This window comes from Strigops habroptila, chromosome 10, assembly GCF_004027225.2.
Source record: "Strigops habroptila isolate Jane chromosome 10, bStrHab1.2.pri, whole genome shotgun sequence".
Taxonomy (NCBI): Eukaryota; Metazoa; Chordata; class Aves; order Psittaciformes; family Psittacidae; genus Strigops; species Strigops habroptila.
The window spans coordinates 3916235-3977182 of record NC_046359.1 but is presented as its reverse complement, the minus strand read 5'-3'; the positions used below and the strand labels follow the sequence as shown (position 1 = coordinate 3977182).

Genomic DNA, 60948 nt, shown 5'->3' with positions numbered 1-60948 from the left:
ATTTTACTAAGAGCAAACACTTTTTGAATTGGTAAATCAAACCTAAGAATTAAATATTAATATTTCTAATTGGCCTGTAGAAAGGCCAAGCAATATTGAAAGAATAAGTTAGTGTGCCTATGAAATGTCTTTCTTTGCTTTCCAATATTATATGTCACCCATCTTTTGGCTATAACTGTCTCTGTCTCCTGTTTCACAGTGATGTGCTTTATCCTGAAGGTGGCTGCATTTCATGTGAGTCGTTCATTCCTACAGTGTCTTCAGTGTTTTTTCACTGGATGTCTCCCATGTTCAACTGTAACTAGGAGTGAATTAGCCAATTTCAAGACTACACCTCTTGTGCACTGAAACATTTATTTCAGGAAAATACTATGCTACAATAAAATAATACAGAATGAGCTTGAAATTCATCCAAACAGTTATTCAGTAAATGTGCTCCTCCACTAGGACCAAAAGTTACCAGGGGAACTCTTTCTTGCTACGTCATTGCTTTGGGTGAATATTTTTTCCTGTCTAGAGCAAATCATTGCTAAATGATGTGCTTGGGAGGACAAGCAAACTTTTGGAATAGTGCTTCTCTTGACAAAAATCTCTCCTAACTGTGTCTTTCTGACCTCCAAAAAATAAGATTTATAACTGAAAGAGAAGCACAGACAGGTGAACAGTGGTGATCTATATACTTGAAGTGTCTTCCTTTAAAAATAGTACCTTTTCTAAAACTGGTGCTCCATATTATGGGGAGCACTATACACTTTGATTTTGGTAGTACAATTTGCAGATGCCTGTCAGAGTTAAATTTATGGGATTAAAGCCCAGATGCTTCTAGCTCCTCAGCGCTTATCTCTGGAGATTTCTTAAATCTTGAATTTTCCAGAGACACGGTTTTTTTTGTTGTTTACAACTGAAAGTTGTAAATTTCAGAGCAGGTATAAAATACTTCCAGAATGGAATGGCCTGATTTTGTGTTGCATTGATGGGGATGACTATGCCAGCCATCACTTTGACTAGCACCTCTAAGCCTGAATTGCAGCACCCCGGAAATAAAAGGGCAACCTGCTACAGATTTACCTGGATCACCAATACTCTGCTGCGCAGACTTGCTACAGGCTCATGTCCTCTGGACACAGAAAAGAATTAGCAATATGGTTGCTAGTGTCTTACACAGGTGGGAGAATAAGAGTTATGTAGGGCTGATTATATCTCCCTTTTTCACTGAATTCTTTCTAGTCGTTTAGTTCCTGCCCAGGCTTTGACAACTCCAGGCCACTCTGATTTTCCATTTTTCAGTATTTCAATATTGTAAGCCTCAAGGTTTCAGATATTACAATGAAAACCAAATGACAGTGAGACATTTTTATTTGATGTTTTGGGTCTATATTTTAATTCACGAGCTCGCCCTGACTAATACCAAAGCATTTTTGTTTTGCCAGTTTCTGGCAGAATATAGGTTAAAGTATAAGGCTATGAAACTATGCTTCACTTTTAACTTCAAACCAGATAATTTGTCCAGTGGTCCAACAATCCTGAACCCTCTCTGAACCCACAAATACCTCTGTTGATCCAGCTTAACCTGATTCTTTGGTCCTCCATCTGTGCCTTAACTTGCAGCTTTAGAGATGAGCTATCTGATAATTTTCAGAGTAGACTAGGGAGGACCTAGTATTGATCCTCTCTGAATCCTTGGGGTTTTTGTTTTCTGCTGTCTTCTGATGAAAACCATATTAAATGCTTCACATCCCTCTTCTCTCATCTCGAAATTCTCAGCCCAACTCCAGTCAGCTCAACCCATCCCAAGAAAAATCCAAACAGATTTCTTTCTGAGGAGTAGGAATGTAAAGTCTGCCTGCTTAGTTTGTTGACTATTCTTCAAAAGAAGGCAGCAGTAAGTGATTAATCAGACAGTCAGAGGGTATTTTCTCTGACATTATCTGAAGATCAGATGTAGGTTGTCATCACCAAACAAGAATCTTTCATAATATACTCCTGAGAGCTAGCAACACTCATTGTTTCAAAAGACATGTGATTATCTCTGTCTCTATGATCTTTGTCTTCAAAAATGGAAAGTGAAGGCATTCTTGCTGACATTAATTTCCCTATTACTGCTTCCCCTTACCATTTCTGACAGCTGTCTACTTAATGAAATCTCCACAGATTTGCCTATTTTTTTAATTTCAATCCATGCCATGTCAGGACAGTCTTATTTATGCCTTAGGACTGTTCCCTGATCAGTCCAGAGCTCTTTGGTTATGGTCAGGTGAACTTAACTGAAAGGGTCAGCAGTCATTTCTGGTGTATGCCCTTCAATACCACATTTTAGTCTTACTGAATGCTTGCTTTCTTAAGTTTGACTGGCCCATGTCAAGGTGTCATATTTTTGACTGCTTTACTTTTGTAAGCTATATGTTTCACTTTTGTAAGCTGTTTGTTCCCTTACATTTTCATCATCTCTCACAATTTTATTTCCTGATCTTTTTAATTGCTCAGATCATCACTGCAAATCAAGTAATTTGATTTACTGATTTGGGTTTCTGTATGCTAAAAATCTGCTTCAGAAGTCTTACATCTTAAAAGTTCTCATCCCCAAAGTCTTTTCCAGAATGAATCAAGAGATATTCTACTGGATTTCACCAGTGTAAAATTAAAGCATGCATGAAAGTGTACATGAAACCAGTATCAAGCTCCTTGTGCTTACTGGTAAATGATCTTCTACATCTGGACTTTCTGTGGTCACTCTGTGCTTGGACGTCTATGTCCACAACTTCTGGCCCTTGCAGCTCAAGATTTATTAAGCTTACTCCTCATAACAGCAAGCCATCTGAGAGCTGTAAAAATTAATGACCTGCAATAGAAAATGGTTAAATTAATTATTCATCAGTTTCGAAAGGACCATAATTGCATTTCTGTTCTCTGTGGAGCTCTCTGACTAGCTTGCTGAGGGACTGGGGTGCTCAGCAGCATGGAGGTTACAAGTACAGATGTTTTTGTGTGTGCTTGGGAGAGAAGGACTAACAGGGATTGTCACGGTTAGCTATGTGAGGGTGAGCGCAAAGGTCTGGGTGGTTTTTGGCTCTGAAGAGTCCTGGGATGTTTAGATTTGCTGCAATAAGGAGGGATATATGGAAGGAATGACTACAGTGGTCTTTCATCAGAGCAAAATTTCTGTAGTTAGTTTGGGAGAGAAATTCTCTGGGGCTCATGGGTATGCTGAGGGAAATACAGCTTTGCTGACAGAGCACTTTTATCTTGTTCCCACTAAAAACTCATCAAGTACCTGCTTTTGGCTATTTCTCGGCTTATGCTGAGGTGAGACTGACAAACAGCTTGCTGCCAGCATCTTGTCTTCACAGCAGTGGTAATTTGCCTGCTCTAATGAACTGCAGCTTGACATGCAAGGCGAGGATGACAGACCTGCCAAATATGCACCCTGTGAAATGTCTTTAAACCTCAAATACTGCTCTCAGGGGAAGGGCAAAGAAAATCATCAAAAGAAAAAATATTGATGACTGGATGCTTGGACTTCTGCTTTTCAATATGATATTTTCCTGCAGAGTACAGGAAACAATCATTTGCACAACAAACAAGAAATGCAAATTGACTAGTCTCACTGTAATTTGTTTGTACAGTGCTTAAGTACAACAGAGTTGTGACTGCCATATGTGATACCTTGGGGAAACTATAATAAGAATAATAAATAATAACAAACCCAGGAATACAGGAGATCGCCCATGGGCTGTATAGTCCTCAAAACCTTTACTTAAAGTGTTATGAGGTATTATGGCACTCTTCATACTTTTCCACAGATTAATCTTAGCTTTATACACTTTAGAACATTCTGACACCATGTACATTTTAATTTTCCGTAGGCAAATTGAAAGTAGTGTAACAGAGAAATACAAGTCCAGCTAATTTCCTCATGAGTTGCATTCCATATAAATCCAAGCTTGTTGGATTTATAGGAATAAATGGATACTCTGTGACTATGGCGTGGCCCTGTCTATCAGAGGAAGAGGAGATTAAACATTCATGTCTACTGAAAGGCAATTTCCTTCAATTGTTCATCATGCCTCCATTCTTAACCTTCCCCATAGGATTTCCTTTTGCTCTAAAGTTCTGAAAAGGTTTTGTTTGTCTAGAATATTTTTTATGGTACTAGTAAACTGATGAAGGGGGCTATAATGATCAAATATTTGTTGCTTTTCTTCATATTACTTATTTACCTATGGTGCGACTCAGAGAACAGATTTTTACTGTCATAAGCAATTTACCTAGAAAAATGAAAGAAGAATTTACAATCTGTTCATCTATCAAAAAAACCCAAAAAACCTGCAGTCATGAAAATTAATCAGGATACCCATAGTAAACCTAGCTAAATCAAACCAAAATGGTATCTGTGGTGGTATATGATTTCACAAAGACTATTTTTCTGTGACTAGCCTGGTAGATTAGATATAGTTCTGGAAAAAATTATGAAGTAATCCAGGAGTAATGCATTAGACTGGGAGAAAAATCCTGTTATAAAGTCTATAAAGTGGCTCTGATACTTTTTTTTTTTAAGCATTGGAATCTATTGAAGAATTAGCTTTGGAAACTGCCTTACTAAAAACATATGGACAGTAAAGATTTTGTTCTTACCATCCTTCTAATTTCATTTTTGGAAGATTTTTCAGATATACAGGAGATACAAATACCCTCTAAATGCTTATCGGCCCTATTATGATATCCCAGGATGTGTAGGGATATTTTTATTAGCAACGATGTGTTTGGATTAGGCTCTTATCTAACACACATAATTAAATGACAGCAGGAGAATTGTTTCTGCTAAAAATAATATAAAAATGGGTCCTGGAAACATACTTTGAATCCAGTATGCTATATTTCTTGATATGCCTAACTGTGTGAGGAAACGAAGACCACGTTAATGGTAAGTCCTAGTTTATGCCTCAGCAAAAGGATTACAGTTAACAGTCCCTGCCCATCTAGGAATAGTAAAACTGCAGAGGTACTGAGCATCCACATAGATCCACAAGTCCACATTCAAATGGAAGCACACAGGAGTATCTTTTCCTGTTTTGAATATATGCCTCATGATGAGTCAAGTCCATTAAATTCTGTGTGACAACTTGGGACAAGTACAATTCTGCTCCTAAACAGTTCATGTACTGTAAAAGTAAATGAGATACATGCTGCTCACACCAGCAAACTGATGTCTCTGAAAGAGAAGTGTCTCTCAGTGTGAATAAACATAGATATGTCTGTGAATATTATTATCAATGAAATTAAAATTTTCAGACCACCCTAGAGAGTGCGAAAAGTAGATTCCCTTTCATTCCACCTTTTTAACACCAGGAAGGGCAAGATACAACAGCAAGAGATCATTTTTTTATCTAATGCTGGTATCTGGATGCAAAATTTATAGCTCAATTGTAGAGCTCTATCAGTTACTACAAAAGTGTTAAAATATGATTCTGTTGTCATGCTGAATTGCATTTGGTTGTTGTTTCTTTCCCTCCCCTTACTTGATTCCTTTCTTCATGGGCAGTAGAAAGAGTATAATGGTAATTCAAATTAACTTAATGAGTCTACTAAATGTTGTGCTTCAGCACTGCAGGTCTCGAGAGGTTCAGGGAACAGAACTGAACAGAAAGACTCTGAGGTCTATTGCCCAGTCCTTTTACCTCTAGAATCATAGGTGAAGACTAGGAAATGCTGTACTCTGAGGACATAATGGCAGATCTCTTTCCTAGATTGTAAATTTGTGTGAAACTGGCAAATTTGGCCATTGGATAAATATTTTCCAAACTTTGGAAAGCATATTGGTGGATTTCGTTTTCATCTGCTGAACAAGAAGTGGTTCAGAGGGTGGATTTGTAGGAGAACAGAGAACCAAGAGGGATTTTTTGGCTTGCTGAGTCCAGTCCTCTGCCTCTACAAGCAATCACGTCATATGTTCTCTGTAATAATTTATCAAGCTTCAAAATGGATGTTGAAGCTAGGTGAGTTTATTCCTCCATTTTACTCTTAATTATTTATGAAGAAAGAAATCTTAGATAATAAACTTGTTTTCTTCTCTTCTGGGATGGTTACTCACAATTTAGTCTCCTGATAAAAGTTTGAATTTGAGGTCCAAACTGCTAGCTTCATGTGGGCCATCACAAAATATCATGCAAGCTGTTAGACATGAAACAGTAAGATGAAGTTCCTGACTTTCTTTTAGCCCCAAAAGGTCATCTTTGTCCCTCCTTCTTTCACCTCCTTGTGTCCTCAGAGGTGACCCCTGTTACCCTGGTGCACAGCTGGACCTGCACAAGCCCTGTAATGCCAACTCTTAGCACCATACTCCCTAGCTATTCGTTGGCTGGTGGGATACAGTGCAGAAATGCTAAAACTGGCTTGGATTTTGCCCACATGATTTACTACTATTGCTTCCAGCAGGACTCACTACCCCTTTTAACATTAAGTATTTGAAACACATAAACCTGGCTCAAAAAATTTCTCTCTCACCTTAATTTTAACAAGTGCTGAAATGCATTAACATAAAATAGATATTGCTCTGTACCCTTTTCAATTCCCTCCCCCTCACTTTCCCACACACCTATAAATACACAAAACCAGTCTTCAATATCACAAATACCAGGAAAAAGATTGGTAATCTAAAAGTGTCTGGCTGGCAGAAGGGGAGGGCTCTTGTCTGCCTCTTTTTATGTCGCTCAGTCACCTTTCACTAAATTACATAAAACTTCCATGTTAGGGAAAAATATGGTTTAAGAATTTTGAGATGAATATTAGTTCTAAAAATTTTGTACATATGCTGATAAATACAAAGTGTATTCATATTCTGCACCGTGGCATTATCTTCCCAATCATGTAATGGTACATAATTAGCAGTGAGGGACCTTCTGTTTATGTTACGTCCTTCGGATTTCACACCTCCCCGAAATACTGAATGCCTGAAATTCTCATGCATTTCCTATCCACAATTCTTTCCCTGAAAAATCTGGAGAAAAATTAGCAACATCTAATACATTCCTGGAAACAGAGGTCTTTTCTGAGATGATGATGTTACTGCAGCCATGTTTATTTTAATTCATAGTAGGCTTATCATTGTGAAAGGTGCATTCTGATAGAGCCAGCATGTGGAAATAGGCTATTTAACCTGTAGCAGGTAAACTAAAGAAATCTGCTGTTTGATCTTGAACAGGATTGAGATGAGTCATTAAAGACAGTAAATTCAAACTGTGGTTTCTCTGTCACATTATGATCAGCATTTAAAATGGATAGTTCAATAGGAGACAGGAATATTTTTCATCACTGGTCAAAGAACAAAAATTCCTGAGATTTTCTTCATGCATCCGGAGAGCTGCAAAACTAACCAAGGACAACTACGAGGCTGCTGAAATATGAAACAATTAAAGGAAATCCCAGCCTAAATTATAATCTCCAGATGGAAAGTATAAAAAAAAGAAAAGGTTTCACTAGATGCTCATTCTACTCTCTTTCATTCTTCTTCATCTTTTTTTGAAATAAAAACATTTTGTGGGTTCATGCAGGGGAATTCAGCATATATACTTATGTTTCTTCAAGAAGTGCCAGTAACAGTAAACAACTCACAAACTGAAAAGTAGTTTTCAACAAGTTGCTTTAAAATTCTGACACAATGGTCCTTTTTCACTTCTAGTGACAGTGGTATGACCCTTCTGTCTGGCAGTGATTGACAGTAGCTAAGATCTGTTTTCAATTTGTAGGGGTTACTGATCATACTCAAACATCATTACCATTAGGCCTGGCTAGCTGAAAAAAAAGTGGTTTTAACTAAATTCATGTCTATGTACCCAGTAAAATATCTCTCCACTGCGTATTTTTAAACAGAAAGGATCTAGCCAATCAGTGGTCTACTGGAGGGCAAAGAAAAAGAGAAGAATCATAATATATTAACAGGGAAAGAGTAAATGCCCTAGAGAAAGCAACTGCTGCCCTCAGAGTGGGCTGGCAACGGTGCTAAGTCCTCCCCTGGAGGTTGCACACAGCCAAGGAAGCAGGTGACTCTTCACCTGCTGGTACTACCTTGTATATGTACAGTTTGGTTGCCCACAATTTTTCTAATACATGATGTTACTCATCACATTTTTTACCCTGAAAGTTCTTTTCTTCCTTCAGGGTTAGGGCTCGTGCTGTTTTAAATTCAAAGCACCTCCCCTCACTTAATCAATGCAATCAAAACATTTAAGGACAGAATTGAGTTCTTCTTTTCAAGGAGTAAAAGACTGCTCATTTCATTGGAATTGAACTCACATCAGCAATGTATTAGACAGCTTGTCCTCTACATACCTCTGTCTCCCATGTCAGAAGTGACAGTGTGTTACATTTGCCAATATAATGAATGGTGATGAGCATTTTTTACCCATGAGGGTACCTCCAGTTATGATGATTTTATTTTCAGTAAAAGATACTTTTCAATAGAGAAAAATGAAAGACCTTATGGGGTTACCAAGAAAATACTTGGTATCATACTTGCAATACTCAGAAATAAAATTAACAGGAAAATAATTAGTCTAATATTTGAAATAATAAACTAAGGCAAGTTTTATGATATATCAACCTGCTTTAGCTTTTTGGTGAGGAAGATTCCTCAGGTTACCTAGAGAAGTTGTGGATGACCCATCCCTGGCCGGTTTTCAAGGCCCCGTTGAATGGGGTTTTGAGTTACCTGGTCTAGTGAAAGGTGTTCCTGCCTGTGGCAGGGGAGTTGGAACCAGACAACCTTTAAGGCCCCTTCCAACCCAAACCATTCTATGATTCTATGATTCCATCTCAGGATTTGATACACTGCATCTGTTTTAGGTAAGTTCTGTTGCACAAACTTGCAATTCTTTCTTTTGGTTTTTTTTTTTTTTTTGAGAGAGTAAGTAGTGGAGAAGAGTTTGAAACTGATCTGCGAGCCCCTCCTGTTTGGCAAGTCATTGTAAGCCTACATCACATTGAATCATTTAAAATTTGATTTGCTGCAACTTGCTGATAAGCGTTATGGATGTACGGCCCAGGTAACACTTCTGGTGGTCCAGCTTCTCTGATCCTTTGCTGCTGACAGTTGTCTATACAAGCTGTTTGTTTCTGAGAAAAGAAAGAGAATTCCCATCGTGGAATACCACATCCAGAGAGAAACTGTCATGGTGCTTCTCATTGCTGTTGGCTTTCTCACAAAGCATTAAGGTTCATATTTGATACACTTGCTAATAGGGAAGATCTAATTGTCAGTACAAGCATCCATGTCTGAACTCTGCCATTTTTCAACTGCATTAAAGTCAGTGTTTAATTCTTTTCTACAATGATCTATCTCAATAGATGCATCCAGTAAACTAAAATAATCACATTTCCTCATTTTGTAGTTTACAATAATTCAGTTTTGTTGTATGTCCATCTACTTCCAGAGCACAAAACTAACTGTAGTCATAGAATTCTTTAAGTTGTATATTTTTATCATCTGCTTTGGTATCTGTGTCCTGACCAAATTAAACAATCCCAGCATTTGTTATCAAGTTGTATCTTGTTCACAGACATTTAAAAATTGTATGTATTTTATTCAGGTGCTTAACTCAGTGTTTTCAAAGCACCAGCTTTGGTGCTTTGTGATGAAAGAGATGCTTTAATGAAAGACCATCAATCTTTCATTAACCACCAGAGTTTTTCAACATTGTCAAAAATCTGTTTCATGCAAAAAAGTCTCAAATATAACAAAAAAACAAACAAACAAACAAAAAAAAAAAGATTCAACATTAAAATGATACCAGATAAAAATCTTAAGGCTGGAATATTCCTAAATTTTGGGGGATTCCTGATACTCATTGTGAAAAATAGATGTAGCTGATTCCAGATATTCACAGCAGAATGTTTATGGACATCCATTATCTACAATATATTTAAGAGAAAAACAATTAAAATCGGGTCCTACGACATTTATCACATAAATCAAAATCTTATATTTTATTGATCCTCATACATTCTCAATTAATTGTGGGTCTGTGTCATTAAGTATCTTTGCTAGTTTCTTTTGTAGGGGTGTTATTATTGCTATTTGTCATATTTAGCAGCAGTACTTAAAATTTCCAACAGGGAATTAACACTGCATTGTATTAAAACTGTCTGTTCAGGGAACTCATAGTTTAGAATGGGGTGTGGAAAGGAAGAGAATTTGCAAAGAAAATTTGAAGTACGCTCATTAAAATACTAAAGCTACAGTTACCTTGTCAGGCCTAGCTGGTTCCTTAAACTAGAAGAGAAACAATGGCGAATACTTTAAAACCCTCATTTCTACATTAATATACTAGTGAAATGATGTTTATTAAAAGCCTCTTGACACATTTCTTCCTTATTGAAAATTCCCACCAAATACAAGTGCTTTTAAATGTTTAAGGAAGGTCTTCAACATAGAAAATCATTAAAGGAAAGACAAAGGAGTTTTCATCTCTCTATCTCTGGACATTTTGGGGTTTGAAAAGTTTCAGAGAAGGAGGAGATTTGGTATTGTTCTGAATCAATTTGCTCTGGCTAAGGAAATGACGAGAAGGAAACTATTCCCCCGTCTGGGGAACCATGTGGTGTTCCAAGATAAGACAAACACTTGCTAATTCGAGTCCACAAGCAGGAAATGTGATACATACATTTCCTTTCAGGCAAACAACACAGTTCCCTGGCAGCACGAAAGTCTTGCTTCAACTGCTAAATCTCAAACATTCAGAAACCCATTGCTCCTCTGTGGACATACCATTCTATATTTGTTATTTGGATGTTATGGATAGAAACAGTACTTACTCTCCAATCACATGGCCACCAAAGTTTTGGGGTAAGGATTTTGTTTCTTTTTCTAGAATATTGTTAAAGTAGATGCTGACATTAGCTGGTCATTGCCTTAAAAAATTCATCTCCATACTTTCAAGCCTCATGTTGAAAGCACCAAGTAATGAATAGACTTTGTATTTCTTGCAGTGCAGAAGATTGTTTTCCAAATGTTTCTTTGACAAAGTTTTATCATGTTTTTAAACTAATCAAGACAGCAGGAACTCTCAGGGCAGAATTGATTGTTTGACAAAGTTAATTACTGAAATCAATTGAAAAGGTGTCTATTGACTTCAGTATGTTTCAGATCAGGTAGATATCCCCAACCATTTAATGGATGTACCTACACAGCAGACATGATCTGTTTCATCTTCTGATAGCAGAAACTAAACTTGCTGCAATCTTTGGAAGAAACTCTTATTTCTCCAGAATGAAAAATTATTTTTAATTTGTTGTGCTGCCTCATGATCAGATTTTCCTTAATCTTGCCCAATGTATATTTTGATTATTATTCATTAAGACTGTTTTATTTCGCCCAAATCTGGGAATGGTTCATTAACTGAAATATATAGAGTGTAAGGTTGAAGTGTATGTTATGCTGAATTTCATTCAAGGTAATTAGATTTAGTGACTTCATCCTAAAGGATTCTGTGCAACAGCTGTGGAGAACCTTCCCCCCCAAAAAAGGTTTTTTTTATTCCTATATTTAACATTAACATGTATCAGCCTTTAGCATTAATGAATAAGATGACCTCTTTTTGTCTATTATATTATTGCTATTGAGCAGTGACCCCTCCAAGAATCTGTGCACTATCTAAAACTAAAAAATAATATGCATTAACAAAATAGGACTTTTGTTGCATAAAAGTACCATGGGAAAAGCGCGGAAAATAACTATACAAGAAGACTGAAAGAAGTTCCTTAATTTCCTCAGCATGAGAAACAAGAATCTGTCGAATGCCATCCATGTTTCTTGCAGTGACACATATTTTCCTGCTGGGATACCATGAACAACTTGCTTCATTTTTGTGTCTAAAGACTAGGATAATGATACTGGACATCTTTGAGAAATACTTGAAGATCAGCTGAGGAAAAAATACTGTCATTACTGTCTCAGAGTCTCTTGTTGTCTGGAGGTTGTCTGCTGGACTCTGAATAATAACTGTAATTTTTGTAGAGCGGAACTACATGTAACTCTAAAATGGCTCTTTCAGAACAAAAAAGAAAGTGCTTTCATCAGCATGTAATTTAAGAATCCTTGGGTAAAATGTACGTCTCCTTGTTACTGCAGATTTTTCAGGGTACGGCTTACAGACTGTTTCACTGTTTTTGTAAGCCACCCACTATGTAGTGCTGTGAGTGTGAATACATTACCAAGATGCAGGTCCTTTTCCATACCCGTGTGACTTCTCAGCAGCTCCTATGGACTCAGCCTAAGTGTAAACTTTAACACGTGCGCAGAGGTTTGCTGAAAAGGACTAACTTTGTGAGAAAAAAGTAAATGCTGTAAAAATTGTTAAAGCAGCTATTCAAAATGATATTTAATCTCTGACAGTTTTATAAACCATCTATTGTCTAACTGCTGGTTCCCTACTCTGGAAAATATATGGGCATCCTGTTTTCTAAAGCTGTCCTGTTTCCAGTGGTAACTTCACACAATAGCATCTTAAATGTGATGTTAAGAATTTTAAAACAATGAACAAACTAAACTGTCCACTGCTTATTTATGTGTAAGAACGTATAAATCTTTCTACAGCTGCTCCAGGCTGGTGGAAGTGTGTATGAATAAAGCTGTGTAGATAAAAACAAGATATACACACCTTAATATAAGTCATGCTGTGTGAACTGCCTAAGTAGTCTAAATCTTCTCTATATATTCATGCAAAAACCTTAGCAAATAATAGTATAAAAAAAAAAAATAGCACACTTTTTTGCAAGGTCAGTGTACAGTAAGTGACAGCCTGGAGAGTCGATAACACGCTTAGCTGCAGATCTTGCAGGAATACTTCTTTTGAATTCAGTCTTCACCATCATCATTCTGCAGTATTTTTTAAATGTTAAATTATGCAGCACAGTAAAACAGAAGAAGCAAACAAGTAGTGTTGCTGGCCTAAAGTGAGTTCTGCTGGAAAAAAAAAATAAAACCCAAATATTAACCTCCTCGTCTTGTTTAAATTCATGAGTTTCATGATACAGCTCCTGGCTTTGTCAGCAAATATCCTTGTGCAATGTGTCACAAGCATAAAATTTGGATTCTGATTCTCACTTTGCTAGAGCCGTTCGCTGCTACAGGTGCTGCGCAGTCTTTGTAGACATGCATGACTGTTTCAAACAAGTTGTCTGTGCTACTGCAAGCATGCAGGAGCTCACATCTTTCAGGCACCAGCTTCTATGAAGCTATGTAACCTCCGGCCACCCTCCTTTACAGCGGGAATCCACAGTATGTTACTTCAGCAGAGGTAGGAAGAGAAGCACTTAAAGCCAGCCTCTGCTGAACTTCAGCACTGTTGATATCACATAGAACTGCAGACAGAGATTCTTTATTTTATTTTATTTTAATTGGTAGTTTCAAAAGGAGGTTTGGCAATAGCTGAGTGAGAAATTCAGAACCCATCTATCAACTACTAATCTTATTTTTTACTGTTTTAATATAGTCTTTATTGAGTTCATTTTGATTTGTAAGTTAACAGTGGAAGCAAAGATGTTTCCATTTTAACCATGAGTGCATTTCTTGAAATTCCTAAAAGCATTTTCAGTTGCACACAATTGAATATAATACATGGCTTTGAGACAATCCTATTTCTGCAGTGCAGATAGTAATATACTTTAAGATCAGGAAATTTAATTTAAATAGTACATTTGATCATTATGACAGCAGCAGAGAAAAAAGTGTAAGCGGATATTAATCAACATATCAGCTATTCTTCAGTCTAGCTTTACTCAAGTATCTGTCTAAAAATGCAAAAATACAATTTAATACCTTAAAAACATTAAGGACAAATTTTATTTTCTTGAATCAGAATCCAGGGTGTTATTTGTCCAGTGTATGGAAACCATGCCATATATCAGCTGGCTTCCAGCGTTTGCATATATTGCAAACTCCCTGGCAGTAATACTTTAAACATTATCCCTCGACTTTATAAGCTATAAATGCACTCATGGCTTTAAATATAATGTGTCCATGACAAATGTCAAATTTTGTCTTTTCTCTCCCTCAAGCCGCTGGTCTTCTCCTCATTGAAATGTGTGTGTTTGTTTGAAAGAAGTCAGACTATACACTCTGCTGGAAAAGATGGTCATTAGGGATGAGTATATTCTAACATCTGACATGGTGTTGTGGTATCATGTTACTGGTGTAGCAATAATGATGGTCAAGGACTTTGCAACATTCTCTTTCTGAACTAAAATACTACTTGTGAAAGGCAAGTATGAACAGATATCAAACACAGGAAAGTCCAACCTAGACAGCCATGGGACCTGGTTTCTCTTCTGGGATCCGTCATTGGTAGTAGCCATGGCAGAATAGAAACCACACCAGCAAATCCAGTCCAGTTCTTTGCAAGTAAGAAGAAAGAATTCGGCTGTGTAATGACTAGGTTAAGCCTGTTGGCTTCCACTCTAGTGACTGCAACAGTATAACCACTGGGTGATCTCTTCTCATTCCCTGTTCTCCCTTTCACACACTTTGTACCCTTGTAGTCTAGCTCTAGCAGCAGCAAATAAAGACTCCAGAAGCTGCCTCAGCTGTCCTGCTGGAAATGTGAACACACAAAGGCCACAGTTTGGAGCCAGTTATGGAACTCTTGATAGCAGATGTGACAGTGGTTGCTTCTACCAGGCTACTACTCTTCCTAGTTTGGTGGCTGGAAAAGACCAGCATAAACCAAAGTACCCCGGAGAGCCTTTATCCTGGTAGATTGGGCATTGCTAATAGGGACTTTGGTCAGCTGAAGATGAAATTCCTTTGCTGGCAGACAGGAGGAAGTGAATGTGTGACATAGAGCCAACATGTGTGCTTTACAACACTGGAGATTTTTTCTTAGTGAAGAAAACCTTCAAGGTTAAATCTGACAAAGAAGGAGGAAAACAGGAGCTCTGGATTCGGGTGCAGTATCAACCTCAAGAATGTACTTCCTGAATTGCTATTTTTCTTCTTCTGTTGCATCCCCTCTTCTTCCTTTTCAGAATTTCACCCTAGCATGCATATTCTTCCTAGTATTTTAATTTGTGACAATCAGCCAAAAGGTAATTGAAGACACTGTACCAACTGGATTTTTTTCTTGCAGTTGGTCTCATTTTTGTCATTTCTCTGTGTTTTGGAAAACCCCCGTGATTTTAAAAGTGCAATAATTTGCAGCACGTCACACATCATAAGGAGCTCATAGCACAAGGAATAAATGTCTTCACAAGAGATATTCTCTTTCTGCAGAGACTTGGGGTTAGGTCACTGATGCCTGCAAAAATTTGGAACAAGTAAGCTTCTTTTGAAATCACTCTGCTGGAGTCAGACAACTTCAGACTTTACAGGCTGCTGTTGTTGGAAGCAGTCCCAATAGAAGAGGAGCAAAATGTTTTCCTCCAACCTCATGATGCTTTCCTGCTTTAGTGTTTTAGGGAATAATTCCTTTCAGTGTTTATCCAAGTAGCAGGATATTGTCCTACTCAGAAAACAGAGACTGAAAATGAACATGGAGTCTTTTACTGTGCCAGTATGAGTATTGTCATGACCCAAAACACCACACTATATTTTTGATGACTAAGGGAGCAGTTCTCCACTCATAGCACTACTGGGGACAATAAATTAGAACTGTATTCCAGTGATAACTGACTGTCCATTTTGAATTTTTTTACCCTCATTGTCTTTTTGCATTTAGTTAAAGTTATATAATTTTAATAATATTATATAATTTTAAGAATAAAAATTAAAAGCAAGGCAAATTCTCAACATGTGGTAAGAGAAAGGGAAAGGAGCAGAATGGGCCCAGAAAATGTTATCAGAAGAGATGATCCATATATCTGACTTCGTAATATATATAAACATAATATATTATTTACACATATATATATGTATAAAAGGCCATCTTCGCACTGAATCTGCATCTCCCCATCTGGGATATACTGGCTACATCTGCAGCAATAACTTTCCTGCTCAGACTTCCCAGGGTGCTTTATCATGCACTACTTTAACAAGTCTGCTTGCCTAACACTTGAATTTCAAAGTCTGAATTCTGTCTCATCAGGGATACTGATCCATCAGTCAGGACTTGAAGCTCAGGGGTTTACCTCCTGGTGTGTGATATTGAAGAACTCAAATCATTGAGCAGACATCTGTCTCCATCTTGGTAGAGTTAATATGAGAGAAAATTGTATGTGAAGAAACACTTCTTCCAGCTCCCCACCTATCTTTTCCAATCCAATAAATGGCTCATACTTCCAGGTTTCCTATTAGAGGTTTCCTAGAACCCTGCTAGTTATCTATTGCTTTCCTAACCTTCCATCTTCTGACTAATATTTTCTCCTTTACTTATTCCAGTTGAAGCCTTTAGAAAAGTCAAAAGTTGTACATCTCCAAAGCTACCTTTCCATACCTTTAAGACCTTTAATAACAAAGAGCAGCTTGTCTTTCATTCCCATTCCACAGCCAGGCATATCTACTGATAGTAGCTAAAGAGCTTGTTTTGAAGAGCATATAATCTAAATGCTCTTATCAATTGGTTCTAGTATATGTCAGTGGCATGTGAATTTGGACAACCTAATGTAAAGTAGTCTAATACATAAAATAATAAAATAGAAAGGAGGGATGCATTCCCTAGTTAGGTTTCTGGAAGATAAGACAGATGGTTCCTCCACATTGTAGGTCCCTATTTAAAAAATAGAGAAAACTTCCCTGTGCTGCTTCATAGCAATATTGTCAAGAGAAAGATGATCAGGTAAAATGTGACAGAGAATCAGACAGAAAGACAGTTCTGGTTTTGCAAATGTTTCCTGTAAACACACTGAGTTTTTTCAAGTATATTTATATGAGGAACAGATGTACAGCACAGATATAAAATATGATACATTTAAACAACATTATGACAGACAATGAGATCTTTGCAGTAATAGTACATCATAAAATGTTTCCCATCTTGTTTCCAGCCTTAAATCTAGTGTACCTACAAGTTCTCCCTCCTGCTCCTCAGTGAAATGTTACATGATGCCAAAAATTTAATAGTGAAGCCATACTTCCAGATTATTTAACCACAGATTTCATTTGAATGAGTAACTTCTTTCATAATGATGAAGAATAACTGTGATTTATCTGCATAGTGAATTTACAGAAATCAAGATGGTAAGAATCCTACACAGCGCGGCAGAGATTTTAGGACAGGGACCAGTTTGGTTTGTCTGTTGCCACACACTGGGGCCTCAAACAGACCCTGAGAACATAGTACACAGACAAGAACAAATAATGGCAACACCAGTAAAACTCAGCTTCACCTAAATAGATGTGATACTGATCCACACGAAGATCCTGTAATAGAGATGTAGAAAATGTCACATAACTAAATCACTTCTCAAGTGTTCAAGTGGTCAGAAACTGATTTAATTATTCAACATAATTTTGATTATTATCATGGTAGCTAGAGGGCTGCTGGGACAGTAGAGACCCACACATACCACCTTTCCTCTGCCTGCACCTGTTAAGATATCTACAAGGAAGAGGGTTATCATCCTATCTACCAGGTCAAGGTCACCAGAAGATCTTCCTGTTTCCAGCTCCCCTGACTGCAGTGTGAGCTGGCTTGGAATGTGTCACAAGACAGCAGCAGAGCAGTCTGAGCCAGTGACTCAAACAGGACACAGCTTTCATTTAAATAGCGCTAATGCTGAGAGAAATGGCAACAAGGGTGTGGCAACTTGTGGCAACAAGTTTTATCTTAACTGAAGAAAGATAAAAGATAGCATGTGATGGTGAGGCACTAGCAATGGCGCTAACTGTGTTTGAACATCAGCCCTTCAGTGGCAAATGACAGCAGTGAATCTCCTTTCTCTGTAATACTCAGGGTCCCTGGCTTCTCCTCTGAAGTCCTTCAGAAATAATCTTATACCAAACAAGAAATAAACCTATGACTTGTGATATAATTAAAAAGGAAGGCATTGCTCAGCTTCCCCCTTTCAGCTTCAGGATATACCATGTTTCTGTTCTTCAGCTGTGTTTGAAAAGGGCTGGTTTGTATGCAGCTTTTCAGTTGGATTTCCTGTGCATGTGGCAGTACGGTTTGCTGGAGTGGCTGTGTCTGCATGCTTCATTGTCTTCCAGCATTGCTACAGTGAGCCTGAACAGCCAGGCAAGAGATGTTGCACTGCACCTTCTAATGCCACTTATGCTGCTGCCAAACTGTTGGAGGAAACCAGCATTTCCTCTGTGCTCCATTAGGGACAGAAGTCAAGGTCATACATCAAATTAAACATACTCTGCCCACACTGATTTATCCAGGAGACAGAACTGTGGCTTAGCCTTATAATGTGTTTTATTTTCCAGCTGGCTTTTGGAGGTACCATTTTGTATCAGCTACTAGACTACTGTTGTTTTGTATAAACCCTACATAAAAATTTATCAGAGAAATCATATACTGTCTTCTCAAGGGGCAGAATGGTGAAATATTCCAAATTTAATACAATTATGAATATTTTGATATCAATTAAGTGAAAGATTTGAAAAGCAAGTGGAAGTTATCCACTTCCATTACTGAAGTAAAGGGGATTATATCAATAGTCAGACCTTACACTTAGAAAGGTAATATATAAATCCATTCTAAGATCTTATGTGCAGCCCTGTCAGAGAGATAAAAGTAGGTATTAATGAGGGACTGATTTTTTTCCTTGCCCTTATTCTGGCAAGCCCAAAGAGTATTTCATCCAACTATAGTCGGATGAAAGCAACAAAATATGTCATGAAGAGACCAGTCTTATTCTTGCACTATGTCTATTCAGAGCACGATTTCTTTCTTGTGTATAAATTATTCTTTTAAAGTGAGCCTGTCATCCTCAGGCAGTGTTTTGTTGCATCCTAATTACTTCTTCTTTCCTGCTTTCCTCACTCCCCCATACAGCCATTGATTTATCAAATGCTTAACTATCGTTGGCAGGAAGGGCACAGATCTGAGGTATTAGAAGGAAGAGGCAAAGTTTCTTCAGAGTATTATATAAACATTAATTAAACACACAAGATATACATGTTTTGGCAATTACACCTATTGTATTGACTATGTGGTGCTGCTTATTGTCACATGAGCTGCCAGAAGCATCATTCTTTATTCATCAACCAGGTACAGAAACCTTATCTTTAGGAAATGAAGCATACTTCTTCTTCCAAGCACCACACCAGTGAATGTGTTAGCATGAAAATGTGTCGCATAATAAAAGGAGCTTAGTGCTGTGCTTTATCCCTAGACAAGTGCCCTGTAGCTGCGTGCTCAACTGCTAGAGCCAGCAGGATTCATATTTAGATGTGTTATTTTCAGCATATTGTGAGTGCAATGGGTTTGCCTCAGTTCTTCTTGCAGAACCTGTTGAAGGAAGATGCTCAGTATTTATACACAGCTTCCCATTTTACTATTGTAATTCACTTAACCAGGGATCAAAAATCTTTGTGAACCAAACCAGTGACTGTGAGTGATATCACCTCCCTTACACAGATTAGTCCAGAGCATGGAGATGAAATGAGATGTCCACAATCACAAAAGATCACAAAGTAAAATCAAGATTAAGGACTGACCCCTTTGTCTTTGTAAGATTATCTTCATTTCATAACCCTATCCTTTTGTCTGGGGCAGGGGGCGGAAATCTGGGAGAAAAAAAAAAGACTATGAGTAACAGTACAGACAACTTCATTTCTTCCTGTTTTCAAGGTAGAAGCTTCACTTCCTATACAAACTTAATAAAAGGTACTTACTCAGATTTTTAAACTTACTGTGTAGTAGTTAAGTTTGCACCAAACAATCCTAAATTATTCTTCTAACATAATTTATTCATCTTCTACTTGAGGAGACGGAAAAGAGAGTTTGATTTTCATGTACTGAAAATGGGACAATTGTAACTTAAGCTTTATCTGTTAAATAATCTCAACCAAAACTCAACAAATATATACAGCATTGTTATGAAACAACGTCTAGGAAAATTTCAGCAAAATAATTGGGGAAGAGAAAAAAAAAAAGATCAGTTCAATGCAATGTAAAACCTTGTTTGGGTTCTGATACATGCTTCCTGAAGCAAATCACTAGGCAGTTTCTGCTTCTTAGCAGAGGCCTCTGCCTTGCTCCTGTGGCATCTTATTTGCAGAAGAAAATTAATTCCCTGTTTCAGACATTTGAATTCACAATCCAGGATCTTAACACACACTTACAGCATATTTGACAATATAACTGACATCTATTAATTTGAAACCTTTTGTTTTAAAAAACGGCTGCATAGATGCCACCTCTCAGTTATCCAGGGTAGTGGAATTATGAGCCAACCAAGCAGACACATGGCTTCTGTGGAAGTTGCATAAATTACTCAGGCAGAGTATAAATGAAGAAGGAGACAACTGTTGGCTCTGTTGATTTAGAAGTGCAGGAGTCTCTAAGCAAGTAAGACCTGGACCAGCTTGGTGCAAACTCAGCCTCCCAGACACCACTTTCTCATGTGGGACAAGCACCAATGTCCCACTTCACACTGAGTCTCCAGCCTGCATCATCTGTCATGAAGCTCTCATAAAGAGCTGACTAATAGCCAGGTCAATAATAATCTCACCTAGAAATTATACCAGAATTTATCAGCTTATGGTTGCACAGATTCTTGTAAGTACTACTTAATTAGGTCTTCTAGCCCACACTGAAATTAATATTCATAGACATGTTTGATACAAAAAAGATCTCTGAAACTGATTGATGGTCACACATGAAGTGAAAAGGAAAACCCCAAAAATTTCTGAACTGTAGATAATTAATTGAAGAGTGCAGTACTGCCAGCAACCTGAAAACCTTGTGCTTTTTTCTAATCCTAGATGTCTTCTGTTTTCTTAAATGTGGCACACATACTTTGGTATTTCCTCCTTAATTTTAAGAATTTTAGGAAATCCCAATTAAGATTTCACTCCAGTCACCTATGCTCTCTTCATGTAGGAAATTATTTTATACTCAGGCTCTGTAAAATAATCTTGTCAATTAAGTAATAACTATAATGCCATACTGCACTGTGGCAGATTGTGATTTACTGTTTGGTTGAGGTACATACAGAGGCAGTAAAGCTCAGGGCTATGCTTTGGTTTTGTGAGATTAGTAAGAATGCTTCATCAGAGGATTGCTTGCTGCACATACGGAAAAGATGAAAATTATGTTACAGTCTTTGTAATGCATTAGGAACCATAATGAAACCACAGTAACAAAGTTTCTATCTCTGTCTGCATAAAGGAATGTTTGCTTTGTTTTATACAGTTATGCCAAAGGCATTACATTAAACATGCTGACATCTCTATCTTAGATGTTTCCTCCCGATTATTACAATTATGTTTATCATTCCAGTAAAAATCAACTGCCAGTAATATCAAGGGAACATCATCAACTCTGAGTTGGTTTGTGGGGTATTGAGATGGCATATTCCACTCCTCTGGCTTTTTACCACAATAAATTAGCGTATTAGTAAACAAAACAAATGCACTCTGGTGCAGAGAGATAATTTTGGACACCACTGTGGATAGCGAGAAATACGAATTTAAGAACACACTTGCTTCACGCTTCCCTATCAACACAAATATTTGCACAAAGCCACAAAACTGTGCAAGCTTTACTTCACTATGCTTCTGAACACTTCTGCTGTGCCTCAGTCCTCAGGTTACCTTACTTTCAAAGCTTAAGCAAAATGCTGGTCCTAAGTGTTTATGGCAATGTAATTCACAGTTTTTCTGAGTTTTGAGTTGTTATTAATTTTCTCTTTAATCTTTTGTCGGAATGTTTCTTGTTGGCTTTTTCTGACACCCTATTTTATTAGAATGAGGGTGGTTTATGTGTCATTTAGCTTTCCAGCACAATTTTCCAGCAGAGGGCAATCTTGTTCCTGGGTAGGTTGCTCGTTTGTGATGTTGATCCTCTAATAAACAGCCGTCACTTCTGCATTTCAAACTGAGAATTAGTCCAACGGCACAGACTGCATTTTTTTTTTTTTCCCTTGTCATTTACTCAACACTTTCTCAGACGCTTCTGGAGCCTATTTGCTTACCTGATCGAAGAAAGTCTTAGAAACTGCACAAAATGCCGTCAGTAAGGACCTTGAGGGGTCATCTGTTCTACCTTCTGTTTTCAAGACAGGATTAACTATACTACAACATCTCCTGACTGATACTGATTTTTAAAATCTTTAATGGAAGTAAATGCACCACCTATTACCTGTCCTCACAGATAGAAACATGTTTTTACATTTCCTTTGTTCTACTTTATATTTTATCTGCTATGGACATAAACCCAACTGTTTAGATATTAGGTAAAGTGGCAGAATTACGCTCTGTTGCTGCAGAAAAGAACCTTGCAGTAGCACAGGCCAAAACATCCCTCTAGCAAGCTGTGTCTGAATGCAGAGCACTGGCATTTCTGACAGCCTAACTAGCTTGCTGATTTTGTTTGTTAGTTCTCATGTCCTGCAGAGTCTGATTTTCTTGCAGCTTTTTTCCCTCACAAATTCCGTGGATGCCACCATCTTCATCTGCTTGTTTCGTGGACTTCACAGCTACCTGAACCACCTTGTACTGTCACCTGTCACTCTCACTCTTCTCCCAAGAATTGTGTGACCTTTCTTAAACTTCTGCCATGACTAAGACCACAGCTGGTTGATATTACACAGCAACTGATTCGCCCATCCAAATGAATCATGGGCTGCCTACAAATGATTAATGAGGGGTTGTTTTGCTAATACAATTCGTGACAAATATTGGGAAGATAGTAATGTCAACACTTGTTAGACACAGAGGAATTGCTTTTGTGAACTCATCATGGCAACAGCAGCACAGAAGTTGGCTACTGATACCAGCTTTAGCTTTAAACTAAGTTCTCTTGGAGCTGGTAGACCAGCATAAAATAGTTCAAATAACTTCAAACATTCTGTGGTGGGGAAAAGTGGTAGCTCTTTGGGCCTAGGATATGATTCCTTTTCAAATTCACTGCCCAGGATGCATGAGGAGGAATTGTTGCTGTACCTGTAGGAAGACTCTATGAGTTTGTTCAAACTTTGATGGACCCAGACTGCTCCTGTTTTGTTTTGCATAAATAAGGCTGTGTTATGAACATCTATTGATGACTTACTTGAGCCTCGCTTGAAAATCTGAGACACTGAAACTCCAGTAATTCAGTGTCTGACTAATTCTTACTAGTCAGGTTACTAGATTTGTCATTTGTAAAATGCAATTCATGCTTTAATACACTAGCTGGTGCTCTACGCTAAGCTGTGCAATGTTCAGTTATGAATTCCCATATGGGTTTGTATGGTTTTTATACCAGCTTTTGACACTGAGCTTTCATTTCAGGAAAAAAATACAGGGTGATACAGAGGCTCAGCTGGATTTTTCTGTCTGAGATCAAACCCTCTACCAGTTGTCAAGGTTTTGCAGCTTTGGGTTAAGGCAAGCTGATGGCATGTACGCAAGCATGTGTGCATGTAGGGGGAGGAACGCTTACACAGACAAGTTTTGAGCCACTAGTATATAACATCACATAAAGAATGTGAGAAGGAAAGAATGAAAATGGAAATAAAATTAGAATTCTAAAACTTTGATAAAAATTATGAAAATAGCTCTTTCGCACTATACAACACAGTGGTATGTTCTGATACATCTCATTGCTAATACTGCTGAAACCAATGAGTTTGTGCATTCTGCATGCAAGCTTGCATGGAATAAAGTTTGCATGTCAGGTATGCAATGCTTCATGCTAGTTTTGGACAGGTGGAAGAAAAGAAAATGGTAGAATTACTCTCAGTTGCTGAAATAAAATTGCAGAATCTTGGTCCAATGTAATATGAATAAAACATCTCTATAGCAAGCTGAATTTGAATGTAGAACAGGGCCATCCTTGATTGACAAGCTACCTTACCTCTTCTAATAACTTTGAGATAAAACTACATCATTATTTCTCTTTTAGTAAAGCAATAACAAAAAATTAACAGCTCCAAAACGTAAAGAAGATTGTCATATTTGAAAGTCACCCACTAGAAATCAAATAAAATGTGCAGGTATCATCTCACCCTGTGAGTGTTTTCTGCCTACTTGTGCTTAGCAATAGCATAAGCAGACAAGATGCTTGGAAAACTGTCGCTTTATTAGCTTTATCAGCTATTATTGGCAAAGATTCAGTTCAAATTCAAGTCATGTGTGCACAACCTGACTAAAACGTGCTTCTCCATGTCTCTTTCCTTTGCATTCAGTACATTGTTCTATCTTCCCCCACCACCCCCCTCCCCGGTTCTTGGTCTGAGATGCTCTCATGGAAGCCTCTACTCCTGTGATTTTGAAGGTACTACCATCCCATCATATACATGGCCAGCTGAAAAGTTTACAAATGCATGTTTTTGTGAGCATGGGGCAAGGCAGATCTTGTGCCCATCTTAACTTTACACCTTGGGGAATTTATCATAAGGCTATAGGAACGATGCAAGTCCTGAGGATTTCCTGACTTTGGGGAGCAAAATGCTGTTCCAGCCCATTGCAGCCACAGCTGAAGGCAAGAGGGAGATTCCTTGGGAAAATGGATCCTCAATCCAAACATGTTTCAAATTCAAAGGAATGTCTTGTTATCTGATGTGGTCCATACACATGAAAGGAAAATGAAACCCTCACAGAAGTAACAGATTGATCTGAGTATGTCTCCTGCTAAGCACCGCAATAGAGGCAGGATTCTCCATCACAGAAAGCAAATCTATTATATGAAGACTTCTGTTGATCCAGAGACTGGCAAGTCTATGTAGGTACTGTGTTGCTAATTTTTGGTGAGGTATATCCTAATGTAAGGAAGGAGAGAATGCAGTCCACTTCTCAGAAGATTTACAGGTTGGTATGATGTTTGTCTGGCCTTGCTGCTGATGTCCAGCCTGGATGTGAAGAAATTATTTCAGAGCCAAGTGCTAGGAAAAACATCTTATCAGCCAGTCTATCATCTTTACTAATAGCATGTCCAAATTTCTCCTGTGAGGATTCTATAGAGTGTTAAAGACTTGCTAGAGGCTACCAACTTGGTAGGATATATATTAAAACTTCATATATACAGTTCATAGAAGTTATGAGAGCTTTAAAGAAAGCTGCAACAACCAAGAAAAAGCTTTTCATAGCAGGGGCAATAATCCCCTGTACAAACCTTTAGCACTTCATTTGCTTAACACTGCATGTGGAAATCAGAGAGGCGGGAATATAAAGACTTCAGAAGGAATTGCTTGATCTGGACAGATGCTGTCCCAACAGACACATGCTGGCTTGGTGTTCAGATCTGGGGGTAACATCCAGAAGTCATAGGTGTTACTTTGGGTTCTGAACCTTCAACCTTTTTTGCATGGACACATTGGAAATACCATAGATAAAAAAGTTAATGTATCTAAGATATTCAGCAGCTTACTTATCCTTTTATTTCTGGATTTGTATCTCAAAGTCTGTCCTGTACTGTTGAAAAAATCCTTTGTCCTTCACCTCAGCTGGTGTTAGAGGTGAGTGGAGAAAACTGACTGAGGTGGAATACCAAATGTTTTTGGTTATGGCATAATCAAATAAAGTAAGCAACGTGAGCAGCCTGCAAAACATACAGATCAAAACATATTTAGGTGACCAGCACCTAGGGAGTTATTGTTATTGGAAGCATGCATACCTTATCCCAATTCTTTTTTCCTTAAAAGCAGAGGACAGAATGACATTCACAGCCCTCAGAAACCGTAAGATATTACAGCGGCCCCTTGGCAGACACTTTCTGTTGGTGTTGCTCTGACTCTCCTGAAAGGCTAGTTCTGCTCTGCCAGATTAAGGAAGAGAAAAACAACTCTGTGAAAGTCAGCTGCTCCCCTCAAAATCCCAGGTGCAGCAAGTCCCACTCTGCCTTTGATCTTTTTCTCTGTTTGGTAATATTTTCTCCAATGTACCTCAGAGCTGTGATCACTGGACATTCTAGAGAGGAAATCAATGGGCGTAGATTTACAATTCTTTAACGTTAGTTTTTAGAACTGAATTACATTTCAGTGACACTCATCCTCTGCAGGGAATGAACATAAAAGCAAGTTTGGCCTATTAGTGTGATCCACAATCCCCACTGAAGTCAGGGAGAGTTTGGGAATAAAAAGAATAAAGTGTGTGAAACAAATGCGTCTAGTGATATTTCTATAACCAAAAAGAACAAATGTAGATCCAAATGGAAATGAGAGCATTTGGGGTACTATATGACAAGTGCAATAGTCAGTGTAAAGCCAGCTGAATTTCCCCAGGGAATAATTTAAGCCTCTATTTTTACGTTCATATACGTAAAAATTTTCAGAGGTAGAAAAATAAAAGAAAGAAGTAAAAAAGAAAAAAAAGAAGACAACAGTATCCAAAGGGATAATTGTTTGTGCTGTACCTTCAGCACAGGGGAACAGCACGTGGGAAGGACTGAAGAGCTGCACTCGATACTTTTGTCAATTCCCTCATCTGCTTTTAACAGTGTGAAATGCTGATTTGATTGTGCAGGTGGTGAAAATTATGGCTAGAAGGATACAGGGACAAATACTCACCATGGTGCATGGCAACCCCAGAGCCAGGTACACTGATGAGGCTTGCTGTGCTTCCGCTCACTTTCAAGGCTTCTGAGCCCCACAGAGATCCTGTTTGCCTCCTCCCCCCCTGGAACCAACAGCCCAAATAGGAGCTGGGATATCAGATGGCAGCACAGAATCCTGTACCTGGGGTATCCCTGGGCAGTCTCAAATCTAATAACCTAACTAGCATTCCAGCTGAGGTGCAAGAGAAATCAGCCTAAGAAAGGACTAGTTCTTGCTCCACTTTCCCATAGCCATGCGTGGACAGCAGTAGGGGTACTCAGGACTGCAGCTCTAGTACTTGGGAACTGCTGTCTTCAGGATACCCCTGGGATTTACTCAACTGGAGGTCACCAAGTCCTGTCTCTCCCTCCCCAGCTTCAGGAGTGTGAGTAGAAAATTGCAGTAACAGAATGTATTAAATCTATTAAAATGGAATAATAGGTTATTCCTGACCAAAAGGGACACAATAAGGCCTGCTGTGTCTCTGAAGATGTTTATAAAGGGCAGAATGATGACAAAGCTCTGATCTGCAGCCAGGAGTTGCAGTGCAGGGTGCTGCCTGTGGGTTCTTGCAAAAAGCAGACAGGGCAATCACCCTTTGACTTTAACCTGCCTAGTCAAGAGTTCCTTAGATGTAAAAATGAGGGCTTGAAGAAAATTATATTTTAGGGTCAAGCCCGATCCACCTCTGAACAAAAGGGCGACAAAGTGTTCCCAAGAGGAAGCAGTGCTCTGCAACATTATCCTATGCTTTATGCTCTCCAGTCTTTATTCTCCCATTTTGAAAGGATAATAGTTATAAGACTGCCTGAAAGCAGAGGTTACAAGCAAGCAACAGTAGGATTGTATAGCCTTCCAAATATCATGGCTTAATTAGATCTTAAATGTTCCGGGCCTCATGGAACTTCAAAGCTATCTTAAAAGAAATATAAGGAGAATAAACCTGATTAGGAGATTCATGGCGTTGTCAGTAATTCATGATAATGTTGGTCTTGCATGGAACCACACCTGCAAAGGCATGTTGAGCGAGCGTACTGCCCTCTGACAGGGTCTGATGGGCAACAGCAAAGGCTGTGTTCCAATTTAATGCTGTTTGGAGTCCCCAGCCAGAACCCTGTGAAAATTTTATGCTAAAGTTTCTGGTGCTCAAGGAGCTAACTTTCCCCAACTGCAAGTATGAATCACACAGCTAACAATTTTTCACCAAAGGGAGAAAAGTAAGAAGGTAGATAAGGAAGGCAGTAATAACTAATTCTTACAGTACAATTATACCTGTAATTATTTACATCTCCCCTGCTGAAAAGAAAGTAAATGTTTGCTTTCCCCCTCCTACAGTGACCTGCCTTAAGTTTAAGCCTTGGTAGGCACTGAGGCCTGACTTGAACAAAGGCATCTGTTGGCACATACTGGGGTGCCTCTGCCTGCAAGCTGGTTCCACTAGCCATGCCTGGCACCTCTCCTCTCTCTCCACTATGTGCTCTTCTCCATGGCTGTCCCTCAACCGTTCGCTCTTTTTGCCTATTCAGCACCTGCTGTGGCTAATTCTCACAGCTCAGATTCAGTGTCTTTGTTTCTGAAATAGGACTGTTTGTGCAGCACCATAAATTCAGGGGAAACTCTTTAACAACTGTTATCCTGCGAGAAAATGTTGAGCCTACTCTCATCATGCCCTTTTTGGCTCTAACATTTTCATCCCTGCCCTGGAATTGCTACCTTCTGTTCCGCGGAGGAGCCGGGCACAGTGTTAGCTAGCCTGCACTTCTGTATACTGCAGAAGTTACTCACCTTTCTCTGTCTAATGAATTCAATTTCCTTTTTAACAGAAATGCTTCTCAAGCACGATAACATAGGATAGATAGAATAAATATTTCAAGCTGTTATGTGGTTCTTTTTTCCTTATTCCCTCTTTGCTCTGCCAGTAGTCAACATAGTCTTCCTTCTTTTTAAGATCCGATTCTTTTTTGAATTTTGAGGGGATCTATAAAGGTTTTGTGTTCATTTCAGGCCTTACCCAGGATTACAAATGTATCTCCAAACTTTTTAGAACAACAGTAAAGCTGGTGTTCAGTTGCAAAAGTAGGTAAAGTTTTCTGAAGTAACTGTCCTATTCTTAGAAATATACAAGGAAATAATTTCATTCCTCCACATGATGAAACCACGTGGAAGAGAAAACGATCCTAGCCATGCTTTTCTTTGTTTTCAGATCTCTTAATTCTTGAAAGCATTTATAAAAGAGCTAGAAATTTACTTATCTTAATGGCAGATTAATGCATCTTTAAATTGGGCATTGGGGATGGGAAATATTCCGGAGACTTAGCATTACTAATGGTTATCTCTGACCATAATCATTTAGGATATAGTAATTTACACTAATTACTATGAGGATTTAAAGTATCTGTTACTCAGCAGTAAAAGGATGGGACATGTTCTCGTACTGTAACAAATATAAGGCTTACTCCATTAAAACCATGGTAGAAGCTATGTCACTGTTGTAATAGGTGAGTTTGAAGACACATAAACATAGAACATCAACATCTATAAACATAATGACAAGTCTGCATAAATCCACACCTCATATTGCCCACTGAAGCAAATGCTTGGCAGTTTTATAACACACCTTGTTGCTGGTGGGTGGCTGATTCTGGAAGAGACTACAGATTTTTCCCTTGCATTGGTGCAGAAACTGGTATTAAATGCAAGTTACTTTCTGGATCTTGTTGAATTATGCAAATTAAAGAAAAAACACCATAAAGTGAGAGCAATCTGAACTGCTGTGTTTGTGTTGTAAAGTTTGTGTATTACATACAAAGATCTTAGGGTTTGTTCATTTTCTAAAGAGGCTGCCATCTGCAATTCATTTTCTGGCAGGAAAATCCCTCAGAGTTAATGAAATAACTTTGCTGTGTATTGTTGCTGTATTTCAGAGCAGATAACAATAGCCTTCACAGTGTCCATGGTGATCGGACTGGTGATTGGAGGTGTCATCTGGGCATTGTTCACTTGCTTGTCCCGTCGCAGAGCTAGCGCCCACATTTCCCAGGGGAACTCCTCAACCTTCAGCCGTCGGTCCAGACCCTCCTCCCATGGCAATACTACCGGCAGGACTGGATTTTACCGCAACAGCAGCTGTGAACGTCGGAGCAACCTCAGCCTGGCCAGCCTCACCTTCCAGCGGCAAGCCTCCTTGGAGCAAGCCAACTCTTTCCCCAGGAAGTCAAGCTTCCGCGCATCTACCTTCCACCCTTTCCTGCAGTGTCCTCCTCTCCCTGTGGAAACGAACAGTCAGCTGATCACCCTCACTCCTACAAATACCACAACAACCCTTGTGGGAAGCACCACCAACAGCTTAAGTCGACCTGAATTCCACTGGTCTAACAACAACCTCCGCATCTGCCACTCCACACAAACCCCCCCTCCTGCCTATGAAACCATCATAAAAGCTTTCCCAGACTCCTGAGCTAGGTCCCTATGGCAAACATGCATGTGCATTTTATGAGGAACCTCAATCATCACAACAATTTTCTGTGCACAATGAAGATCTCTGAGAAGTCTCCAGCTCTCATTGTGGAGGGAACATATATTGCCCAGAGGCGGGTAGCAATGATTTCTTAGTGCGCAATATCCCACTGTCCAAGGGATCACTTGTCTCTGCACTGCTGGCTCTAATTTACTGCTCTGCCATATGCTTCTGTATTTATAGTGTTGTATCTTTAACTGTAACCACTGTATCTTTACTTTAGATGAAAGAAAATGGTGCCGCATAAAAGATCATTTCCTGAAGAAACAAGTCATGTTAGGGATTACTGATACACACATTTCTGCAAATTTCCTTATTTTGTCTCTTTCAAACAAACAAAGAAAGAAACAAACAAAAATGTTCTGGTTCTATGTATTTTCTCAAGCATGCTAAATTTTCAGAGAACACCTCCCATTATCCACCTTCTTCCTATAACCACAGAACAGCTTTTGCCTGAAGAACCGTAGACACAGACCTTGCAATGTTACAGTCCTGGCTGTGGTTATAGGCATCCTGTTCTGCTGATTGTAAAGGACCTTAAAAGACTCCATATTAGGGTAGCTTGTATAAATTCCCCACAGTGTGGGGAAAATGTTGAAATATATGAAGCTTCATGCAAAGAGAAGTTTTTAATAACATATTAAATTCATTATAACAATTATAAAGTTTTGTGTCTGCAGCCAGCAGAACAGGTAGTCACATTTTAATAGCTGGTTAGGCTTGTATGGGAGAACTCCTTGTGTCTCATTTTTCTAGTTCTGGTTATCCAGATAAGCAGCATGAAGGACAACTATTTTTTTAATTAAGTTTCCTGTTTTGCTATGGGATTACTCATTTCCTTATTTCAAACTGTTTTTCTCAAATTGCAGCGATGTTTAATTCTTCCTGGCAAATTATTCTTTGAAACCTTGTCTTTCACTAGGGCAAGATTTTAGACATCTACAGCTGAATACTGGGATTGTACAATTAGTCAGAATATGAAGGTAAAGATGGAATATTTAATTGAGGTTCACATATATTCTTGATTCTTATACTTGTATCATGTCAAGCTAACCCCTGGCTTAGTAGACACTAATTGCACTGGTGTGAAAGAAGGCCAGGATTTGGAAATGGCACAGACAAATCAGGCCTGATTTGAGTCTTACTGCGTCAGTTTCCTGTTAAATATTTCACGTTCAAATAAAGAATTTCCACAGGTAGAGGAGCAATCCTATTCCTCACTTACAAATAAGCCTGTTGTTGCTAAAAGGCCTGGGCAACTACTAGTTGCAGGACTCCTGATTCTTAGGTGGCTGCTCCTGTGCTTCTGTGCAAGTCCTCATCTGTCTTTTGGGATGGACAAAGATTCAGCAGCTTTTGAGAACGAGAAGATGCTTAACATCTTGCTTTCCAGGCTTTTGGAAACTGGCAGTATGCATCCCTTTGCCAAGCTCAGCATCCCTCAGAAAGCACTGGTATTGTTCTCTGAATCTTCCAGCCCAGTATCACCACACTTGCAAATACTGCTGCAAAGACTGAGCTTACAAATGTTACTGCAAACCACAAGTATTCCTTAATGTAAAGGCAAATTATATTGCATGTATTTACTGACTGGCTTTCATTGTTTTATTTTTAGTGTGCAACATTTTCCCTTCTGGAGAGATATATGTCATTACTAGAAGAACAACTATTTACAGAACATTTCACTGCAGACACTATGAGTTTTAGTACACTGAGGACTTGCTGATAAGACTGCAAAACTGCATTTGGCTTATTGTAGAAAAAACAATAGTCCTCTGGAGAAAGCAAGTTGTGTTATTTCATTCATTAATAATACTTCTTTTCATTTAGAGTCTTACTGAGTCTGGTGAACATTATTGCATGCACAAGTGTGTTCACAGTGTCCTAGCTCCAGAGTAGGTGATGCCACCTATTCTAACGTGCCTACAAAAAGCAGAATTCCTTGGCCTACAGTGTGTGCCCAGCCGGCCAAAACTTCTTGTTCTTTGAGAGTGAAATCATTTTAGATGAGTAAATTTTTACTTCTGGATTGTAAATGCACATTACATTACAGCAGAACATTCCATAGCATATTATTATTTGTATTACACTATATTTAGTATACAATGTAGAAAGGGAAGCTTAAATGTACTGTATTTTTTTCCTCTTGAAATCTGTACTGGATATCAAAGCATATTTTTTATGTTCCCTGGATTAGGGAGATTAAAACCACAGATTGTTTGGTGCATAACCAGCATGGCTGCCAGATACACAACTACTAGTTTAAACAATGTCTGATATTAATGTTTTGTAAGCACTATGGAAGCTTCAGCATGTGAAATAAAGTTAAATGTTAGAATCTCAAGCTCATGCCTTTCCTTGAGGCCTGTGTTGACTTGTATAAAAGTTTCTTTAAAGGGAAGGATATAATCTTTATTTATTCAAGTTGATGTAGTTGGAAGTGTGAATGAGGACTTGGTCCTTCCTCTGCTTCTGTAGGGAGACACCCTGAAGCTGAGGATGTTATGTGAAGTCGGAGTTAGAATTTGCCGTATGAGAACAACTTCCAAAGAATAAAAGTGGGAATCTCTCTCACAAATAACAGTGCTTACAGATTTTTAAATCCACTGGTTTCCAAGTACTTAGACTTCAATCTGTGAAGTGTTTGAGCAAATGCTTTCTTAAAGCGAATGGGCAATCACTGTAAGGTTCATGCTTAAATGGACTGATGCACATTTTATTACATTAAGACCAAAGCACATTGCACAGGATCAACCCTCAAATCAAACTGTGGGATTTGGGAATCATCAGGTGTTTGATATGCAAAAGATTATACTTGCTTATTGTAATGGTCTTTTCTAGCCTTTTGTTTCAATTTAAAACACTGGAAAGAATGAAGTTTCACAATAATTCTGCATGTAATACATTTTCACAGTAAGAGGCAGTGATTAAAAGGGTGCTCCCAGAATCACAGAGGGAGTGATAGGCAGAGCTTTGACCAGCCTGCAGGTATCCTGACACCTTGTCCTGAACTGAGCAGAGCTACTTCTATTCATAAAAAGAAACACTATTCTGCTATTGCGCATGTGCACAAAAACAATTGCTCTAGTTCTGATTTCATGTAGAAGACAAAACTTGACAGCTCTCTGTTTGAGAATAGTTATGTTCCAGCCTACTTACAAAAGAAGCTCACGCTATATTCCTTGACTTTTCCCTACTGAAGAACTGCTGATCACCTCTTCAGCCGGCTACTGACTATCATACTGTAACACACTGAACATGCAGCATCTTCGGCAAATCAAATTTTGAAAGTTCACTTGTAATTTACCTTGAAGTTTTTGAGTCATCTCAACATCAATTCTTAAGTATAAACTGAAAACTACATTTACTGGAAATATCCTCTCGGAGGTGAAATGACACATGCCAGATCCCTGACCTATAGGCACTTGATGAAATTAGGTGATGTCTATGATGCAGTACAGCTTCAGGGGAAAAAAAAAAAAAACGGGGAAGGAAAGAAAACACTAATTGGAAATTTACCTCTGCCTAGTCCAGAGCAGATTAAGGAAAACAGCACTGACATAACTTCACAAAGCAGAGAACAGAATTCTTGAAGCCAGCCTTACAAAGTGTTTTAAACCTCAGGTAAAATACGTATATCTTCATTCGGGTCTCTTAATAAAAGTGAGTTTTCAAAAGGGTTCAGTGTTTGGAGTTTTATGTGTGACTTTCTGAGGAATTATTTATTTACCTTTTTCAATGCTGAAAAGGATGACAAGACCCTAATCCCTTTTTCAGTGGAATATTAAGAGTGACTAAAATTGACTCAGTATTTTTCATCCAGCAGGGTTAGAATTTTGAGGAAAACTACTGCATCAGTCAACAGCAGCTCTTTTTGAAGCACACAGGGCAACAAAGAGACTTTTCCAACTTGATTTTCTTCCTCACACTCTAGCAGCAGCGTCGGTGACTCCACTGAGGATCTCCAGCCCAGCTGTGCTAGATGAGGGCCGTGCTTTAGTCTGTGCTTTTGCCCTCAAACAGTTTGCAGCCTGAGGAAGCAGCTTGAGAGAGAAGTCTGGTTTGCACAGCTTGTTTCTGCTTTTAACTTGTATGGAAGCTTTTGGCTCCGATCAGATTTCTGACGACGTTACTGCATAAGGATGGCAGTGTCTGATCGGCGTGGACTGGATCACAGAGCTATTTCAGTAAATATGTTTCCTGTCTGCTTTCCCGGTGATATTCTGCATCAGAGACATGTTTTCATCTATTTAGCAGCAGAATCAAGTGATTGTGTGCTGAGGGCTGTGAAGGAGCAATTGCACTATTTTAGAGCAAGGAGTTCTTTTAAACAAGAGTAGCTTAATCATGAAAGGGATTACGCACAGCAATGGGCCTGAGATAACAGGAAATTGGATTTGCTGATTTAGGACATAACTGTCTGATGTGCCTATGACTAGGGACAGTATGGAAAGGCACCGGAATGCAAAATTATTCCTATCTAGTTCAGGGCGGACCTACATCCATATTGATCTGCACTTTTCTTATGACAATACATTGATGACTACACAGGAAAGGTGATGCTGCTTTCTTATTCCAGCTTGACAGGAGCACAAATCACACCTGTCAGTAATTTGCATTCTCGGGACGTGTGTGGAAAAGTTGCCAATGAGTAGCTGTGCACTGAAATGGGATGAATCTTCAGCCTCTAGACTGACCAGTCTAGAGCTTGAGTTGAAGCACACTGGAGAGGCAAGGAGGACCCCCATTCTCTGCCCATGCTCTGTTCCTGTGCTATATATCCTGCTAATCTTTAAGAATTACCTTTAAACCTTTTCTAGTGGGATTGTAGATTTTTTTTCCTTATTTAATGCTTCTCTATTTAGTTCCATACTAAGTTCCGTCTCTCTGTGTGTGATAAAAATACAAAAGTCTTCACTCAGTCCAATTCTTTTGTTGTTCTGCCAAGTATCAGAGAAGATGACTTTGTTATCCAGAGAATCGCTTTGAGAAATTGATTGGGTTGCATGTGATAAGCTCTCCAGCACTAGTTTGCGGCATCAAAGCACTGATTTTTTTATTTTTTTTTTCTTGGGCAAATGTCATGGAAATATAGACATCTTTTTGTTAGTACAAAATGACAAACGCTATTCAGTAAAACCTTGAATTTCCTTTCAAAATTCTTATAACTCTACAATGCGCTAATTCATAGTGAAGATATTTTGAACATTTTGGGTAACATAAAACTGACTCCTGTGAAAATTCCTGCCTGCTCAAAACATATTTTTAGGTGCTTGTGTATACATTAAATCTTTCAAAGAGTCGAAATGCTTCTAGGCATTGAATCACTTCTGAAAAGGAGATTGAACATTAAACATGTTCCCACATCATGTAGCTATGTTTGAAATATTAGCTTAAAAAAAATTAAACTCTCTCTGAGACACTAAAGGTAAGCATTTGCAGATTTTCATCTCTTCCACAAATCCAGAGAACCTGCTTTAGGCCAGAGATATCCCCAGTGAAAGCAAAATTATACCAAAACTATAGAGGAGGGACTGAGAAAGCTCGGTGTAGGTTATGACAGACTTCAACAAAAGTTGGAGAATGGCAGATTTACCATGACTTTGCATAGTAAGTGAAGTGTGACTGTGTTTAATGTCCTGATAGTGTTCCTGAAAAATGCCTTAAAGGGTCTCTACTGATTCAGTCACCCCTAATCTGTAAGAAAGCATATGCATCTGCATGCCTTCTCACAGACATTTTACGGGTACCGAAGGCTAGATATCATCACATATATTTAAATGCATTTACTCAGTCACAGAGGTATGAATAGGTGTCGCTGCTTCTTTAAAAAGACATTCGATGGCTAGGTGATTTAAAAGCTGCTTCCAGTTGTTAGGCATCACAAAGATTTAAAAACAGACCAAGAATATTCCAGACAATCTTGTTGAGCTTGACATTGTACTCAAAATCTGAGTCACTAGTGATCAAAACTTTCAAGGCTAACTGTTCATTTAGCAGTACAATTGAACAGTGAATCAAAAGGAAGTAAAAAATATACTGTACTATATATTGCTGTTCTTTAGGGATAGGTTTGTAAATGGGGTGTGCTACACATACAACTGAGGGCCTTGCTACACAAGACCAATCCATTAAAACAAATTGTTCAAACTTAACCCTTCAAATGCTCTGGTTAACCATTGACTATTTAATCTATATTGCTCTATTATTGACTGCAGTGAGATTACTCATATATTTAATAACTCTGCTGAATCAGAATATAATTCCATAAACCACATCATTCTAGTTTAAGAACTAGTTTAAGCCTAATTTAACTAATTTAAGACATTTGTATCTGACAAGTGATTTCTGTTTGTTGAAAGTTTCCTCTCTATGAAAAGAGATGACTACTTTGCCCATCTCACCTGCCTAGTCACTCTTTGAGCACGTAAAACATTCTGTGTAAGGGCGATCCTTACGTCCTTATGCAGACACATAGGGGGCTGTCTATGAAGGTCATGGTGAATCAGTGTTTGGACATTCCTTTCTATTATTTGATGTGAGAGCAGGGTTAGGAACTCCTGAATCACAGTGTATTTGAGTATCAGCACTTTTGTTCATTTCTTGCATTATCTCATCTCTCTAGATGATGTGCCTATGAAATAGGATGACAGCAAGAAAGACTGAAGAGAAGTTTTTTCTAGTGTCTCACTCTGCTAAAGATCACTTCTGGGCACCATTTGGGTGGGCGTTTTAGAGGTGGGTTTGGAAAGCAAAGCTGAGCAAAGACAGTTCTCGTGTCAGATAGCCAGCCTCTCCTCTGGCTACCGAGGCCAACATTACAGCGATCCTGCTTGTAATCAAGACTGTCTGAAGAAAAATTGTCCCCAGCAGGACAATCTCTTACAGACTTATGAAAATATTGTCTCCAATCTTGACTGCCTCTAAACAGCATGAGGAATTGACAAAACGTGTTATATTCTGATAAATCCTGGGACATCATGCTTTGGGTTCAGCTTTACCTGGAGCTGTCTGGAGGACAAGGCAGAAAGGAGTCTGGAAGTTTTAGTGACTTCTGCTTATGGCTGATTTTCATATTCTTAAATTTGTACACGACATGCATTGCTGAGTGACCTTTTAACCTTTTCACTAATAGGACACTTTTATTTGGGTGTTTTTTACTGTGTGCATAAACTGTGCAAGGAGAATTGTATGCAACCTTATGATTACATTACAGTTATTTATTTGATAGTGTACATTATAGGTAGCTATGAGTAAAATACGACTACCTTGAACATTAAACAAACTCTTCAGCTTCCACGCTGACAATAAGCAAGATTTTCCTAGATAGACAGTCATCAGTCAAGATGTTGCTGCTTTGGAGAGGCTGATCCTTGACATTTCTCAATCACAGACACCTGGGCCACAAGTTGTGCTGAGGATGTGCTTTCTGAGCAATATAAATCTGGATGGAGCATTGTGCGTAAAGGAATGAAGCCCAAGACAGGGCTATGGATTCAGCTTCAGTTTATGCTACCCACTGTCTCAAAAAATGTAGCTATACTATTCAACATACTTGTTCCAAGATTTGAGAGAACAGTAAACCTCCTTGAGCCAACTGCTCTGTTAATTCTTCACTCTGAAGGCCTTTGATTTCAGTGTTCAAAATGACAACATGCACTGGGTAATGTCAATACACAAAGAAGATCCCTTCACATATGAACTTCTAATCATTCTGGAAAACCCATGTGGAAATTCTTCCACCTGATGCAGCTAGAAGAAACCAGAGAACATATGTCAAAACAAGAGCTAGGAATAACACCTGAGACAGATGAACTTTGCTGCCATTTTGTCCTGAGGGGGAGTGAACGAGCGGCTGAGAGGTTCTGAGTTACCCACTGGGCTTAAACCACGACACCTTTCCACACCTAGTGTTGTGTGACATAATTTTCTCTTGTGACATTGTGTGATTCCACATCTATGGAATATATTTCTGTTAAATCAGAAAATGTGTCCGGTAAGACAAAAAATTATCTGTGACTTGGAGAGATGGACTTCTGCCAAAGCTTTTACAAAATAATTATCTCCTACCATTAAATAATAATAAAAAAATCTTCCAGTTACATGCTGAGAGTTATACAGTTATTTTACTGTGCAGCTATTTGTGTAACTGCTTGATTGACACAGAGTCATCAGGAGTAAGATTCAAGTCTAGCTCAGTAATGTATAAGTTGATGCTTTGTTGCAATTTGAGCACAAATTTTAACAACTTTCAAGGTGCTGAGGTCCACAGCTTAGGTTTAACAGTTAGCAACATTTTAATACTAACATTCAATAGAAATGAAAATACTGCATTAGTTGCTTTATCACCAGTACTGTACTTTTCGCTGGTTTCTATAGAAGGCACTTTAATTCATCTTTCAAATTCAAAATCACTAATAAATTGCAGAATATATTATTCACATACATGATGACAGCACATATGATGACTATCAAAGGTGTTGCAGTGCTTAATTGTTGTCTTTTATCTTTGCGATGATCTCTGCTTCCCAAAGTCCCTTAAAATCCTACTAGTATTGGATCTATTTGTATGTATTTAATAAAATGGAATATATTGACCACAGTGCAATGTTGACTGGAACATTCTTGATGCTTTGTGTAGGATAAAAAGGATAACGAGCCATCGATGTCTTGGTCAAGAAGCCAATTAAACAAGATGTAGGAGTTTATTATTTATTCTGATGACCTGTGGAGATGAACTAAGTGATAAACTATGTTGGAAATGTATCCCTCTTGCCCATGAATACTATAGAAATTCTTCCATAACTAATATCAAAACCACTTAAGTCCAAATTATATAATTTATTGAGAATGGTAAACTAACAGGTTGATATTTTCTTCTATATGGCTTCTTTGTGAAAACTAAATATTAATATAGATGTTTTTTCGCAACCATAATAATGTACATTAGGCTTAAAGTAGTGCTAAGAGACAGCACGTTAGACTATGCCCTTTATACACATGGACAGTTTTAGAAAACCTCTCTCAGCTCTTTTCCACGAAGACAATAGTGGTAATTGCTTGAGACTGAAGCATTTTTAGCTTGTTTCTGCTGTAGCTTTTAGATGGTTGCTTTTTTCAGCTTGGTAAATAAAGAACTTGTGACGATTAGGTCAGTCCAAGGGATAAAGTTATCCTGGCATAATTAGCGTCTTAAGATGTGCCTTCCAGCCTGGCTGACGTGGGTTTTTCTATATCCTGAGATGATGCGTCTACTCTCACAAGCTTCCAGACAGTGCGATAGTAGCAGTGTTTGCTGGGGAACATAAAAAGGATTTGGCCGTGCAGTCTAGAATCAGGATCTTGTATTATACATGGAAAAAGATCCATGCAAAACTGAAGTACCACAGTCCTTTCAGCAAAGATGTTGTGGTATCCATCCTATAAAATATTCCAATCATACATTTACAAAAGTATGAATGGACCCAATTCTTTAATACTTCATGTTTTTTTTGCAGTCAGTACAGGTAGTAGGTAGGAAGGCAATGGGACTTCTAACAGCTTGGCTGCATCTGGAGATGTGCTCCTAGCCACTAGCATCATTAGTGTCTTGGATTCCCCAAGCTTCTGATAAACTGGCAGCCAAACTCCATAAGGTGTCAACAGTGAATCAGAAGAGTAAGATAAGGTGCCCCAGGCATGTTTGCTCTCTGGCTTTCCTTTTAATTTTTAAGCTCCACTGTGGCACTGTTGTATGGGTTTAACTTTTAACAGGTAATCTGAAAGGATTCTAGAGGTTAATTCAATTTTGTATTCCTTTTGTAGGAATTCCTTTTTGAAGAGGCAAAAGGACATCAATAAGGTATCATATAGTACAGATGACAGGCCTGAAATCATGGGGAAAATGTAGGGATGCAGGTTTGAAGATTGTTCTTCATATCTGTTCAGGTAACTAGACATTAGCTTAGAGAAACTTACATATGTTGGAATATCATGAAAAATAAAGTGATTTTTTTTAAGGTGCGCCATAGAAAATCTGGTTTTATATAGACAAGCACCATAGAAAATCTGGTTTTATATAGACAAGATGATTTATGTAGAAAACCTCAACACCCTCTGAAGCTAAGAGTTGGCTGAAAACGGGTACGAAGTTGAGTCTGAAGAGTAATGGGCTGGGGCAGCTGCAGGACTAGGAGCACATTTCTAGTGAGGAAAGTATCATCTGATCCTTTGCTGAAGGTTGAAGATTATAACAGTCCTGGTAGGAATAGGAGGTATTTCACTTGTTTAAAAAAACCAAATCAAACCAAACCAAATCAAACAAAACAAAATTACTTGAGATAACCAAACCAGATTTTTAAAATTATTAACCCACACGGAGTCATAATGCAAAAGTATTACCTGGAGCCAGAGGGACTAAGTACACCAGTGGTGTACTTAGTAGGCATGTTTTTTAATACAATGTACTTGTTGCAGGAGTTTACTCCAGTTAATGACTCTGCTCTGAGAAGCTACACTTGTGGCTCGAAAGCAGGGCTCAAGAAGGGTGAGAGAGGAACTGAAAGCTCCCCTGTTCCACCTGTGTGACCCCCCACCACAGCCTGGGAACTGAGGAGACAAGAACTCTTCCCTCAATGTTTCTGCTGCAGGAGGAAAGTCATGAGTTCGCAATTGCAAAATATTTATGTGCGTTTTATACTCTTTACCATCACATTTCTGAGTCTGTAGAACTGGCTCAGGCTAAAGGTATGATGTAACTGCTTTTGAAATAAAACTTACTAAAAGAATGAACTGATGATTTTCTCCTTGCTTCTCCTGAGAAGCATTCAGAAATAGCTGCAAAGAGAGTGAAGCTGGGACAAGTTTCAGCAAGTGACCCTATCCATTTTTTCCAACCAGGTGATATTGAGGAATATGAAAGTTTATGGGGGAATGGGATGCAGCAATACAACAGAGTGCTGAGAGCAGAAATTGAAAATTATACTAATCATCCCATTAAAGGATTAGAAAAGGGCAGGTTAGTTTACCACATTTTATATTTATCTTTTACTCTTCGTATACAGTTTCTTGACATTTCTTCTGTTATCTTTTATTGTGGAAGTTGGAAAAGCTATTCTGCTAGCTGCTAAATGGTAGTGCTCCATCAATCTGCCCTGTAAGCTCTAAAAACTCATGGATCAATGTGATACAGACATGGGATCAAAGGCAGAGTTTCTGAATTCATCTACAGGAACATAATGCACAAGGGATACTCTGCAGATCCAATGATTCGTAAGGCTCATGACTCAGTTGAACTTTCCTTTTCTGATACAATACGCAAGTCCTAGAACAACATTTTGTTATTTGTTTGTTTGTTTGTTTCCGAAGTAAAACTATCATAGAATAGAATTGTTTACGTTGGAAAAGATCTTTAAGATTAAGCCCACCTGTTAACCTAGAACATCTAAGTCCACCACTAAACTACATCTCTAGGTGCCAGATCTACACAGGGATGGTGACTTAACCACTTCCCTGGGCAGCCTGTTCCAAAGCTTGACAAATATTACCATGAAGAAATTTTTCCTAATATTCAATCTAAATCTCCCCTGGCACAACTTGAAGCCATTTCCTCTCGTCCTATTGCTTGCTATTTGTGAGAAGTGACCAACACCCACCTCTCTCCGTCCTCCTTTCAGGTACTTGTAGAGAGTGACATGGTCTCCCCTGAGCCTCCTTTTCTCCAGGCTAAACAAGCCCAGTTCCCCCAGCTGCTCCTCGTAAGACTTGTGCTCTAGGACCTTTGTCAGCTTCATCGCCCTTCTTTGGACACGCATTTCTATTGCTGATGTAATTTCTTTTTTTAAAATACAATTACATTATAAATCCGGTACATGCTAGGCAGGTCCTCCATGGAATGAAGCAGGTTTCTTTCACCTAAGGATTTGGCCTTAAGAGTTTTTTTAGTCCATTAATTTGAGCACAGTTTTACATGCTAAAAATAGTAATCGAATCTAACAAACCTAAAAATTCCTAAATCTCTTTCCCCCAGATGATGTAGCTATTTTAGGTAATACGTGATTTATATATACATCACACAAGTTTGTATGCAAATGGTGAGACAAACTTTCAGATGAGCTTCTACTCTAAGCTCAATCTTCTCTAACTGGTTTTTTATCAGTCCCAAATATTGCCATTTTGTGATTGTAAACTATTTTTTTTTTTTTGGTGATGTGAAACATTAAAGAAATTAAAGCAAGAGTGAAGAGTAACTGAAAAATATTTGATAACATGTAAGAGGTTCAGTAAATGTGGAGCTGCTGTGCATCAGGATTTCTGCAACAGCCATTGCAAAATACTTGACTTTCCAAGAGTTGCATTATTCTGGAGAAGCTCCCAAGCACTGTTTTTTTCAAAGTGACATTTTTTTGAAAAGGTAGAGTTTCTGTCAGTAGAAGACAGTAGGAGTTAACACCCAGAAAAGGTCCATCTGCCTAGACCTTAGAGGACTCCAGGTCCTACACTTAGGACTCCTGCAGAAAGGGGCTTTTCTTCATCTGTCTGCTTATAAAGAATGATTTTATTTTTAATTATTTACTCTTATCAAAACATCTCCAGATGATGTGGAAATAATACTGTACATAAGCTTCAGTGGAGGAAGAGGGAGTAAGTTGGAAAAGATAGAATTTGGTTTGCCACCCCAAACCCTTCCCAGTCATCCCAAAACAACCTCCCTCAATGAGGATTCTCTTGAGAGGGAAGACTAAGCAGTAAGGGAGAGGTAGCATCTCTTCTTCAATTTATCTTGATTCAAGAGGAGGAGGCAGTGGGTGCAGCAGCTCCTTGAGGGGAAATGCAGACAATTGGTAGTGCAATTCAAAGAGTGTCTGGGACATCCGGGGTCGATTCAAAGCTCTACTGGAGATTTCCTGGGTAAACAAGTGGAATGGACTCGATCTCCCTATGACTCAGTTTCTTGTCTATAGAATAGGGAAAATAGATGGTATTGTAGGGCTAGATGCACTAAAGATTGCTCAGATCATTAAAGGGGCTATAGAGAGGGGTTTTTTTCAGTAATACTACCACCCCTAGAGAGGTTCTGAGACCATCTTAGTCAGCCCTACGGCATGTCACTCCCTTGCCCAATCTAGTGTACAACCTGTGAAAAGGAGAATGAAGTTACAGCAAAGCAGATTTACCATGTATGGTAAATAAGTGCATATGGTATGGTACGGTATGTTTGGCTCCAGGTCAGATGGGGCTTTGAACAACCTGGTCTAGCGGAAGGTGTCTCTGCCAGTGGTAGGGGGATTGGAACTAGATGATCTTTAAGGTTCCTTCCAACCCAAACCATGCTATGATTCTGTGATTCTATGATTATATGGTTCTATGATTCTATGATTCTATGGTGTGGTGTGGTATGGTATGGTGTGGTGTGGTAAAAAAGTACTGATTTAGCAGTGATTCTCAAATTTTCTGGCAGTGCAATCTATGTATATTTCCTCCCAGCATGCAGCCACCCATATAGCACATACATAGCAACTGACAACAGACTTGTTTTTCGCATATCCCTCAGATTTAGTCGGCGTCTTCCCTCCTCTCCTCCCTTCCAGAGACCTCAGCGTGCAGGACTCCTGCGAGCACCCCCTCTCCAGCCTGAACTAGCCCAGGCGCGCTGAAAGCAAACTTTGCCTGTCTTCTCCGGCTCCTGCTGCCAGCGGCGTTTGGGCTTTTCCCGCAGCGGCGCCCTCGGCGGGAGCGGGATTGAGGCGGGAGTGGAGCCGTGGTGCGAGCGGAGCCGCGGCGGGAGCGGAGCCGAGGCAGGAGCGGGGCTGAGGAGTGTGTTCCCTCCTTAGAGTGCACCCCGGGTTGCCCTCTCCGCTCGGCTGGAGCCCCAGAGGCGCAGCTTTACGCAGCCCAGGAGATGGGTTTCTCCTTCTCTCTCCTCTTCCAAACTCTCGGGTGAAATCCACTGAACTTCCCCGGGTCGTGCAGGCAGCACAACGCCTATACGCCCTAACTGGGGTATTTCTGAGGGGTGAGGGGAGAGCGGTGCTATCGATGCTCATCTCGCCATTCCAGAGCAGGATGGCTTCTTCGACCTCTAGTTATGTAGTAACAAGAGGAAAATTTCCTGAAATTAGACTACTGCAGGAACTCTGGTTTTAGTCACAGCTGTCATCCGAGAAACAAATTTCCAGGCATTTTTAATCTAATTCACTTAATTTTTATGTAACTGAATTAGAAAATGTGATTAAGCATCGCAGAAACTTATTAGAAGTAAGAAGAAATGGTGAAATCATCTGTATGGATTTGGTACAATCGTTACTTACTGAGTAGGAGGATTAGAGGCTCGGGGGGGGGGAGGGGGAGAGAACAGGGGGAAAAAAAAAAGAAAAGAAGGAGGAAAGAAAAGAGGATAATGACCTTTTTAGCTGAAATTCTTGCCGCCATCCTTTGGCAGGTATTTGGGGCACGCACTGAACAGACACGGTGCGACACTGAACGGCCCTGCCCCGCCGGCCCGCCCGCGAGTCCCCCTCCCACTTTCCCTGTGTTTCTTTCCCTGCTGCGGACAGACATCTCTGAAGCAGGGGACCCGAAGGAGAAAATCGAAGGCTTGAAACTATATGATTGTTCCTCGTTGTGGCCATGACTCCGGCCCCGAGATTTGGGCTGGAGACACGTTAGAAGGAATATTGCCTCCCTTCCCGCTCACGAGGGCTCAATACGCGGTCTAGCCGCGCTCCCTGCGCTCTCGCTCAGCGGGTTGCCGGCGCTGGGATCAGCGGAACGGTTACAAGCACCGACAGTGCTTGGATGCACCAAGCACTGCTTGGATGTGGGAGCCAATCCATTCCCCATGAACACACACAGTTTAAACGAAAAAGCAGAGACTGGTAAACACCCTGTCTCCTGCTAACGTCAAGCTAAAGCCCGTAGAAAGGTTTGGGTTTTAAGAAACTGTCCCTGCAGTCGCAGCCCCTGCGGCTTCTGCGATCGGCGGCCCATACGACGACGCGCCCCAGGCAGGAGCCACTGACAGGGACGAGCTTGTGCCGGGGCAGCGAGGGACCGGCTTGGTATGACTACATCGGCTAAGAGCTAGGGAGAGGAGGAACCGTGGGGCCGAGGAGGGAGATCTGCAGGGAAGCACTGCGGGGGGGAAGTGAAGGGCCCGGGGGATGCAGGTACGTCCCCTCCAGGCCGCCGCGGATGCGGGCAGGGTGCGCGGTGCGGGGAGACCCCACAGCCCCCTCCAGCCGCCTGCTCTCCTGCTTTGCGAGGCGGAATCACGCTGCCGACGGCGCCCTGCTACCCGCAAAACTAACTCATTAACATAAATCAAATAATGGCGGGGCGGGGGAGGGAGGTAAGATACACGGCTGCTCATGAGTTAAATATAAGTCTCTGACTGTCCTGAACAAAGCGACCGTCCCCTTGGGAAGGGTGACGTCTCCACAGTAACGTGATTGCTTCTTCGGAAGCAGAAACGTGTAAACGCTATAAAACGCGGCAGCGCGGTAGGCAGCTCAGAGCGTGCGGCTAGACGGAGCTCTCCTCTGCTTCCTCCTCCTCCTCGTCCACCGCCGCTTGCTGCCGCCACCGCCCCAGAGCAGCGCAGCCCGGCAGCCGCGCAGCGGGGCAGGGCGCAGGGCCCCAGCAGCGCTCCGCTCGGCTCCGCGTCCGCCCATCCAGCCCCACCGACAGACTCGCGGCTCCGTGAGTAACTTTCCTTCCGCCGCAGCGGCAACTTCCTAGCGGACAGGGAAAGTGTCCCCGTCCCCCACTCCTTTTCTCCTCTCCTGGACTTGCAGCGAAAGCGGCTCGGCCGTCGAGTCGCCGAGTCTGACAGCCCAAAGTAGCCGGGGAGGGACCCTTCCTTTTGACCGCTTAAAAAAATAATGTGTTTTTTAAGGTCTCCAAGCCCCGCGCCCCGCTGCCCCCAGCACCAGGCCGGGGGTCGCCTTCGGGGGTGCCAGCTCTCCCTGCCCGCCGGCAGCTCCCCAGCCACGGGCACCCCGCTGCGGGCAGCGCCTGCCGGGGCCGGGTTGGTTGTTCGGCGGCCCGAGGAGAAGCGCCGGTGCCCCGCACAGGGCCGGTGGTGGCGGGCGGGTCGGTGGATGACGGCTGCGCTCTTTCCTCCGCAGGTGGCGGCCATGGAGCACCGCGGCACCTCCCCGCTCCTCCTCGCCCTCGCCCTCCTCAGCGCCCTCTGCTGGCGGGCGCGGGCGCTGCCCCCACGAGGCGCCGCCTTCCCCACCGTCCCGCGGTAAGGGCCGCGCTCCGCTCCGCGCACTGCTCCGCTCCGGGCGCCGCCGGGACTTGCCTTCCGCAGGGGAGGCCGAGGGGGCTGTGGGAAGCGCCAGTCTTCCACTGTGCTGTTCTTCCAGCCAGCACACAGCGCGGCGCGGAGGGGTGCTTGCTCGGGTGCGCATCTCTACGCTCCAGACTAGGGTGGAGCACACCTGGCCAAGCCCGGCGGGTGCCCTCCCAACCTAGCTTTTAAAAGCCCCAAAACACGCATCACCAGAGGATGTGTGTCGAAATGTGCTGCAGGAGATGATGCACGTCCATTTAAACAGCCCGGGCTTTTCTTGCAAGAAAGCTCCTTTACCCCCGACTAATATGAATACTAAAAATTCCTTCATCACGAATGAGGGGAAGTGATCCGTATGGACTCGTGTAGTTTTAGTACTGCTGCATGCTTTGAATTGTTGAAGCTGTTATTAGCTGTCGAACTAAATTAAGTTAGATGGCAGAAATGTAAATTTTACGTTTAGGCAAGAGGAACATAAAGTGTAAAAGACCAGTGGAAAACAGTATAGCAAAACAGCACGGTCACTGATTTTTCAAAAAGTGACTTGGGTTGGTTTATTTTACACAACTTTACTTTTTTTTACCAGGCAGAATCTTACATGCCTTGGATATATAAGTAGTACTAATAGCTGTAATGACTAATAGCTAAAATTACAGGGACAGTAGCCTATCCTAGTTTTAGAATGTATTTTTTGCACATCATCACATGCAGGGTTTTACTGTAGTAATGAGAGCCTGTTGTCTGCCACTGAACATAAGAGCAGCTAGAAGACACATCTGATACCAAACTACTGCTACACAGCCAGATTGCCCTTGACAAAATGCGACAAATCATAAGAAACAGCAGGTTATGAAAATATGAAGTAACTGTAAATCAGTTTATGTAGAGCAATTGCCATGATTAAGAGATTAAATGTGAACCTTTTTTAACTTGCAATTAGCAAATTAATTTAAACATGACAGAATAAAACCATGTAAAGATACATGCCTGTACTTCATATTTAGTTTGAAGTTCTTGGAGGTGTATTTACTTTCTCTAGAGATGGCCTAATACTGTTTCATACTGCATTTCAATGCACGTTTTAAGTCTTAATTGGAAGGTAAGTACTTTGCAGGGACTGTTTTCACTTTGCATGGGTGGACGCTGGTAATTCCATCCATTGTTTATATAAAATATATTTGTCACTTGAGCTGTAATTGCCATATATTATGCACTGTTCACTGGAATAAATTGTGTGCACTGACAGCATATGTCTAGAAAACGTGCATTAGAGGGAATGATCAGTTACATCGGTTACTACTGAGCATAGATTGTACCTGAAAGTGATTTTAGTTTTATCCAGACTACTTTAAAATGCCTCCTAGATTAAAGTAGGTAGATGTGCATTTTGACAGAAACCAGGATGTAAGCTGCAGTGAAGTGTTGCACATCCTCAGCTAACTGTACTTGACACGGCTTCCTTCTCCAACAGATTGGGAAACAGAATGCCATTTGATGGAGCCAGTGAATCTGACCATGCCCACGGGTCATTAAAGTCTGAATCAGACATTTTGCAGAACACACTACCTGAAAACGAGAAATTCTATTTTGATCTGTCCAGAATTATTGATAGGTGAGTTTCTTTATTGTCATAAATACAAATGATGACACGCTACTTGAATTATGTCAGAAGATTGGTCACATTTTCAAACTGAGAAATAGGAAAGGGAGAATCAATTACAGAAAAAAAAAGCACATGGCCTCCGGTTGCAGTAGGAATGTCTGCAGAAATGTTGATTGCATTGCCATTCTGGCATGATGAATTCATTCACTTGCCAGGAAGAGCTAGAAAGTATATTGTGAAAATCTGGAAGTTGTTTGATGAAATTAGCTTAATTCAATGTGTACAATAGATAAGGAAAGCAGTATGTTTACAAAATGAAAGTTATGAAAATTATATGAACCCAGGTTGTATTGTAGAGTTTATTTATTGTCCATTTCAGAAATGCAAGGCATGCTGATGGAATTTTCACCAGTGTCTACAGCCATCTTTTGGCTAAACTTGCTGTGAAGAGATATCTGCATTCGCTTATTAGAAAACGAGTTAGGTGAGGTGACACATACACTAGGTAGATTTTTGTCCTAGCTGGCTTCATTGGCGATTTTTCACCCTTCTGTACTTAAGTTCTCAATTTTGTGATTTAGAGATAATGAAAGACAAACTGATATAATGATGGGGGAGCTGAAAATCCTATATAAGAACTTAGTAGTATTTGTTACTAAATGCATATGCTGCTATTTATTCCTGATACAGCTGTGAGGGGTAGAGCAACAGACACTGCACGTAGCACTGATGATAAATACTAGCAAAGTTATAATGATTATCACACCAATTTGCTAATTTTTTCCTCTGGTAGTGTTTTTACTAGCTTAGCAGATGAATGGCAAAAGTAAATGCAAAATGATTGATTACTCAATACTTACACAACAACAGGGGAATGCTCAATGAAATTAAGAAACGATTGGTTTACAGAGGAAAAAAAAAAAGAATTTTTTTTTTTTGCCTCCGCTGTAGAACATATTGCCAGATGTTCGGGAGATCTGTATTATAGAAAGATTCAAAAAAGAATAAGGCAAATCCATAGATAAGGGGACTGAATGCAACTTCCAGACCAGGACGTTGCTGGAATGATAGTACACTGGGAAGGATCATTGTATACTTAGTTCCATTTTTTTTCATATCCCTAAGCAGTAGCTACTGGGCTCTTTTGGGAAAGGAATAGTTGAATACTTTGGTCTGACCTAGTATGACCATTTCTTTGAGTGCCTACTTCATATGCTCAAAACCTAAGTGAAAATTAGGTCCTGCATTTATGTCAATGCTGCCTTTGTTCCAGAAAACAGAGTGCCAGTTTCTCATATGCTACAAGCTAATATAGATTATTTAAAACAGAACACACCAAGGCTTCTCAAGATCGTGTATGAAAAATAGTCCTCCAAGTTTAGATTTCACAAGGTGTGTTTTGTTGTTTTGTCTCTTGATACCTCCTTAAAACAAAAATCTGTAGCATGTATGTGATACTACACTTTTACTGAGAGACAAGCTGCGTTTTCACTGAGTTCAGTATGAACAGTGAGAACTTACTGTGACTTAGGCCAATCTGCACCTGAGAATAAAGTCAGTTTATTGAAAAGACTAAGCTGGGCTATGAGAACAGACGGGATGGAGTCGTGAAATCCACACTCGGCTTACAGATCCTACAGAATCTCTGGGGTGGGGACTCCAGAAATCACTGAGTATGGATCCTAATTGCATAGAGCATGGCAGAGTTGAGCAGGAAAAAGAATTCAGTGGAAGGTGTTCCTAAAAAGACTGAATACCAATCCTTAGAATTTCATCCTTGTTACCAAAAAATGTAGTTAGCAGTAGAAGCAGTGGCTTCTTTTCAACAGAAGATAGACACAAGGTCACAATTGGAAATGAAAGCTGAAATGAAAATTTGATTTTATTTAGCTAATCAGCATTACAAAGTTTGTTTCACTCGTATAATGATATCTTCTTTTAGATGGATATTGTCTATTAATTTTTTCTTTGTAATTGTTGCATTGCCAGCTCCCAGGACAGTCCTGTCAAACGCCACTCTGACGCTGTCTTCACTGACAACTACAGCCGCTTTCGAAAGCAAATGGCTGTGAAGAAATACTTAAATTCAGTTTTAACTGGAAAAAGAAGGTACTACGAGAAAGCAAACATAAATTGTTTCCATACTTGTATGGTATTAAGACAGAAAAGATTTATGCCCATGCATATATACAGAGAGGACAAACAAAAGGCAATGAACATTAATGACTTTGTAACATAATTGATAACATGGTTTTCAAATACAGACAGCATTTTGTTCTAGGCTGGAACAGACGCTACAATCAGATTAGAATAAAAGAATAAAGAGGAGACAGCATCTGGCAATTTTAAAAAGCTTCTGACAGATTCTTAAAATGGTTTTATTTATAAAAAAGGCTCTTTAAGAAAAAAATCCACTGAGCTACAGAACATGAACAACAATTATATGAAGAAAACATAGTATTTGTTGTAAAATTGTCTGCCAGTAAATGCATAAAATGCAAATTTAGAAGTCCCATAAAGAACATATGTCCTAATGTATAGGTGGGACATGCCAGCATATGTTTTTGTAGACCTTATATTCTGTTTGTATATTCACTCATTTAGACAACTGCTTTTAAACATCACATCTTGTCACCCACTAAACATGTTATTTCATGCGATTTACAGCACTTTGGTACAAGTATAAGAAAATGTGCAATAGCAACAGCTAGAAGAAGGCTTTGCTTTCTTGTTTGCTTTTTCTTCTGAGAGCAATAAATCTTGTTTCTGACCCCCGACAGCCAAGAAGAGCTAAACCCTTCTAAACTTCGAGATGAAGCAGAACTTCTTGAACCTTCCTTTTCAGAAAACTATGATTCTGTAGATGAGCTGCTGAGCCACCTCCCACTGGTATGCCCTGATTTTCTTTTCTCTTGCTGTCTGTTACTTAACGTGACCCATAAAATGAGATTATTCATACATGAAATGTGGCCTATCAGAAAAGCGGAATCATCTAGGAAAGACCCATGTTCCATGAAATGCTGCATGTTTCTGTAGGGATTGTTTCTGAATATAATAATCATTTTGATAACAATAATTAAGTTATCCCATGATTGCTGTTATTGAAAATTCCTAATTAAATGGCACTGTTAATAATGCACCTAACTCACTTGGGTGTTTCAACTTGTGTGCACTGCAGCATAAAACCAGAATTGGCTCATTTTTAATTACAAAGATTATTATTTCTTCAGAGAACAAACTCAAGGATATTTCTTTTAATTAAAAAAAAAAAAAAGGCTTCACTTTTTTTTTAACATCTGTTTCATTGGAAGGGAGTTGCCCCTAAAACTAAGAGGATCAGCAACATGAACCCTAAGCATTAAGTAAGCATTTGACTCCCATCTTAGATGTGCTGCAGAGGAGTCGTCTGACAAGCAAATATTGCAATTACTGTTTTCCACTTAGCTACTACTATTTTTCTAAATGTCATTCACAAATATGCTGCTTTGGTTTACCAAAATGTAAACCCTTCTATGTCACAGCACTTGCAGGGACATAAAACTGTAAGGGGAATGTAGAAGTGAATTGGGCTTAGTATTCTCAAAAGCATATTATGAAATCGATGATAGGATGCTTTTTGGCATTCAGCTGTGTCTCAGCTACAAGTAAGAAAAAAGGCTACTCTTGAAGATAGCAGATAGGGAAGAGGGAAGATGAAAGAAAAGACGTTTCTCCAAACTGTTGTTTCCTCTCAAGACTGAAAGGAAATGTTCTTTTCTTTCCCACAAATGTGACAGTTCCTCTAAAGTTCCCAAAGATTAGAAAGGACATGAACTGCTTATACCTTAAGGAACAAAATAATTTGTAAGTGATGGGATTCTGGAAAAAAATGTTTTTTCTGGACAAGATTATTGCAAAAATACTTGCTTCTGGATTTTGCACCTTCTAAAACTTCTGGCACTGACCAACTGAGAGAGTATAGTGGTGCAGTGTGTTGCAGGTGTCTTCCTGGAAATATTTTCAGTCTTTTCCTTTTTTATGGACTGTAGTGATGATCCAGATCTCCCGGGAGGTAAATCACTTACTCAGTATTGACTGTTACTGGTCATTTTATCCCAGTGCCCTCTTGCTGATGTGGTGTGTGTATCCAGCAAGCTGAATTCAAGTATCTGTTTCAAGGATACAATTGTTTTCAAACTGAGCTATTCTGTGCTGTAGGAACATTTTTGCCTAATTCTTCAACATTACTTCCTCATCCTGCAGCTTTGTCTGCTGGCTGTAATGCCCACCAAGCTCCAGTGAATAGCTCCATCTCATGCCTGTTAGTCCCAAGTGCAGCAAATGTTTTAGATCAAGTGTTACTTCTTGTCCTCTGTCTGCTTTTATACTTCTCATGATGCAACTGCTTGCAAAACGATTTTTAGAACATAGTTCTCCTTTGCTTTTCAGGACCTCTGAAGGACATCTGGTAAAGTCTATGACAAGAACAAGCTATTTTTGAGTTCCACATAGTATTTCAAAGAGATGACTTTAGTCATCAAACCAGAACAAATATGTTGTGAAGTGAAAGTTGTGATATATTTGTTTCTTATGTAATAAAAGTTGATATTTACATTGTAAATACTACTCTAGAGTTCTCTACTGAAAGCTGTACATATGGATGCCAGTTTAACTCATGAGAAGTCTGTGAGTCCATATGCTGTAAATCCTTTACTTCAATAAATTCATTTGAAAATGAGTGTGCAGCTGAAATGAGTCCATCATTACTAATTACATGGCTTATTTTAGGTGTGGTACAACTTCAGATAAGCCTGTATGATGATAGGGATACATTTCCAGATAGCTTCATAGACAAGTGTAAAAACATGGGGAAAAGAATAGGCAAAGTGTGTAAAATGGCATTAAAAAGATCTCTGGAAGTCATTGCCAAGCAAAAGGGAATGCTTTTCTAGCAGCTTATAATGCAACTTGAGAATATGAAAAAACATTAAAAATAATTTGACTTCTGACAGCATCTTTCCCTCCTGTCCACATTTTTGCTATTTTACAATATACCAATTACATTAACACCAGAAATGTATCCTTCCTTTTCAGTTGTGTTTTGGATGCTCTGGAGCTGACAAAGCACACAAAGAATGCTGTACCTTGATTCTTCTGATGCCTAAAGTCACTAGTTATTCTACATTTAGTTGTCTGTAGCTTTGATAATGAAACTATTCCTTCTATACAAAATAGATCTGAAGACACTTTACTATTTTTTTCAGAATGAATGTAATTTACAGAATGTGCAGACAAAAATCTATTTTATTATCATGTCAAACTATTATTGGTTTGAATCAGAGCTGCAGGTATCTGGAGCAGCAGAGGTCCCAATAAGTGCTGTCTCTACTATAGTAGTAGAAGAAGATAACATTTTTTAACTGAGGTATACTGTTTATATTAGAAAAACAAGCAAGTAAGCCTTCAGCCACCATTTAGTTTTATATCATTGTAGCTAAGTATGGAACTGGAAATTTGCAGCTCGTTCACTATTGCTGTGAGTCAAAATCTGATTGTATTTTATTAAAATTGTATATTTAACCAATTGGATCATTTTCTAAAGAATTACTTAGTGTTTTAAAGACCGATAGTTCCATTGCAGTAAGGAAAGTGTGCACACAGAACATATGAAATGCATATTCATTCATGATACCAGCCATAATACTCCCATGACTCTCCTCCTACCTCCTAGAAAGAGATGAAATTTGAAGTAGAAAAACTTATCAGACCTACTTACAAGTTCAATTTTGAATTTCAAGTATATTTATACATCATACATATGCACACATAGACAGCGATAAAACTGATTTACAAGTTTCACTTACAAGTTTACTGTTCTCATTTAGAAGGAAGCTTCAAACATGATAAAATCTGAGATTTATGGAGACTAGTTCTCATAAATATGTAGCCTTCTGATCTGCATTTTTTTCTTTTTTTGAATATTGGTAACTGCATGCCAAAAGAAAACCATCTTACACAGATCAGATGCTATAATTGCTATTTCTAGCTAGCCTTGGCAGAATTTATTTTCGCCTAAACTAATGAATGGTCACAAAATTTAGATGTAATTTTGAAGTCTTCTCTTGAGAAGTGGTCTTCCAATGGTGGTCCGCTCTCAATTTCTATCTTATGAAAATTTGAGTGCAAAAGTGGCTTTGGAAAAACTTCTAAGATGCTGACAGACCGATGTTACACTACTTAATCATAAATTTTCTTCAATGTATTTGGACCTTTGTTATGATTTCTGTGATAAGTAATCTTTAAAAAAAAAAGTGAAAAAATTAAGCAGAAACAAAGCTGCACACAGTCTTCATACACAGAACTTTTTGTTTAGATATGCATAATGTTCATTCACTCAATTGAAAGTAACAAAAATTGGACTTACCAAACTTTGGAGTCCACATTTTCAGATTTTTTTTCCTTAAATTTGCCTTTGTGTTATTTTATTTCCAGTTTATCAGTAAGACACCTGATGGAAGAACTCGTTTCCCATGTTTAATGTTTATTCTCCCCGATATTTTGATCTTCATAGAAAACTGCAGAACCTCAGAACATGTATTTTCTGTTACAATGGAGATGGAGTGTGGTACTCAAAGAAAGGGATGCTTATTGGGAAATCATATATATATTATAAAATAAGTATTTAATACCTTCATTGTAATAACTAAAATGCTACTTTGGTAGCTTCCTCAGAGGGTTAGTAAGTACAGTCTAAAAGGCATGCTAAATTTTGTGTACATTTTAGAAAAACATAGTACTGAAAGGAGATACTAACCTCCAGAATAACATATGTGACAGTATTTGTGTTAAAGGGTGGCTTTTAATTTATCAGGGCAACTTTTGACATTCTATAGGAGAGATAAGGCCCAGTTAATACACTGAGACTAGTTAATTGTGGAAGATAAAACATTCTTCACCTCAGCTCCACAGGCAAGTGGTTCTGGCAAGGTTAAATTATAAATTTGAAGAGAAAAATGCAATGTTCACCCAGTGAGACAAATTTTCAGTCTGCCAATGAGTCTTGACATGTCACCAATCTTACAATCCATCTGCAAAATGCCATAAGAGTGGAATCAGCGCTGTATTAATTAGGAGAATGAAAGGGGCAGACCCAAAGAGAATGTCGAGAGGACTGCTAGGAGGAAAAAAAATACCTGTGAGATTTAGAAGAGCATTGCTGGTAGAGAGAATACAACCACTCAGAAGGAAGGAATAGAGCTGTGGAGGGTTATTAGGGTATATGTTAAAAAAAAAATCTCACCATGTTTCTCCAGAATTTCGCTTCTAACACGGGGTAGGGATACCTGCCATCTTAGAGGATAGAACCCATTATTTTTTTGTTTTACTGAATGGGGTTTGCTTTTCAGACCTACCCCATGGAGCTCTTAAAGTAAGGGTCAGAATCACCTTTAAGTGCATCTTTACCAGCACTGGAAGAGGATATTTTCTGGTCTTGAATCCACAGAGAAGATTAGCATGCTTTTGTGCTTCTGTACAATCATTACTCAAGAGCAACCCTCAGGATTGTGTATAAAACCATGAGAAACATAAAAGTTAACAAAACATTTTAAAATTATCACCACTAAAAATATATTAAAGGTGAATAAAACCCTAACAGCTCCTCTGATATTTCAAATGGCTTTGATTGATGGGCTATGAGTATTTGTTCCACCTGAAAGTCTGAGATAAACTTTCTGTTAAAAAATATGAAAATTAACTTGGATCCAAAGCATAGTTATAACTTAATGCATAAGAATATTGAACTCTTCCCAAAGACAGACCTTTTGGGAAGAGATGTTTGTACACATGAACTATTTATTTGCTTGCAAGGTATTAGGGAAAGGTAGCTAGAAAAGGCTGTCTATTGCCTCTTGTGATACTACCTATGCTTTCCACTACTTCTTTTATTTTTCCCTGTTTTTTCTCTCCCTCCTGCAGTTACCACACGCTCACCCACTCTTTGTTAATACTCTCACCCTTGGCTTGCAGAGGTAGTATATGAATGTATATCTATGTTTTTGAGAGGAACAATTTCAGTAGACCTTAAATTTATGGTGCAGCAGTCTAATAACTGCCAGCCTTGATTATGGAAATGAATATTGCAGAGAACCTGGCACAATCAGATTGGCAGGAGCAACCTGTCCTGCTCACATACACCCCCTGACTTCCCAGTGGAGATTTCCCATTTGGTTTGTGACTGGCACAGAAGGCTGACCTTTCCTTGGACACATCAAACAGAACTGTGTCAAGTTCTTGCACATCAGCTTTTTGATGGAGAAGAAATAATTTATATGGAGCCTGGGTGGCTTCTAGTTGTTTGCTTATTTTGTGTACTACTGAACTGCTTTATACTGGAAGTGGTCACAAGTATGTTTGACAGATGCCTTATCACCATTTGTTGCTATTCTAACACAGCTCTTCACGTTTGTCTTTCAGCCAGTCCTTCTTTCCATAATCACAGCTAGAACATCTGCACACTGTTTTAAACAACCAATTTTGCCCCTTATTAGGGAGCATAGAAAGTAAACTGCTCTATTCTAGGAAGATTCTTCATGACAAAGCTAAGGATATATAATTTATGCAGAAAGACTGAGTCTTGGGTAAAAAGTAGGAAGAGTTTGAAAAATTCTAAATTTGGTGCCAATGGTTTCAGTCCTGTCCAGTGATTCCCTCCAGAGCAGTGCATTGTGCTTGGCATTACAAAGCTGGTGCCAGAGCTCTGATCTTGAGAAGTGAAACATGTAGTAAAAAAGAAGAAACTGGTAAATGTTGAGATAAAGCAGCTGAAGACTGTGTCATCCAAAAAAAGTACCTGGTGTTCAACCTAGTTTATATATGGCTTTTTGTACCTTATAGGTCAAAGACTCTTGTTTTGAGAAGACAGGAGTCATCTCTTGCTGTAGGATGACCACATATAATTCATTAACTTAACAAATGCCACCAGGAGCAGAGCTGGGTTCTTTATCCCCTAATTCTGGTGCTGCATGGCAGCTTCTGGATCTAGTGGCTGTACTTATTTAGAACTGGTAGACAGTCACTGTCAGCTGTGTGACAGACACCTTGCCAACCATTTGTTACCATCCTAGTGTCCTCATTGTAAGAATACCATCACTCTTCCCAGGAAGTTGCATTCCTAGGTCTATTTATAGACTGCATTTCTCTCCCAGCCTTTGCTTTGTTAGGCTAAAGAAACGAAGTCTGTCTTGTCTCTTATTGGAAATGAATTTCCATTTCCAAGACCGTGCTGGAGCCCCATGCCCAGAGGAGTCAGGTTCCAGAGCGAGTTTAACACTTCTAAATTACAGTTTACCAGATGCAGCTTTAAAATTACTAAATTACTCTGAACATCCCTTCTTTATTGCAGTTGTTTTGGAAAAGTGATCAATGATTTTGAGAGCCTCTGTTTTGAGGGCATTGGAAAAGCTGTTTTTTCAGTCTGGATAATTTTTTTCTGTTGCTTCTCAAACATTTCTGAGTTTAGAAAAGCTGAGGAAGTAGAGTCACCAAGAATTTGAAATATGTTACTGTTTCTGAGGTGGGTGGAGGGGGAGTCACTCAGTCCTATCTCAAATGCATGTAATGGAAAACTGGATTCTTAAACAGGCAGATGCCTAGGTTATTAGGTAGTTTCACCTAGATCTTGGAATACATCCTTTTACACGGCTATAGGCTGTATTTTTAAATCCAATTTCCTTAATCCTGCAATGAAGGGAGACGACAAATGCACCCCTCATGTTGCCTTTCCATCATGTGCAATACTGGGCAGCCGGGTGGCTGCAGCAGCACCCCTGTCCCTTTGCTGGCTTTTGCCAGCCTAAAGAAGGGAAATGGAGGTCAGTTTACAGCAAAAGCCTTGCAGGTTATCGAGGTGATTAGGATAAAGAGAGCTATATGTCCTTTGACTTGCTCTGTGAGTAATTACTGGTATAGGTTACACACTGGCCTGGCACCAGAGCTAATTCTTCAAAAGGAAGAAGGAAGAGAGCCTTGCAAGCACTCATTAATGTATTTATGTCATGTATATTAAAATATTATGTTTAAATGTAGTGCCATTGATGATGAGGGGCTGAGGGTCTCCTTTCATCCATAGCTAAAGGATTACAACAAGGATTACCTTCTGGATCATTAGTCTACTGCTGTGCAGGAATAAAGAAATCCAGCTGAGTGGACTACTTGGGTCATCGGTCTTTGGTTTATGATTTGTTCTCTGTTCAGTACAGGTGAGAATACAAGTGCTTAATGTACCCTTCTTTCATAGACAAGGGTCTTGATTCTGTAAAGATCAAATTTAATTGGGCATTGCACATTCTGTAACTTTCAGGCTCCATTTAAATGTATTTTTCCCAAAGAATGGTTAATTCAAAATTTCATTTCCCTGGCCTTAGACCAGTTGAATAGCTTTTCACATTTACAACATTCTGAAGGGTTCTGGAAACATATATGAGATAATTAGATTGCTTTTTGGCGATGGAACAAACAGAACGTCACCTGGTAAAGTCAGAATGACATTTCAATGGGACTTTTTCTTGGCTATTCTTTATAAACATGTTCTCAGGATCTGATTAATAAATAAGTGCATGGCCAATAGAAAACTTATCTCTGTAATAAAGACTAATCCATATAAATATTTTATTTCATATTTCTAATTACACTACCACTTAACAATTCCCTGAGAGAAATCTATCAGCAATTCTGCTTCAAATACATACCGTGTTTTTTACTAATTTTATGTTTGCTGAATGATAAAATTCAGTGTAAAACCAGCATGCTACATAATTACAATGCATACAAATTATTAAAATATGTTCGATTAAAAAGTGAAGAAATTAATGAAGGAAAACCTGCCCCAGCTTTACTCTGTAGGTGCAACAGTAGACCACAATGAAAAATATTATGTTTTCAAGGACTTTTACACTGGGTCTGGTAAAATTTAAAGCAGATTTTAGGCTGCTATAATCTAACTTGTTTGATTACACTTTGTAAGAGCTGTACAACGATAGAGGATCTCTGACAGGCTCAGAAACTAGAGTCTTCCAAATTCAGCCCACAGCACACATACAGCTTAAAGACCTTTCTTTTTAGCTAGCTCTGTATCAGTTGAGGACTTCTTTATACTGTGGATTCCCTGAGCACCCACTATTATTTTGGTCTTCTTTACATTACTGGACATAAACAAAATAATTTGAAAGAGCATCTCATTGTTATGTGTCTGCATAAAATCATAGTACAAGTGTGAAATTACAAGAGAGAGATAACTTTGTAGAGTACTATTCATTGTGGGAGAATCTGCTGCTGAAAAAATAAAAGCAATCCAAGTCCTTAGTAATTTTTAAATCAAATTTGATAACTTAAGAATTGTTAAACATTAGTTTGTTTGTTTGTTTGTTTGTTTGTTTTTCCAGTTTCTACATTATCACCTTCAGAAACAGAGGCTTGGCCAGGTCTAATTTTCAGAGATTTTCAGCTAAAATGTTGCAAAAACCTTCTTTTTTTTAATTCGTAGATGCATTTACAAAGAAAAAATAATTCATAATTTTACTTTTGCTTTTTAAGTTGTTTCTTCTATTACAGCTTTTCAGAAATGTATTGATTAAAGAATTTATTTCAGACCATAATTTTAAGTAAATTATACGAATATTAAGTTACCAAGGACAGCTTGTCTAGCTGTATTTTCCCTTTGTATTCTGCAGCTTAGATACAAGCTTAAACTGAAACATACTGCCAATCTTTTGCACAACGAAACAAAATCAACCCAAACAAAAGTAAATGGAAAAAGAGCTTATGTTCTAACTGCACTTGGTGGTGGAAGAAACCTTTCAGCTGAACCATTCAAACGCACATATAAGAATTTAGTTAGACTTCTTAAATCTGCTTATACTGTAACTCAGGCAAATGAACATTTTCAATCTTGTTTTCCTGTTGCTAGTATTGACTGCCAGCAAACAAGAACTCCAAAAGACTGGATTTTGAAGAGTGTCTCAAATAATTTGATTTGGTTGGAGACAATTTGTTTAATTAATGAACCACTCATCTCCAGTCTAGAAAATATTTGGAGAGAATGTATTGCAAGCAAACTACTTTCCAGATACACCATTATCTTTCTGCTTTGATGAAGGACCCAGCATATCTACGACTTCTCTGAATTATTGTGGCTTACAGAATTAAACACTACATTCACCGCCTGTCAAAGGCACGTGGTACTTCTCTGATGTTGAACAAATGTGACCCCTTCTTCAGCCTTGCAATTGATGTACCCACATCTTGGATGGAGGACACTGTTATTACTTATGTAAAAAAAAATTTACAGAAGTTCATATAATTATTACAAAGGTTATGATTTCATGTGTTTCCTGACTCTTCATATTCCTGGTTAAATTTCTTTTAGTTGTGGAGATCTTCAAAACATTTCCTTAATCATACAGGCATAAGTAGCTGTGCCTATAACTGCACGATGTAACCAAACCCTCCACTTTTGTATTTGTTCATAGGGTCTTATAGTCTTATACTAACTACAAAATCTATATATATTTAAAAAGGAGTAGCTTATTGAATTGGATTTTCCTTTTTATTTATTTTTCTTTTAAATACAACTTTGAAATAAAAGAATAGCTTAAAGTTGATATAATTTTTCCCCATGATTTCCTTCCATAATTTTGTTCCTTTCTTTTTTATTCCATCAGGGTAAACGCATACTAGAAGGAGAGCTGTTTAAAGAAAATGGATAATGCTTGTGGGAGACCATTTGTATAAATTAATAAAGAATAAATGTAGGTGAGAAATTAGATGAGGTTTCTAGCTACCATAGATCTGAAATTCTGGAAGTATGTTCTTACTTAATTTTAAGGCAGTACTTCATAAATTTAGTCCGTTTATGAATTTGGTAATTTGGTATGGTTTTCCCATGATAGGAAAGGCTAGGTCTTG

General features: G+C 39.0%; 2 protein-coding genes across 3 annotated transcripts; both read left to right on the top strand.

Moving 5' to 3' along the window:
• Positions 1 to 10661: 10661 nt before the first annotated feature.
• MYCT1 (MYC target 1) lies at positions 10662 to 33806 on the top strand. Its single transcript, XM_030499820.1, has 2 exons — positions 10662 to 10837; positions 29535 to 33806. The coding sequence occupies exons 1-2, from the start codon at positions 10786 to 10788 to the stop codon at positions 30065 to 30067; spliced, it is 585 nt and encodes a 194-aa protein (XP_030355680.1). The 5' UTR covers positions 10662 to 10785; the 3' UTR covers positions 30068 to 33806.
• An 11748-nt stretch (positions 33807 to 45554) lies between these two features.
• Positions 45555 to 52723, top strand: VIP (vasoactive intestinal peptide). 2 transcript variants are annotated; one of them, XM_030499462.1, is made up of 7 exons: positions 45555 to 45805; positions 46234 to 46355; positions 47875 to 48015; positions 48386 to 48490; positions 49996 to 50115; positions 50787 to 50895; positions 52435 to 52723. In XM_030499462.1, the coding sequence occupies exons 2-7, from the start codon at positions 46243 to 46245 to the stop codon at positions 52441 to 52443; spliced, it is 597 nt and encodes a 198-aa protein (XP_030355322.1). In that variant the 5' UTR covers positions 45555 to 45805; positions 46234 to 46242; the 3' UTR covers positions 52444 to 52723. The 2 variants fall into 2 exon arrangements, with proteins under 2 accessions (XP_030355322.1, XP_030355323.1); XM_030499463.1 differs by lacking the exon at positions 48386 to 48490 and having other exon boundaries at positions 45556 to 45805.
• Positions 52724 to 60948: the final 8225 nt, after the last annotated feature.

Bases quoted from the DNA above. Each gene is read 5' to 3' on its own strand.
- MYCT1 (XM_030499820.1), top strand. From the start codon at position 10,786: ATGGATAGAAACAGTACTTACTCTCCAATCACATGGCCACCAAAGTTT. The intron at 10,838-29,534 runs GTAAGGATTTTG...GCTGTATTTCAG, and splicing joins ATGGCCACCAAAGTTTTGGG to AGCAGATAACAATAGCCTTC.
- VIP (XM_030499462.1), top strand. From the start codon at position 46,243: ATGGAGCACCGCGGCACCTCCCCGCTCCTCCTCGCCCTCGCCCTCCTC. The intron at 46,356-47,874 runs GTAAGGGCCGCG...CTTCTCCAACAG, and splicing joins GCCTTCCCCACCGTCCCGCG to ATTGGGAAACAGAATGCCAT. The intron at 48,016-48,385 runs GTGAGTTTCTTT...TGTCCATTTCAG, and splicing joins CTGTCCAGAATTATTGATAG to AAATGCAAGGCATGCTGATG.